Raw genomic sequence first — 70910 nt, forward strand, 5'->3', positions numbered from 1 at the left:
TATGACAAAAACCCATGCTTAGTCCTGATTAGACTGTGGAGAGCACTTACTGATTTTCCCCTATGGCCTTGCAATCAGTGTAGGATCAGGATGAAACAGCCCAACTCTCCCCTGACAACTCCCACATCAGTAAATTGCAACTAAAATCCTCACTTCACTTTGTGACTCCTGACATATGCTATTTTTATGTGCAGTCTGACTCATATTTTTGACCAAAAAAAAAGACAAATGTGTCAAATGTGAGATGCTCCTCCGCGGAACACAGAAATAATCTTTTAGACATTTTCATAGAAATAAAAATTTGTTTCTCTTTTCTCATCACAGCGTTGCATTGTGTCCAGTGTTGCACATACAGTATTAATAAAAGCATAATTCCAATAAGTCCTCTAAATTAAACCTCAAAATACATTGTTGGTCCATGCTCTCTTATTTTACACTGCTATGGTGAAGCTTTGGCAGGGTTAAAGGAACCCACTGAACTATGGTGTTCCATGTTAGGACTGACTCTTTTGTGTGTTGTGATTCTGTTCCTGAATGAGGGACCCTGGTTGTGGTTCTGGATGAAGTTTCTTCCTCTGTCCTTAAGATGAGCTAAACCAACCTATGACTGAAACTCATTTCAGTTGTATCCCCGTTCCCGCTATTTCTGTCTCTACTCAGAGCACGACCATAGATGACACATAAGCTTTGTCGTCATACTCAGCATCCTCTTTATCACTACAGTGGGGTACAATATCCACATTACTGTCCACAGTGCACCGATCCACTTCCACCTCACCTGTGAAAAAGATGCTGAGATACTTGAACTCTTTCACAGGGGCTATCAGCTCATTCCAAACTAAAAGAGCGTGATCCACTTCTCCCCAGATACTTACTCAGTCTTCTCCTGGTGGATTTCGAGGCGTTCACAGGCCAGATGAGATATATAATACCTCCAGCGTATTCTTCCCCCTAAAACTCCCTCCATTTGGAGGCCTCCTAATCCACACTATGCCTAGTGTCCGGCAAGACATCAGCCTAATTCATCATTAATAACAAATGACAGAGGGCAAGCTATTGTTATTGACACTAAAAGACAATGACAATAATAGAAAAGAAACACAAAAACACAGTTCTATTGGCAATGTTTTTGTAAAAATAGCATCATTCGGAGGAGTCACGTTTCCCCGCCTCATCACTTTGTCTTGTTTTGTTGTCCTGCCCTGACAATTTGGTTCCTGGTTACACAGGCACATGCAGGGCCAATTGGTGAATGGTTGTGTGATATGCATATGGATGTAGCCGCAGATGCATGAACCACCAAGTAGCAGTTCTAGCATTTGGTTGGATCTGCAAACTCTGAAAATTGGCAGACATCAGATCCCCTGGGAGCACACTTGATTTACCTCTGAAAATGCAAACACAGTATCGAGGTGTCACTATGCTTCAAACAGTGTTCTCTCTGAAAGCCCCTCCACACCCTTCTGACTGTGAAACTGGTTTTTGCTGCATCCCTCAATTTCTGTAATTGTCCGAAAGTTGCAATCCCAATCGGACATCCACTTCATGCAGTGATTGGCCAGGTGTGCAGAGGTCTCAAAGTACGAAGGTTTTGCACTTCTCCCAAGCTCTCTTTTGCAACTAGTAATACATTTCCCTTTTTAACACAGGAAAACAGAAACAGGCCTTATTGAAATATTTACAACCTAATTTGAAATAAAGGACTGACTGATTAATATAAGCCTGTTCCAAATCAAAGCCTCTCTGTTGCTGCATCACATTCAGGATAAGCAGATATTTACAAAAATCAATGAAGCTGATGAGGTCAAACATTAAATACATTGTCTTTGTACTCTTTCCAATTGAGTTTATGTCAAAAAGGATTACACTCTGTTTAGCATTTTACACAGCATCTGTGCTTTTTCTGGAATTAGGCTTGTACATAAACATCTTTTCTGCTATCAATAATTCATATCTTACATAAACACAATTCAGAATTCTTGCATTTACTGCATAATATATACTGTAAGATTAAACATGTCTCATGACAAAACTGCCTTTTTCAAACAAGTAAAAAAAAAAAAACAGCAGTGAGATGCGATGCTGTGTAAATTTTTCCACCCCAAATGGTGTTCTCATGCTGTGTTGCCATAGAAGCCTGATTCAATGTGTAATTGTTAATGGGCTCATTAGTGAAGGGGAGAGATGTGAGAGGAAAGGGAAATGTCTAATATTGTGATGCCGCTTCTTTTCATGTTAACTGTGCTATATTGATGTAGTTGGATGCTCTTTAATGTGGTTTGTGCATCAACATAGCCTTTGGTTGGTTTAGAGATAAATGGAATTTCAGCTGATATGTGTGTATCAGAAGGCAGAAGGCAGATCATGGTATACACAGCGCATACACAAAAAACATGTATCCCTGCAGTAAATGAATAAGGCTGAACATGTTTTTCATATTTTACCTATATACATTACACATGATATCTGTCTTGGGAAAAGATGCTGTATCCTTTTAGCATTTTAGTGCTTTTGAATAGAATATTCTGTTTCAGTAATTGCAACATTTTCAAGCGGACCTATAAAAACATCTACAAATGAAAAACCGACTGCTTTAGTTGTGTTGGTATACAGTCACAGAAACAGCATGGCAATTAAATTCTTTTTATATTTCATATCACACATAACATAATGGAGTTTGAGTACACACAGTTGGTAGGCATGATTGAAAAGGGTCAGTGTGTCTTTGATAACCAGAACAAAGGGAGTAAGTATATATATTCAAGGACACCACAGGCGGACAATTTAAAGGTTAGCGACAGAGGTGTTTGATTCGCTGTCACATTTCTGATTTGTTGAGCACAATTCAATCAATGTTAGACATTTTTGCAGAAGATGAACTGTTCCCAGAATGTTCTCAGGAACTCAAGTACACCCTTCATTTCCCCTCCAGAGGAGCTAATTGTGTTTGCTTGGCCATAGCTCTGACACCACTCTGACCAAGCTGAGACGTTTCACTGAGCCACAGACTGGATTATGTCATACTAAACAAAACTGATTCACACAAACAGAAAAACCTGAAACAATTACTACAGCTGCTAGCTTTCACTTAAAAATAAACATATGTTGTTGAACATTTGCTCAAAGGACAGATGCTGTTGTTTTTCTTGGTCGGGCATTCTCTGCTCTATCTGTTAAAGGCTCCACTATGTTCACCAGTGAGTTGCTAACTTTGTCATTTGGTGATGGGCTGGTGGCATTAGGTTGGTTAGAGCTTCTGAGCTGAAAACAGCAACCTGTAGCTGCTGGAATTGAGGCTGATGGGACCTATGAGACTGAACCAAAACAGTAAAACTGAGGGCTGTAAAACCAAAACAATGAGCTAAAAGGTGATGAGGCTGAGGGGATCTGTACAGTCGGGTGAACATTCACTGTGGGTTTGTTACTAAGAGCAACTCCTTTCATAGTACGTAGTTATTTCATCCATGGTTAATATAAAGTTTCTGTAAGGACAGCATGTTTTACTGTCTTCACTATGGAGCCCTGGAGGTGACATGGGTGAATTTTTCTTTATTGCGTGGCCACGACTTAGTAAGGCGAGGCACGGGAACGACATAATTAAGGCGAGGGAATGACAGAAACACTGGAAGAGCTTCATAGATTTCACAGCATAACCCCAACCCAGATTATATGTTTAAGACGGGCTCCGTAATTTAATATACGTTCAACTACCTTTATTCATTGCAGCAACAAAATGGATAAATGGACAGCCACCTCGTAGTTTCCCCCCACGAAGCTCATCCGGTGTTTCTGTATCTCGTTCCCTCGCCTTAGTAACTCGTTCCCTCGCTGATACTTTACAACACAAGCCTTTTTCAAATATGACCAGACAAAAAATCCTGTTATCTACATGTCAGACAGTAATCCAGAGCTGCCTGTCAGTTCTTGGTGCTACTCGGATTTCCTGTGGTGTACATCCATTTAGGTGCTTTCTAATGCAGTGGGCAGATTGCATTCGTCACCTGTTTGGTGCCCACACACACTCTGTCCACTGAATTAATCAAAGGCACGGAGGCAACTTTTCAGAAATTGTAAGTGCTACATTAACCTCAGCGACAAGGCATAGCTGCTCCAAACATTAAATGTCATTTCACAAAGACACAAAAGCATAATACTAAAAAATTAAGGCTAATAGATTTGCAGGTGAATCAATTTGATTTAATTAAAAGAGTAAATTATAGCCACATAAAGCCAATCTTACAAATGTAATTTTTCAGGACTACTATGACTCACCCTGTGAGGACTTTGAAGTGAGAGTTTAAAATGAAGTTGTAATGAAAATGAGTGAAATGTCTCTTAAAGCAGTAGTTCAATGTTCAGGGAAATACAGTCATCAGCAACTCCCTTTTTTGCCAAGACTTAGGTGATTGATACCAGATATGAAGCTACCAAATGGAGAGAGCAGCTAAGTTAGCAGACTTAAATAATTAAAAAAAATGACTAATTAGGTTATAGTTTTTATGTCAAATGCACATTTTTAATAAACTGATTGCTCATCTTGTACTCACTGCAGAGGAGGATCCACACAGATGTCCCATCATGGCTCTTACACTTGCTGCTGGGATTAGCGGATCGAGAGCACAAGCCGCTTTTTGCCTCATCTCACTGCTACCACAGACAAAGAACAAAGTACTCCCACCTATGTTTTTTTGTGATATTCACATAAAAAAGCCCTGTCTAGCTAAAATGTATTTTTAAAAGACAAATTAAATCTGGTGATCTGTGGGTGCCACGCTGTTGTTGCCAAGGCCCATTATTCACATTCCCTATATTTTGACGAGAGTCCGCTGAGCACGGCTGTTCCGTCCCCCACACGGCTTCGTGATGGGGAGTGTTTCAGAAGTAAAGCGTTGTTGCCTGATTTTGCTGACTTGCTCAGATTTTCCTGATTTGGTCGTTTTTCCTTGATTTCTATTCTTCTACATTTGTAAGTAGGCTACATATTTCAGTGGTTTCTTTTTCTGCCTCATTGTGCTTATTGTTGATATATGATTGATAGTCTGTACACAGTGTTTTATTTTGGAAAAATTGCAGATCTTTGTGCCGTTCCTGTGTCAGACTATAATTAGGTCTGTTGACCACAAATCCAATCAAACGGGGATGTAGTTATCTGTAAAAGTGTCTTACATTTGGTTACAGATTGGTTAGCATTGGTTAGCAAGCATTTTTGAATTGGAAAATGCATTTGTGAACAGTAGGGGAATGTCTGTCCAGTCAAGTATTGTACTTAAGTACACATTTGAGATACATGTACTTTTGTTTTCATGCCACTTTCTATTTCTACTTGACTACATCGCAGAGGGAAATATTGTACTTTTTACTTCGTTACAATGATTATCTGGCGGTTGCAGTTACGAGTTAGTGTTACTAGTATCATATGATAAGGGCATGGCAAAGACAAAGTTATATTCACAGAGCCTTCACTCTCGACTAAACAACCTCATCCTGCATAAGAAAAGCACGCCATACGCAACCAAGAGCTGAAGGACCAATGGCCAAGCATCAGACAGAAGAGAATGCTGAATTTCTCAAATGTGAAGATTGCTTTTCCTTTTAGTTATTTTACTAATTTAATAATGAATAATTCATGTTTCATTTCTTTTGAGGTTTGAACTGCTGCTTGGCCTCTGGGTCACTGCAACAGCATTTCTCACTATTTTTTCCATTTTTGCAGACCAAATAGAGAAAATGATCAGCAGATTAATCCATGATGAAAATAATTATTAATTGCAGTCCTCTGCAGAGTAGTTGAAAATGAGCACCTACTACCATAAAATCCTGCTTTTACAATAATGAGTAATAATAATAATATAATGATATATTACATAATAGTATAACTCACAGTGGACATATTTCTGCATAGAGTACTTATATTTTTAAGGCTTTCAGTACGTTGTCCTGATTATACTTACAGACTTACTATACTTAAGTAATATTTTCAGTGCAGACCTTTTACTTGTAGCAGAGTATTTCACAGTATGGTATTAGTACTTTTATTTTAGCGAAAGGAATTATTTCTTTACCACTGTTTGTGAAAACCATAAATTACTCACAGATTATTATACACAAATTATGAATTGTTTCATATTGCAGATCATGAAATTTGCATGCCGACAGTATTGTCAGTATTGGTAGAAATTTCTCTCAATTTAGCTCATAGCACAAAAACTTGAAATAGGAAGAATCAGCTAACCTCTTAAAAACACAACTTGTCATATTTTTTTTGTGCAAATTTAAAAAACAATATATAACATGTTAGTGAGCTTTACAAGTATTGGTGGGCCAGCACTGTTACCTTCTGACAGAACCAAGCAAGCTCTTTCAACCTGGGCCATGTCTGTTTGATAAGCTAAGCCAACAGGCTTCTGGTGGTAGCTTTATATTTGCTGCACACATGTGAGTGGTATCGACCTTCTCACATAACTCTCAGCAAGAAAACAAATAAGCACATACTACCCTATTGTTTAAGATACAGTTGACTCATTTTCTTTCCACCTTCGCTTCATTTAAATCCTCTGTTGGTCATTTTTCCACAACTCCTCCAGCGGGGAAATGATGAATTTTCTAATTCCAGTTTGTTTGGGATAGATAGTTAATAGCCAGAATGGCTGGTGGATGCAAATAAAAGCAGATAATTATAGAAAGTCAAACTTCAATAGCAAAAAATGCCAGTAAAAGAATTCACAGTCCTGCCAGCACATTGATTGACAGCTGATCTCTGGGTGGTGCAGTGCAAAAACACAACAGCCTTAACACCAAAGATGGAAGCTAAATAAAAACAGTTCTCTGGGATTAGTACTTCAAACGGTTTAACAGGAAACATTTTTTCGATATACCGTAGTTTTCCAGGAGGGGGGCTTCTTTGGATTCAGGCCACACGTCCATCAGCTAAGTTGTGATGACTCATGCTGTTACACCATGCCTACGCATCTATCCCTCTGCTGCACACCAGCTTTATCTCTTTCTGAATTTCCCTTTCCATCCCTCACTGCTGTTGTCACACACACACACACACACACACACACACACACACACACACACACATTTATGGACAAACTCTCCTCCCCCTTTATTCTGCAAGGCAAAAAGCTAGAACACAGTATTCTTCACTGCCACCAATCCGTGCCCTCATTTTAAACATATCTCCTGCCTAATTCACTCAGTTACGTAACAGTCAATTATACAACCAATTCAGCGCACTCCTCAAAGACTAGCCTCACAAGGGCACTCCAAGCGCAGCGGTAAGCAGGGCACTGGTGATAGGGGGAAGATGAGGAAATGTGTAAGTAATTTTAATAAAGAGATGGAATACAGTTAAGACCCATCATGGACTAATGATAGGAAATGAATAACGGGGAGGGATGGAGCCGGTGTGAAATTGTCAATTAGGATTTTCTTCCTGTGGTGACTAGAGGGAATTCAATAAGCCAGAGGCAATAGCAGACCACTTCTGTATGGAGATCACAGAGGCCTGTTTCTCCCTCTCCGTGTGAGCTGAAGCTCTACAAGCTAAAGGCAAACTGCAGATTATGAGATCAGCTTTAATAAATGCTGTGAAGTGGACATGGAGGAATTTTTTTATTATCCAGTTAGTGTCATACACCTCTGTAGTTTGACTGAAGACACATTCATGAGGATTTTTTACTTATTTGCAGATCACATCCATTTGACTCTAATGGTACTTTTTGATCCTGTTTGATGTGTAGTGTAAGCTTACTCTACATGTTTAGGCGCGTGGTGATTCAAGTGGAGCATTTGAAAATAATTTCATTTTTCTGATGACAGTTGTCGTACTTTAAAAAATACATCAGTTTTAGAAATCTACAGCAGACCCTTCTGCTTATCATTCAAGGCCATATGAGGTCCTTACACCAAGGACATAAAGTATTATCGAGATCAAGATGCTACCGTGTGTGTGTGTGCATGCGTGCGTGTACAGACTATATGTGTGTGTGTGTGTGTGTGTGTGTGTGTGTGTGTGTTTTATTACATTTTTAATAAGAAACGTATTTATTATTTACAAAATCATTACCAAACCTGGTAATACTATGCTGGGAGGAAGCACTGATTCCTTTTATTCATGTTCATAATATTTATCTGGCTTTAAAAGCTGCATTAATCAATATTTCTGTAATAAATATCTATCAAATGACAATGTTACAATGTGAAAGGAGTAACTTGCAGTGATTAATCCACAGAGAATTATCGTCTGCTCCCCTCAGCTTTACGGAACTTTATCGTGAGTTTCAGCTCATTGCTTAGACATCCAGTCTGTAACTTTATGGTTTTAGGTCACTTTCACTACTTGCATTGTGTCATTTGTGGTCACCGCAGGCAGCTGTTTTCAGAGGAAAAGCTCTAAAAGCCTATTGTTCACTACCTGCTAAGCACCAAACAGCAGACAGACACAGTTACCAACTATCTAGTGAAGCATTTAGCAGCTGAAGAGCCAGATATTTCTCTCAAGAGTCAGTAGAAACCAAAAACAGAGCTAAAAGACAGCGAATATTGGACTTACTATAATATTGCTCTGTAAGTGATGTATCAGCTTAAAAGGTGATGATTTGTTAATGCTCTGTTCACAACTCTCTCCCCACCCCCAAGCCCCCATGTGATCCAAGAAATCAGTTGACTGCAAACAAGCTTGTTCACATAGAGATGGTGTGCAGAAGTGAACAAAATGCCGGGGGAAAAACAGAACAGTAGAGAGAAAATAGAGAGAAGCTCAAGGAGATGCTGTAAACAACTAGGTCGGCCGGCTAGCGACTTAACAGTTAGCTCGCCAGCTACAGTAGTTCACCAGGTAGCTATGCAAGCAGTTACCTATATTTCACATGGATGAGCAAAAGCCATTATGGTGCCAAAAACACTCACCGGAATTGTTTTTGTGATGGCATAGTTGGTTCCAAATGAATAATAATAATAATAATAATAATAATAATAATAATAATAATAATAATAATAATAATAATAATAATAATTTCATGTGAAATGATCATCATACTCTAAGATGTAATTGAAAGCTGCCAAACAGTGATGAGACTGTTTCCTCAACTAGTGTATCTGGGTCAAAAAAGAATCCTGAACTTCAGCCTCACCTTATATGGGATGTTTAAGAAGGCAATGACACGCAACCAGTTTTGTCTGACATAATAATCTTGACTACACTCCCACAGCCCTCATTGGTAGGTGGAGCTTGGTCATGACGTGACTAAAGTACAAACAAGCATGTTTTTAATGGTCTGGTTTGAACTTCAGAAATTCAGATCAAATTAATTAACACCCATATCCATATTATTTCTGGATGCTTGGCCGCTCTCTTGTAAGCAACATAGCCAGCCCTGAAACATGGTCTGTTCTTCTCCATCCTGAAATTAACTGAGCTCGTTCCCTGTTTTCATGCTGATGGCCATGAGCTTCCCACTGCTCACTCACAACAGAGCCTAACATTCCTGAGAACATGTGATTTTCCCCTCTGCTTCCCTTCCCTGCCCCCCACCTCCTTGACCCCTCAGACACGTGACCACAGATCTGCTATCCCCTGGAAAACAGCCCTACCAGGCAGCAGGAGTCCTGAGAGAGCAACTCAAGTGGTGAAAACCAGTTTTACAAAGTGTTCCTGAGCCCATGTAGTGATATCCTTTATACAATCATGTGTTCACAAAGTGGTGAACCTCTCTCCATCCTTACTTGTGAACGACTGAGCCTTTCCAGGATGCCCCTTTCAGACCCAATCATGATACTATCACCTGTCACCAATCAACCTGTTTACCTGTGGAATGTTCCAAACAGGTGTTTTTGGAGCATTCCACAACTTTCCCAGTCTTTAGCTGCTCCTGTCCCAACTTGTTTGAAATGTGTTGCTTCATCAAATTCAGAATAAGCAGATAGTTACAAAAATCAATGACGCTCATGAGGTCAAGCATTAAATATATTGTCTTTGGACTGTTTTCAATTGAGTATATGTCAAAAATGATTAGCAAATTATCATATTCTGTTTCATGTTTCACAAACTGTACCAACTTTTTTTAGAATTAGGGTTGTACTACTGTTGCTACGACTACTACTACTACCAATCTACCAATGCTGGTACTACTACTGATACAACTGCTGCTCCTACTGACATTAAGAATGTTCCTGTTATTGCTGTTGCTATCACTGCCTTTCCCTATTGCTAGAACTACTACTATTATTTCCCCTGTTTCTAATACTAATAATGCTGCTACTAACTGTTGCTGCTATGAGCACCACCTCTGCTACTACTTCTTCTGCTCCTGCTACTGCTACATCAACAACCGCTACTGCTATTACATGATTGTAATACTAGCTTACTGTTACTACTACTACTATGACTGCTTATGCTACTGCACATCTAATGGTGCTGTTCTTACCACTTCTATTACTATGAAAATGAAATAAAACAATAACAACCAGAGGACATTCATCCATATGGATGTAAGGATTGCTGGATGGGATTGGATGGGAAGGGACAAGCTGCATCACTCCTGGTCAGAATGAAACAGCTGTGGTGCACCACACTCCAGTCAAGTACCGGCCACCATATTTATGCAGACTACCAGGCCAGCTGTTGAAACATCGCAGCACATTTTCTTCTTTGAGTAAAGAAACAATATATCAGCCCACTTGTGGAATAACTAGAAAAATATTACCAAATAAGAAGTGAAGATATAAGTATCTTGTAGATTTTCTGCAGATTTACTGCAACACAAACCAAGGTCAAATGGGTTTCGTGGAACAAGACAACACAGAATTGAACAGCCACAAAGATTTTCCACTGTGTCTGTTCTTAAGGTGGTAACAGATTTTATTGGATTATGAGTTAACTATATATCAGCACAGTATTGACTTTGGTTTTTACAGTTGGACTTGAAAAATGTTATCGTCCTAGCCTAGATGGTGGTTCTTTGTGGTTCACCACAAAGATTGAAGAAAAAGAAAAGAACTTTTTCAGGAGAGGAAATCTGATGTCTTCATGCTGTTATAAAGTCACATTTCACTCTTCAGAATTGATTTCCACAAGTGACTAAACTTGTTTCTGGCAAATGCTGTTGTGAATCTATGATATGTTAACTGACCCTGATAACTGAGTAAGTGTTTATATATCTGTCAAGGTGACTGGCAACAGTGACAGATTTAGAAGAAGAAGAAGAGAAGAGACATACTTTATTTATCACTCCACACAACCACATGCATTACATGCACACGCCATGCTTCTGTGAAATTAATTCTTCCGTGTTTGATCCATCCTGGTAGTCCTTCCTCCGTGGCGGTGCCCGGGGACCCAGTTCCTTCTTGTCACCATTGATCAGGTGGTGATCTTCTTGCATGTTTTGAGTGGGGGGTTTTAATGGAGGATAGCCCTGGTGAACACGGGGAGAACATGCAAACTCCACACAGAAAGGCCCCTTTCCTCGAGCAGCAGGCACCAAAGGCATGGTGGAGGACACGCCCCCTGCGTCCACAGCGCCCCCAGGCGGGAATCGAACCCTTCTAGCTGTGAGGCAAAGTGTTACCACTGTTCCGCCGTGCCACCCAAGCACTCAAAGTTCTTGTTTTCAGAGGAAGATAAAAGCAGACATGTCATTTTTCTGGCTGATAAGTGTCACAGGCAGATTTCACCAGCTAGTAAACTAATTCACCTATATTTTTTAAAAACCCTGTTACTGGTTCTTTCTGTAAATAGCTACATTTATGATATCATGCTAAAAGACTGGGGCTAAAGTTACATGTCCCTACAAAATGCCAGCATCCTCAAGAGTTGGTGAGCTATGTAGATGGTATTAGATTACAGTATAATGAGGAAAACTCTAAGTTCTAACATGAGCCTGTTGCGATGCTTACTGTTGAAAACAAGTTTGAGGTGTGGCTGGTAATAAGCCAGGTATCCAGACATGCTAACGTTAGAGCACACTGACATGCTGTACTTCCATACCATACACTACTCTTGCTCTTAAGTTTTAAGTTTTGGGAAAAGCAATTTTTAGTTAGTTTAGTTAGTAGTTTGCAAGAGTGCAAGTATAAATACAACAAGGCTATAAAGCATGAGCAAGCTGATGAGTTTCCATGTTCAGCGTAATGATATTTAATGTCCCAGACAACCTCTGGGCTCTCAATTAGCCATGTGTTAGCAACCTTTTTTAAGACATGTAAAAGCTTCAAATTTAATGGTTGGGGGATTTACTTACATATTTTATGTCAGAGTAAAAGACATGAAAATCTTATCAGGTTGTGTTAACCACAGACCTTATTTCAGGCATCGAATCAAAAACCAATTCAAAAGACCCATTGACTTCAAGACGAGGGAGCCCGAGTGGAACAATGCTAACTCATTTCCAGGTGTTCAGACTCATTCCTGCAGCACTCTATGTTCCCAAGGTCTTATGTTCCAGGGTCCTCAGTTCCCAGAGTCATAAACTCCCATGATCCCAAGTTCCCAAGGTCCTACATTCCCCAGTTCAATATTCTGTTAACACACAACTCTCCTGTTGTGTTCAGGTGGGAAAAAAACAAACTCAACCCTAACCTCAACCATGGGAACATAGAACCCTTTTTCATGTTCACCTTTATGAGCTATATAAATCTGTTGAACACAGGATCCTTGGAACATAGAAATGACCACCTCCTATCTGTTTTCATTGCTTTTGCACACAAGTCTTGCTAACTTCATCTTTCAAAATGTGAGGAATTTCATACATTCAGTGTGGGTCACATTCAGTTTAGTCAAGTGTGTAAAACACTGTGCAGTGAAAGGCTCTACTTACCTTGAGGGGCTGTCAGCACACGTTAAAGAATCTCATCTGTCTGACTTTCAGTAGGGAATCCTATGGTAGGACAAATAGCTATGACACAGAAGGGTAAACACCTAATGCTTGTACATTTTGTTAAATTTCAGCTCAAAAACAAATGTTAAAACATATTGCTATAAAGTATTTCCTTATTCAGTTTTCTCATTTATGGCTGTGGTTTGGAAGACTGTTATTTCTGCTTTAACTGACATCTTTGAAACCTCCCCCTTGCCAGCTGCACAACAAGGGGACAACCAGCTCTGGATGTGCAAGATGGTCATGGTCAGGAGAATCCAGATGGGGAAAAAAATGTCACTGAGACAGACAACAAGGTAGAGCTTAATAGGCTGAGTTCATGCAGAAACAACCCAACCAAGGACAGAGTGTGTGACATTCAAACTCCCCATCCCATTCAGCCAGTAATTCATATGAATAAGATCCTAAAAAAAATAAAGCAGAGGACAAGAGGAGGGTTTGCCCTTCGCTTCCCTCTGTCTCAATCATTGGCAGCAGGGGGAGTTTTGATTTATGTTTCCCAGGATCTGTGCTCCAGGAACAACCCCAGCTGTTCCATTGACACGGCTGAGGCTAGGGGAGAGACGAGTAATGTCATTAACCAATGAATGAAAGGAGGAAGATGGAGAGATCAGTCTGCATGAGGGGGGCAAGGCGTGGGGGTACAGTCGTCCACTAATGCTCCCACACGACAGAGCCATATCTCAGCGTGTACAAAAGCCCTGCTCCCGATGTCAGCCTCTCAGCATAATTAAATGAGATAAAAGTTGCAGTGGAGGAGTGAGCCTTGAAGCCTGACAACTGCATCAGCGCTGCTCTATAGTGTCGGTTCATGTTTCTGTGATATAAACATGCTCAGTTACATCTCTGCTGGGGCAGCTCAACAGCTCGTGCTGCAGAATTAACAGATGGGGAGTATGAAGCAGAGGAGAGTGATACAGACAAGTGCTATTACTGATATGTTTGTGCTTAAGCTGCAAAAATCTGATTTTGTGCAAATTTTTTAAAAAATCCAACTGAAAATCCACCATTTAAAGAGGGTTGAATTTGATCCCATGTTATTGATCCAAATTCAGTATCCACTCCACACTTTGATTTATCACCCTCCAAAATCTATCACCATCATTTTAGGGGAGTTCCCTGAATTCTTACCAGTACTTGTTTTAAAGTATGATAGAATTGTTCCTTGCAGTGGGTTTAATATCCATGACGACAACTCGTCAAATGCTGACACTGCTGATATTTTAAACATCACTACATCTTTTAACATTAAACAGTAGTTTGTGGATGCATAGCAAAGGCCATACTGTTGAACCAAGTGATGGACAGTTTTAACTGTCTGTGGGTACATATTGAGTAATATTGCCCCTCTTAAAATCAGGTCAAAGCCTACACAAAGAAAGAAGCCTTGGATAAATCAGAATATTCATAGCTGTAGGTCAGAGTGGAGGAAAGTAGGGTGGAGATGGAAGAAATCAGGTGTCCACATACACCATGATGCTATGAAGGATTATTACTCCACTGCAATGATAAAGTAAAGAGTGCAGGAACATAATATTTCTTTGAACTTATCTCTGTGCATCAACACAAGCTCAGACCTTTATTTAAGACTGCTGATCAGCTGGTAAATCCAACTCTCCTTGTGCCCCAGCTGAAAGTGACAGTAATTATGAATAGTGCTTATCTTGCTTCATTGATAAAGTACAGAGCATCTGTTACTCCAAATGTCATATACTCAAATATCCATCACCCACCACAGAACACTTTAAATCACTCTCCTCCCTTTCCTTTCCTTGTCTGAGCTTTTAGAAATAGTGTCTCATATCAAAGTGTCTTCCAGCCCAATTGAAAATACCTACTAAGTTTTTTCCTCAAATCATTGAATCTATTGGTCCCTGTCTGTTTTCTAATGGTTGGGTCCCAAATTACTTCAAGACTGCCTGTGTACAACCTCTTTCAAAATATCTGGACTGGATCCTACCCTCCTTCAAACCTAGTGAGCCTAAGTGTCAGGCTTTCCAAGAGAAATGGACAATTGTTTTGTTATTGTTTTTGTTGTTGAAGTAGAAGGCAGTCCAGTGTGTTAGATTGTGTGGATGCACTTGCAGTGTCTAAAGAATCGAAAGAGTCATCACAGCTACAAACATGCTAAATTGGATGAGCTGCAAGTACAACTGTGCTTGGATAACGTTAACACTCTTTGGTGGAGTTTGGGTGCTCAACAAAACCACATTCTGACAGAGACAGTGTTATGCAGGCAAGTTTTGTGGTGATTTAAGAACAGTTAAGAGGCATAAGCCTCATTCAGAAGAATTTGTGAAGGTGTGCCTTGTTGTTACTGCAGAGCTGCCAGCACTGGATAAAGTAGGATTGTTCCAAAGTGTCGGTTTGTCTGGAAACATTCATAGGGATGAAGAAAAACCTGACGTGGAAACTCAGTGATAGCAAGTGTCTGTGTGATTTGACCTTCATGGTGGACATTACCAAGCACCTCTCAGAGCTGAACCTCAAGCTCCAGTCAGCTTCTCAGCTCTCTGCTTTCAATGTGAATTCATTTGAAGTGAAATTAACGCCGTGACAGGTGCAAAACTGGAAAGAGGAAACATTGTGCATTTTCCTACTCTGCAAGAACAAAAGCTACTGTGACATCTGAATATGCTGCTGAGTGTGAAAACTCCTTCAGACATTTCAGGAGAGGTTTCAGGGAATGAAAAATAAACAAAAGGAACTGAACATATTTGCTGTTTAATGTGGAACCAACTGATGTGCCTGACAACCCACAATATGAAATCACTGAGCTGCAAAGCAACACCCTACTAGTGAGAGCAACTCTTCTCAAAACTGACTCTCGGTCTACTCAAGACTGACTGAAACCTCAACCCAAAGCTGGAAAAACCAGCTGGGAGTAGCATCATCATCATCTTCATCAGACACCTCACCAAAGAGAAGCAGTTCCAGTCATCACAGAGGTTAGTGTGGAAAATGCGCTCATGATACAATGGGTGAAGAACTGATTCTGTCTGCTGCCAGGGATATGGGCCATGTACTCCAGTCAACAAGATGGTACAGGTTCCTCTTTCAGCTACTCCTGAAAGATCAACTCCTCGAGCTCACAAATGACGATGGACTGAAAAGTAAGTAAGTAAGTAAGTGCCTGACATTACCTCTATTCTGCATTCTGGATCAAAGTCAAAGCTGAATATGCTGAGATAGCCATGAAAGCACTGAAAATTGTTTCCATTTCCAACATTGTATCTCTGTAAAGTGGGGCTTAGAAAGTGGTGGTGAATGCGAGCAGAGCAGAGGAAAAGGTTAATCTGGCAGTGGGCTTATATTTAACATTATATTTGGGGCTACACTCAAAATGTCTGGGGTTTAAGCCCTGACAAAATGACCTGGTGACAACGATGGTTGAGGCCTTAACACACCAAGATTTAAGATTTTGCCATCAGTAGTCACTACGTCACCAAGCTTTCACCCCCACCTATTTCACAGGGTGTGACCAGATGAAAAATCTTAACTAGCAAAAGTGACATTCAGCACTGTTTAGAAATGAGAAGGCTGCACATGTTACCTGAATGTTTTTTTTTACATTGCTCTTTGCTAAGGAGATTGAAAAACAAATGTGTGTCTTTGACATACTGTGAAATGTATTGGAAACTGAATTAAAATCAACGGTTATTGCTGCTGCTGAGACTGTGAAACTCACTACACTCACTACACATAAATACTATCTATATTATCAAGTCATCAGGAAGATAAGGCCAACACAATGACCAAGCCAATGTCAATGATGATAATTTCATGATTGAGTGATTGAAGTGAGGTAAACTCTATGCTTGCAATCTATCCCTTTAAACAAATAATTTGGCATTGTGGCTAAATCTTTAAAGCTGCAGTCCATGCATATTTTAAAAGCAGCAAAGATGGCCAAGCATCTAGTGAGGCGTATATGAAGTTGTTTAACTTTGTTACTGGTTGCTCTGAGAACATCCACTAACTGTTAGATGCCATTGATGCTGCAACAGAGCAATCCTACAAAACCAATCAACCATTTTAATCATAGCAGCATATGAAGGAGGTCTTCATCCATGTTAGATGTCTCAGTTTGTGTTTCAAGGCAGTCTAAAATACAGATGAATATTAAAGCAATCTATTCATTCTAATCATGTCAGGTTTCAGCTTTAAAATTAGCAAGACAACAGCCAACTTGTGATATACTATAAGTTCTTATCAGTGTACAAACACAGCTGTTAGACCATCACAAGACACTCAGCAGGCTTGAATTCTGCATATCATAATTGTCAGAAAACAAAGCAGTATAATGTAGCTTTGATCTGTGCAGCATACAGCAGAGCCTGACAACATTTTTGCTTGTGCAGCCTCCTCACCACTGCTCCGTACACTGTTTCCCATTAAGTGGTTAATGATGTCTTGTAATTAATGTTGCCTCACAGTACTGCTCACAAGCTCCTCGGTCTAGAGTAGATGCCATCTAATGAAATCAATGTGAGTGCTGGTGATTGCACACAGCACTGCATTCTCAACAGTAACACATAGATGTGCACAGACCAAAACTGATTTCACTTGGTGTAAACTTTCCTTTGAAACCCAGAAAACTGAAATTGCTTTGGGTAGATTAGCAGCTTTTTAAGGTGACATACTGCACTTATCAAGGCACTGTGAAGATAAACACTCTCATGTTTTTACCTTCAAATGCCACTGATTTACTGATAGATAGTGATGTCATAATGGATAATTAATGGATAAAATAATGGTTGTAGTATATTACTGCTGCAGTATTATTACAGGATTTTTTTACAGTCCACCAACCTGAGTTAATAACAAGTAAGATATCCCTTTAAGATCCTGTTCACAGATGATTTGAATATTTTAACTGCTTCTACCTTTTCTCTGTACACATTGTACTTGAGTTGCATCTTCCAGATGCCCTGTTGGCTTTGTTGCACATTTAAGCCTTTTTCATACAAGCACTCTTTATGTTAATTTGATGGAATTTTAACATGTTGGTCTCATGTCTGAATAAGCACCAAATCACGCTTACTCTCACTGGGTCAGCCCTAGTAACATTTCCATAACACTTCCAACACGGCACAATGAATCTGAATTGAAGCTGTCAGATTCACGTAACGGCTGCAGCAGCACAAGATGAATGAAGAGAAAGAAACTGCACTCTTGTTTGCCTCAATAATAACATTCATTTGACTCAATGACTCAATTATCATCTCCTTTGAACAAAGAAAATAATGGCACTTAATAAACCACAAATCACAGTGAATGAGGCAATTTCAATTTGTTTACGAGATTCCTATCATGTTGGTTCAGTCTAGAAAAAATGGGGGTTGGGGACATTTTAATGTCTTGTCATTAAATTGGGAAATTGATGAATTATATCAGAGGATTCGCTGTGGAAGGTGAGATGCACATCCCGTATGCTTATGATCAACATTAATATTGATGCTTCAGTTGTAAAGTAAGTTCTAAAATCCAAACTGATGCAGCCTGAAAGAGAACAAAGCATACTTTTCTACTTCCATAATTACTCCAATCCATGGTCCTCTGATTAATGCCATTACAACCATTTACATAACATATGCCTATGTCTCAGTGATTAAAGCCATCAATTCAGCAGCTTGATGAAGCCACCAAGGTTATGTATTCCATGTGAAAAGGGCTGTGTTGGTAACTGGAATCCAGACAGATAAACCAGCTCAACCTGAGCAGAGGTCTAAATAGACAGGAAGTGGAAACTTGTGTGGGTGTGCAGGGACTTTAATGTGTACCTTAAAAGGACTATTATGTTCCAGTTAATACATGTCACTGCTCGTTTACCCCTTAAAATAGAGGCAATAGAGTCTTTATTTATTAGTAGATTAACCACTGACAATTAAAATATGATGATACAGTTTAATGACTTTTATGGTACAGATTAAGGGTACACATAGTATTAAAGTACATTTTCTTTGTTGAGGCATCTGATGTCCCCTTAAAACCACTAAACATCCAGTCCATTCAATGCAAACAAGAAATGTTTGTAATGTGCACATACTGTATAGCTGTGGTAGGTGAAAACTATTATATCAGAGATGGATGATGTAACTGAATGCTGGTGTCTGATATCAGGCCATTACATTAACAAACTTACTGGATATATTGGTCAGAATGGAGAGAGGGTGAGACCAAGAAAAGAGTCAGTGTGCATGAGAGACAATGTAATCTGCCCATCCCCCTTCACAGCTCGACTCCCCTCTGCTGTGGGCTCACACAAGCCCCTTTTGCACAGAGATTCAACACTGCTGCGTTAAAGAAGACCCGTCCTTACACCGGCTTTGCTTTTTATGCTGAACCAAACAATGCTGGCATAATGCTGCCCCAGTGTGTGATATCAGATAGCATGCTGGCACACGGGAAGCAAACGAGGTGCGAAGCCGGGTTCAGACAGGAGCTAGATATGTCAATTCTGTGTGAGCAGTAGCCTGACTGTTCACACTGGAAATGCATTTCTCTGTGCTGGTCAGCCTGTGATTCTGCTCTTCTGCTCTTTTCTAATCACATGCAGAGCTGATAACTTCATGAATTTATAACATAGAGCTTTCTATGTGTTCCTGGGTAAGTGGGACATCTCTCCTGCCTGTGTGTGTGTGTGTGTGTGTGTGTGTGTGTGTGTGTGTGTGTGTGTGTGTGTGTGTGTGTGCTCCTCTCTCTCCCTCTCTCTTTGTTTAGACACAACTGAGAAACAAGGAATAAGTACATAAAAACACAATCACAAGCATATGAAAAGCATTGTGCTCTGCCCTGCAGGCTCAGACGTCGATGATGATTTGGCATTTGGAGTAGTGAGATATCTACGACACTGCTGACGAAAATATTAGTTAAACACATTAACAGCATCTCTAACAATGGATTATCCTTGTTTCTGACTCGGTGTGTCTTAAAAGGTGCTTGCTGTCAGCATTGGAATTAAATATTTTCATAAAAAGGCCAAGCTTGGCTCAGCACTTTTCATGGTAAACCTAATATCACGGTAGTATATAAATACAACTAAAATTCTTGTTCAGAAAAGTGTTTGAAATTCCTTTTGACAGTGATGCGTGGTTTGTCTCACTGTAGCAGAGTCAGGCCTAAGATGGCCTAGTTTTCAGAAACAGTGTTTGAGAGTCTGAGCACACAGCAGCAGGACCCACACTGTTAGAACTGGATGTGACAGTGAGAGACACAAAGGTCTGGATCGAGTCTTGTCGTGGTGCATATCAGAATGAGTTAAACTGGTTAAACTGGATAGAATTAGTAGTCAACTGTTTTGTTCCCTTTCTATTAGGATGCACACCATCTGCTCTGTACAGGCTTGAATTAGTCCAAAAGTAATCAAAGTTTCGGATGAATTCATAACCTGCCGCTGAACAGACGACCAGTGGTGGAGACTGAGGAGTCAACTAAAACATTCAGAGCTTTTGGAAAGAGTTGGAATCAGGCCTGAATAAGATGTTTGCCCAGACTCTCAATTGTGCGGCACAGGGACTCAAAGTCTGCGTGTAATTAGCTGGAATTTGTAGCCATGACATCATTCGTTCCCACATGTATTAGAACAGTTTTGACAGTGGGATGCAGGTCATCAGGAGTTGAATGAGCTCAATGAGGTTGTCTACCTTGCCACCAGAGAGACGACAGGTGATAGCACCGATTAGAGTTAAATATCTAATGGCAGAATCGCCTACTGTCAAAATTTCTGGATTGCCACTTACTCAACAACAGTTGTAGAAGACTAGTTTTGGTGGAAGCTGGCGCTTGGCGTTAATCAGACTAGCTGGATTAGCATCAGTGTTGGTCGCGCTCAGCGGATGAGTAGTGCAGCCCCTGGACAGAGGGACGAAGGCGGAGGAGTGGATATCAGTCAGAGTGGGAGGAGCTCTGGGTGTTGCAGCAGGAGCTCCATCGCTGCCCTCCTCTATGAGGACTACTGGTCCCAACAATGTTGGTGTTTATGCCTAAAAAAGTTCCAAAGAGGTAAACAGTTTTCAGCTGTCACTGGACATCCAATATTAATAATAATAATACAAGTAGCCATATTCAGTGTTGTACATTCCTTCTATCAAATGAGGGACTAGTTCAGCAAAGCCATGTCTCAGTACTAATATAGGTTAAAGACTTAAGCTATTGAACTCTGGCACAGTTCACCTGTTTTGCTAAACTAACTTTTCTCATGTCATGTGTTCCGTTACACCATACACCCCAGTGTGGTGTCATGGGTTGTGCGATCCTATTGCAAGATGGTCTCGCATTTTGTTGAATGTCTAAGAGTGGGCAAGAATGATTTAAAAAGATACAGATACAGTGAGTGAGCAAAAATGGAATGGCCACTTTTGTCATGGCCGCTAAGATTTCGTGACGGCATCTTGCATGGTTGTGATACTCATGTTGACAAAATCTGTCCACACACAGAGAGACATATAAACACCTGGGAAAGTATTCTAAACCACTTCTGTGGTAGTTCCTGCTAAAATCGATGTCTCCAGAACCACATTTTGCCATGGTGACACACACACACACACACACACACACACACACACACACACACATAAACACAAACAGTCGCGTTTCCATCATTTTTGGGGACATGACATAGACTTACATTCATTTGCTGGAGACTTAACCTAACCATAACCATAACCACTGCTTGCCTAACACTAATCCTAATCTAAACCTAACTTTACCCTAACCTCACCAAGCCTTCACCCTAAAATGTAATGATTTTCATTATGGGGACTTAGGTTTTGTCCCCATAAGGAGGGTGAGTCCCCACAATGTGACTGTGTAAACAGATTTATGTCTCCACAGTGTGAGTAATACATGGCCACAGAGACTTGCGAGGTCACGGCTGGTTATCATCAATGAAATTTGTCTCTTCTTGCTTTAAAGAAACTTCTTCTTTGTAGGAGTTAGAAGTCAAGGCCATGCATTAAGTATGGATCTTCAGGATGTGTTTAACCCAGCTCGGTTTAGGACTAGAGGTCGGGGGAAACAGCGAGGCTCACTCTGTCCAAAGTTAAACAATACAACAACTCTCAAGCTGTCTGATTAGTATGCTGTCTTGTTATAATCTGTGCGTGGAGCTATGTGCTAACAATTTCTTGACAAATCAACAGTTTATACATCTGTCCAGTACAGCATCTCTGGACACAGTGTGGACCTCCAGGTTTGGTCTCTGCACAGGGGAGCTTCAAGGTTGTTGGAAGGTTTGTGTTTTTGCTTTGGACAGTGTGAGGCTCAATATTTCGCCTTGCTGCCTGTTTTTATGCTGTGCTAGGCTGACCACATAGTGACTCTAGTTCCGACACAAGATATTGATTGATATGATATTAATCATCTTATCTCAGTTTCTGAAAGAAAGCACATCAGCATTTGTTAAAGTGTTCGTTTTAAAGAGCTATTTAGCCACTAAAATCATTTCAATGTTGTTTCAAGTGCACCTATTATGTTTAAAAGCTGTTGGCAAGATGACATCATTTGACAGTGCCTTCTAAAAACAATGAAATTCAACATTGTTTTATGATGTGACTACACTTTGGTTAAAGTGTGGATTAGGGTTAAATTGTTAAGACTAGGAAAGTGTCTTGATTTGGTTTGAAGTGACTGCTTCCTCAAGGTCAGGGAACATTTGCTGTCATAGTTACAATAATAACCATGTGGTTAAGGTCATTGTTAAAAGAAACCAATGCTGACTGTTAGTGGAAAATAGGATGCAACAGAGCTCTCTGATAGCAAAGTCCAACATTTTTTGACCATCCAACCACCCTAGCTTTGCCTATATATGGACTTTTAGCTTCCAATTTTGTCTCACTACTTCCTCTTTTGCTCCTGATGGACAAGTGTCATAATGCCTGCAACACTTGAATGTAAATGGTTATATTTGGGCATTTCCTGAAATGACTAATGCCGTTGTTTATTCTTGAGAGGACAGTCTTGTGTATCAGCAGTGCCAGTAAAAATGTATTGTAGTCTGAATAAGCCTTCAGTTACTGAATTTTCTATTCTTCCACCCATGCATCTTCTGCTGAGACTTCTCGAAAAACAACATACAGCAACCATCTCTCCTTCACTCTTGTTTTACATTTGCTGCTTAGCACACAGTGCTGTGGTGACTCTGTACTTCCCCCTCTGCAGATGTGAATCAGTGTGAGCAGTATTTTCATGAAATATGAGGTTCTGTATGTAATACTCTTTGTCTGTGTTGCCATATGTGCTATCACTGTTTATACCACCAACAGGTAGACAAAGGCAAAATGGAAATCCAATTCACCAAATCAGACACCGTCATAGCAGTATAAATGTAACTGCATGTATATTATGTATATTGACGCTAAAACCTCAAGAAAGGTTGCGGTTTCCTTACTCTGAAAGCCCATGGTGTTGATCAACTCACAGAGCGGTCAATCTGTGAACTGAATTCAGGACATGAAACTGATGTTAGATGTCTTGGGAGGACAGTATGTTACGACACAAGTCCTCTGGCATGCTGTTTAAGGTGTACTACTATTTTCAAGCAGCTGTAATGGACATTTCCATAATAACAAAGTATCAAGCGACAATGTGAAAACAATGCAGCTCCCCTCGTCTTTATTGAGCGTTATGATGAGTGTCAGCTCATGGTTTTGCTGGCTCACTACAGCTTTACTGTTTTGGTTCACTCACCACTCCATAGCGGTGTTTTCGGCCACAACAGGCAGCTGGTTTAGAGAAAACACTCTAACAAGCTACTGTACAAAACCTGCTCAGCACCAAACAGCAGACAGACACAGTTAGAGACTATCTGGTGAACATTCTGGAGAATTTAGTTGTTAAACAGCAAGATATATTTCCCCTGTGACTTTGGTAGAGACCAAAAACAGAGCTAAACGAGATAAGAGTTAATACTGCCAGGTGACCAGAAACATGACTCCAAATGAAGGATCATGTTGCTCCTTAACTGCTTAACTGAAATAAGCAACTGTTAGCACACAAATTGGCAATATCACCTTAAGAGGTCATATCGATGTTGGGTTCACAACTTGTTTGTACTGCCATCAAGAGAAGTGAAAGCAGATAGACCAATAAGACATGCTAAAATAAATGATAAATTCACACTTTTTCACTCTGGACAAAGAAAGTGAGCTATTTTTCCCTCATTTGGTCTTTATGCTAAGTCCAACTGCTAATATTCTGTACCACGAGATAGAAGGTGTAAATAAGACAGTAGGTTGTACAATAAAATATTATAATACAAATTTATTAAACTATATTTTTTTCACTTCCAACAGAGCCAAGCTAGCTGTGTTGCCCTGTACTCAGTCTTTATGCTAAACTAGGCTAAATACATCCTGACTCCAGCTCTGTACCACACGCAGACACAAAGTCAAATCAATCCTAAATGTTGATCTTTGAAAATCTACAAAGGAGCAAAGTGCCGGTGTGTAAAACATTAGCGCACCGCAAGACACACTGAGTCTGTAAGAGTATATGTTTCCATAAAATGAAGGAGGAACAGTCAGTTTCATCTCAGACTGACCTGCCTCCCTGCCGGCTGCTTCTGTTACATCTCTAATAGGAGGAAATGGCTTGTGGTGAGGAGAGGATCCAGCCCTTCTGTGGGAGTTTAATTCAATCACAGCTCTGGTCAAAAATGAATTAAAACTCTCATTAAACCCCCCTCCTGTGTTCCAGAGACTAAGCTGGCTGCTCAGGCTCACAAGTAGAGATTTGGGTGTTACATAGACGCATCAGTCAGCTCTGCAGCTATCTGTCTGTGAGTCAGCCATCAGTCACTAACTCCATCATTTTGTTATTTTAATTTGCAGTGCTTGTGCTCACCCACACAGTTAGCCCAATGAACCCAGTTGCAGATGATCCAAACAACAGTAGGCTATGTGGACGTCTTGTTTAATCTGAACGAGTCACAGCTTGACAGAAATGAGACGGCAGTTCTCCTTGCATGGACTTCACATCTCACTGAGCACAATGAGGATAATGCACTGTGATCCACATCACAGGACCACTGACCTTTCCACAGTACACTGTAACTAACCAGTTTGAACTGTGGCTATTTATTATATGGAGCAGAGCAGCAGAAAGTGTTGTTTTGTGTCAGGGAGAGAAAGAGGAACCTGTGTGTTGTAACCCCACAGGAAAACATCTCTGTGCCTCCGACCACTAAAGTGTTCCTGCTGCAGGATCAATTCAGCCTCGCTTTGTCGCTTCTGTGCAGCAGCTTACATTATCACTGGAGTCACACTGATACATTGTTACATCTATTGTCAGGAGAAAATGGCTCTGACAGTAGCATTTAAGCTTATATTATTCGTTGACTAAAATCAATGCATTCTCGTTATCCTTTGTGGATAAAATAAAAGATGTGAACAAATGAACTGTCACACAGATAAAATGTGCAAAACCGGTGACGTTTTGATTCTCTGCCACTTGGAAATTAGATATGAACAATGCAAGGAGCTCTAAGATAAATAATCTATTGCTGATAATTAGGTAGTACAATCTGTAAAGCTAAACCAAATATCTAGTGTCCTTTCTCAGCTGGCTAAAAGCCTTTCTACACAAGGGAAATGCAACTTTTTTTTCTTCTCTGACCAACCTGAGCCTTCAAACATGAAACAAGAGCTCCTCCTGCTGATTCAAACTTGGAAAAATGCTGCCTTCAGGTGCTTGTGAAGACAAAACAACGAGGAAAAAGTCATCACACATGAGGAATTTGTTGTGATAACTAAGACATGTAGAGAGTGGTGTAAAATAACTAAGTACATCTACTCAAGTACTGAAGTGTAGTACAGTTTTGACATGCTATCCCACTGCGACACAAATTTTATCACTATAGTAGTTTGCTGATGATGCTTTTACTTACAAAACACATGATTGGTTTATAAAATATGGTGCATTGTAATAGATTAAACTGCTCAAAACCAGGCAGGTAAAATTATCTTCACCTCGACCAGCTACAACATTAAAGTGATTATATGATGATAATAATCCAGTAATTTAGCAGTAATGTAACTCTCTGAAAGAGATTTTACTTTCACTACCTTATAATATGCAACCAGTCCTGTTGTATTTCTAATTTACTACGGGATTATTACTGTAACAGGCCTATATTACTATTAATCAATAGGTTAGTGAATAATATTACTTAGTATTTTCTTATTCCAAACATTGTCCAAACTTTAGTTTCCATGCATTTACGTTTTGGTGATGTTAAAGGAACATAGCTATAAGTATTCAGTATCATTTAAATTGCCACAAAGACATATTTCATGTATACAGCAGATATTTCTTAATGTCACTACATAATCCAAATCAACTTTGATTTTAGATGTTCAATGCTCCTGAACTTTTCACAGCAGGGTTTGGTGATAGGAGCCAAATAAACGCGTAAAAGATGAATGCAACATTTCCAGGGGGCAGGGGCAGTTTACGAGGCGTACCTGAAGGTAGCACAATGTTGTATGTGTGGATTGGAATGAGTGATGCACTGCAGCCCGGAATCGTGGTCCATACACGTGTTGAGTCAATTTGAGGATAGAAGGGTCTGTAGGGAAGCGCAAGCACAAGGAAAAGAGTTGCTGTTTGGAGCAAAAGGTCTTGCGAGCTGTTTTTGTCGTCGACAATTTGAGGGGCAGCTCTGTGTCAAGAGTATTTTGGTGAGTTGAAATTTGATACTGTTAACACAGGCTGTTTGCTAGCTAGCAAACACTCGTTAAGTTGCTGGAGAAACACAATAAATACATATGAATTCCGGTCAAAACTAATCAAAATAAAATAGTGTTGGAAGTACCTTACGCCGGAGTATATCAGTGGAATACAACGACTGATTATATTTCCGGAGTAGTTTCGTAATTTAAGATAAAACATATCATAATGCTATAGATTGTCGTGTACAGGTATGTCGTTGTTTTGTCTTTCGTGTTTAATATGTAAACTATCTTAATACATTGCTACTTTTGCTTTTATTGTGAATGCAATGTCGGGCATTGTGGTCACATGTAATATGGCGAGCTTGATGTAGCAAGCTAGTTGTGAGAAATGGATAGCATGTTAGCTACCCTTTGTATATAACGACAGCAAATTGGACAAATTAGCCGTGGTGTTTCATTCAGCAAACATTACATTTGACTGTTTCCCATTGCAGACACTAACAGAGGCCTTGGTTTTGTGTGTCTTTCTCTTACACTGACATTACTCATAACACTTAGCCAAAAGCTAGTGGCGCTGGCGGTAATACTTTGGTGTCGTTGATTATGTGGACGGTAGTAACCTGGGCGGGCGGTGCGCTCACTTGTTGTCTCGTAGCGTAAAGGAATCCGGAATTTCCCACTCGGTCGGCCCATACTGTGTGTATAAGCGAGCGCGTCCAATGTGCCATGCTTTATATTGTGAAAGTGCTTGTGTGGTGGGAAGGATGAAAAGGTTTTACATTTCAGCTTTACATAGACTTGTGAATTTGGCCACCTCTAAGTTTATGTGACGTTAATTAACCACCGGTTTTAAACGCTTAGTGTTTATTTGGCTCCCCATTAGTGGTCGGTCACTGGGGTCCACCTTGTAGTGCAAGAGCTTTTAATATTGGCCATTGTTAGTCAGTTAGCTAAATAGTAAATTTGTCTTTTTCCTGATTTGTAAAGATAGAAAGTCTGTAGAGCAATTATTAAAAGTACTGTATTTCATTTAAAAGTGCATTTTCTTAATATTTTTTAAATCTAGTATACTCTTGTGTATAGTTTTTGTTTTGGTTTTTTGTCTCAAACAGAGTGAAGCCAAAAACATGAACATTGATCCAAACACACAGTACAATGTTTATGAAAGCTATTAACCTCTGAATGAATACTTTTGCAGGGTCTGCTGTTTGACTTTAATTGGACATCTGTCTCCAGATACCAGAGCACAATGATGAAATACATTCTGGTAACTGGAGGAGTCATCTCAGGTATTGGCAAAGGCATCATTGCGAGCAGCGTGGGCACAATCCTGAAGTCATGTGGCCTGCATGTAACTGCAATCAAGATCGACCCTTACATCAACATAGACGCAGGCACATTTTCACCCTATGAGCATGGTATATCAGAGGAAACAATCCCTTTTACTGAACACATTCTTAGTTAAACCACAAAATATTATGTACAGTACTATATGTTGTGTTATGACTGTGTCATGCTGACTCTGCCCAGGGGAAGTGTTCGTGCTGGATGATGGGGGTGAGGTGGACTTGGATCTGGGGAATTACGAACGGTTCCTTGACATACGGCTGACCAGAGACAACAACCTCACCACCGGCAAGATCTATCAGTCAGTCATCAACAAAGAGAGGAGGGGGGACTACCTGGGCAAGACTGTGCAGGGTAAAAAAAAAAACAGCTGTTTGTGTTTGGAAGAAAGTGCCATGCTGCAGAGAAATGGTAAACCAAGAAAGATTCTGTTTTTTTTCTCTTCCAGTGGTGCCACACATCACAGATGCCATCCAGGAATGGGTTGTGAAACAGGCCAAAGTACCTGTTGATGATGATGATGTAGAACCTCAAGTTTGTGTAATAGAGGTAAGTTGAGCAGTTTGTTTTAATATGTCATCATTTCCACAATCAAATGACTCACATTTTATGTTCTTTTGTACAGCTGTGTCAAGATCCTGCAAAGTCAAAGGCTGCCATGAATGATCACTGATAATATTTGTGACTGTGTGCATGTTTGCAGTTAGGAGGCACTGTTGGAGACATAGAGAGTATGCCTTTCATCGAGGCCTTCAGGCAGTTCCAGTTCAAAGTGAAGAGGGAGAACTTCTGTAACATTCACGTCAGTCTGATACCACAGGTAAGAGAGCAACACCTTCTGGCCTTACTGCTTTTATCTGAGGGCAAATGTGTCAGCTGCTCCTGGAGAACAACTGACTGTAAATACACACACTCTAATTCAGCCTCTTTTACAACAGTTTTTCTTCAAGTACAAAACAAACCAAAAAGAAGAAAGACGTTCAGGCAAATTAAAAAGCAGCCTACATCAGCAACCAGTGCCGACGGTGCCTAATCCAACTTGTATTGCATTCGTAAAAAGTATGATGACAGCTCCATTAACATATTTGTTATGTACCTCATTTATGAGCACTCCTGATTTCAGCTCAGTGTGAGAGACTTTACTGTGTGTTACTGTCACTTACTGTGGCACTAGTTCCTCTCCTCTGCTCTCTGTGTTTTACCGAGGGTGGGCGTCACCCCGCCACACACACAGAGAGGAGAGACAAGTGAAGATAATGTTACTCAAGTTGACGACAACTTTTTATGTTACTGTAAGTGCGAGAAAAGCTTCCCAACAAGAGTAATTTATCTGTCTAAAACTATAGAGGGACAGGCAAATAGCGCTTCCTCAAACATTTTGTGTCACTCAGTTGTTGGGATTGTGGTGCCACTTAACTCTCTTAACTCTCAGTCTGTCATGAATTGTACTAAGTGCAGCCCCTGTGGCTGTGCTGATTTCCCCCCCCCCCCCACAGTCAAATGAGGTTTTTTTTTTCCTTGTATGAAAGTGTAAGATTTGCTTTACCAGAAGGTTAACTGTTGAACCGCAGCTCTGCACAAGCCTGCTGATTCACTGGACATACTGTGTATTTTTGGTATTTAATGTGTGTCAGCAAAATTAATATTTCTCTAAAAAATATAGAAGAATTGTGAAGCTCACCAAAATTTTACTTAAATTTTAAAGGTGTAAGTGTTACTTTTAATTATATCTTTTTATATAATTAAGTCTTAATTAATTATTTCCAGAATTATACACAAAATTACATCACGGTAGCCAGTTTACATGCAGGAAGAAAGAGGAGTGTATTTAGAAACTAATGACATGGGATACATAAATCAAAATATTATATTTTAGAATTATTGCTTTTTCTGTCTGCATAAGAAAAAGCATTTTGGTGACCAACCAAGTATCCTGTACCATAAATACATCTCTGGTATTTGTAACAAACCAAACCACTTGAAAATCAATAGAAAATTCAGATAGTTCTGAAGATTTTAATTGTGGAGAGACCTCCTGCCTCACCATGCATCAGGAGGCACAACTGTCCTGTACCAATAAGGCGGCCGTTCCCCAGGAGTTGTGGGGAATGTTGTTGAATGTATGGACATGTGCCCGTCAATTTGTCCCTTCATCTTCAACCCAAAGTTGACCTGCATTTGGCGTTTGGCAGGTGTTCATTTTGGACCCTTATTGTAACAGTGCCTCGTCTTGCCTGTATTGTTCAGTGTTGCAGCTACAGCAGTAATGTTGTAAACCCTCTGTGGGCTGTGATGTACCTCTACATGGAGAACATGGAATCTTTTATTTTATGTCTCCCAGAGATGGGGACATTTTATTTCTACAATGTGAGCCAGTCTTTGGAAACACCCCATATCAGTATGAACACATCTCTCAAATGTTAAAGCCCAGCTACAATTTTGAATACATTGCCTTAATAAGACACAAGAACCTGTACTAGATTTTACCTGTTGTGATGAAGTTAAGAAATCCTCCATCAGAGGTGACATCCAGCTCGGGGGACGCAGTGTTCAAATACAAAGGTTTTGTCACTGTTATTGAAGAGTTGTCTGCGTTGTCTTTGTGGGTTGCTGTGAAAGCAATGAAAGTTTGATTTATGACTGCAGCAATAGTCAGTTCTGACAGAATTATCTCTGCTGCAAAGCTGCATTTTTCTCATTCCAGAAAACCATGAGGATGTGAAGACATTGGTTTCTGAGTCAGCATGTGTCTTCTGCACCAGCCACCATTTCTTTTTTCTGAAACTGAGTCCTTCAGTAAGCTTTTGGGCTGTTTAAGACTGAATTCCTGTTTTAAGATGACAGGCTTAGAAATGCAAACATTTCCTGAGTATAGCTGTGTTTCTGTGAGTGTAGTAAACAAGGACAGAGCAGTTGTTCTGACCAGCAGGAGGCAGGTGGCAACATGTGAAAACCAACACACGTGTTTGGTTGCGAGCTCCACGGGGTCAGTCATGTGTGAAGATTGCAACTGAAGCAAGTATGAGGTGAATGCAGTCACAGCCAGTTAAAATGTTGAGAATGTGTGTTTTGCTGCAGCAGTGGTTTGTGAAAAGAGTGTTGTTGTTGTTGTTGTTTTATCTTTGTGGTGAAGCTGAGTGCATCCTGCAGATCTCTGTAGATGTCACTTTGACTTCAGGTGCCAGGAGTTATCAAACTCTATGTATTGCTTTGTGTGGTTGATATGTGGTGTGTCTCCTTGTGTACATGATGAAACATAGTAGCAATCAGGCAGGTGGTTTTACATCATTTAATTTGGCTGAGAACATAGAGTGATGCTGAAACAATGACCCAATTAATCCATTAGACAGAAAATTTATAGTTTTACTAATCCACTAAAAGTTTAATATAATTTATCGAGGAAAAAATGCCAAACATTCTCTGGTCCCAGCTTCTAAGATAAACAACATTGCTGCTTTTTGTTACTTTTTCTGTGGTTTTATATAATTGTAGATTTAATATCTTTGAGTTTTGTTCTGTCATTGGAAGACGTCATTTTGAGCGCTGGAAAATGGTGATGCTGATTTAACAGTTTTCTCACAATACACAGTTTGTCCAAAGAACTTAATAAATGAAAAATAAAAGTGTTTGTTAGTTTAATTGTTAATGAAAACTATCATTAGTTGCAGCCATAGAGTAAAAGGTCTAACTAACCAAATCCAATGTGAATTTAACATGACAGTTACTTAAAGATGATACAAAGAGGAAGGGGAAGCTTGGAAGAGAAAGAAAGATAACTTGATCACATAAGGTTTGGTTTGCAATAATAATCCCATTTGCCTGAACTGTGTAATTGTCGTTGATCCACCTTGCTGATTGCATTAGAACCTATACAAACTCAGCTTCTTCAAAAACCAATAAATCTTGCATTTTCAGGGAAACCAAAATCAATGTGTTTCTTGTATTTTGATGGAAACCTCTTTTGCCACTCGTATCATGTTACGCGCTGCAGATGCACAGACGTGCAGTTGATGTCAGATAAGTTTTGTACAGTCAGTTTAATGCATCTATTATCTCCATTGTTCTGTCCAGCCCAGTGCAACAGGAGAACAGAAGACCAAACCGACCCAGAACAGCGTCAGAGAGCTGAGAGGACTGGGTTTGTCCCCTGATCTGGTGAGTCACCTGCTGGACACACTCATCCTTCTGTAAATGCTCCATTTTTATATGTGTGTGTGTGTGTATTTCCTGTTGAAGGTGACTTAACACATCGATATATTTGATCAATCATTAGTGTTCATCGAGTGTCTGTAATATCAAAGAATTTAGATTTGTATGTTCCACGTGTGGAAGGTCATTTTGTGTGGTAGGCCTGAGTTTACCCAGAACAACCTGAAAGCTTTTAAAGCATGAATTTAGGTACATGGTGACCTAAATCATGGTGACATCTTCAGGTTACAAGGTCCAAGTGACAGCAGTGATGACATACAGTGGCGTTCATATGATGCTCGGTTGGTATTAATGACACCAATGTGAGCCAAAAACCAGCGCTCCCAGCCTCTAACTCTGACAGATCCATTGTGTCGCAGTGGAAACTTGAATGGATCAGTTGCGTTCATCCATTATGTAGTGTTATGCAGTTCAGCCCATGTATTAAAGCCCCAACAGATTTTATTCTGTGTGTGATAACAGTCTCTTTTGAAATGCTCCTAACCTAACAGAATTTCAATGTGCAAATCACTGATTTCTGTCCTTTCATGCAGAGTTTGGAATCACATGTTCACTCCTGTCATCCTAGTCTCGGTTGTCAAGGCAGACCTTATTCTTATTTATATCCCGTCTGTGTTTTCTGTATGAAGTGAGATCTTTCCCTCTCAGCGAACACTAAAGTTTCATTTCATCTTTGCTGACAGATCATGTGTCGCTGCTCCACCGCTCTGGAGAACTCTGTCAAAGAAAAGATCTCAATGTTCTGCCACGTAGAACCTGAACAGGTACATCACTGATACTGAAGTCGTTTGTTTTCTCATCATTGATAAAGCATAGCCCCGACTCTCTCAGCTCCTCTGAACTCACTGAGCTATCTCTTCTCAGGTCATCTGTGTGCACGACGTCTCGTCCATCTACAGAGTACCGTTACTGCTGGAGAATCAGGGGGTGGTGGGCTACCTGAGCAGGAGGCTGAATATGCCCATAGAGACTCGACCTCGGAAAATGCTGACCAAATGGAAGGAGATGTCTGACAGGTGGGTCGTCAAACATTAGTTAAACAGTAAATCATTCATTTAAAATTAAATAGGGCGGAACACTGCTTCTGTGCTCTTTGTCATTTGTTGATTTTAATCCAGAGGTCTAAACTACATGCTGTCTTCACAGGTCAGACAGACTGTTAGAGCACTGCTCTATAGCACTGGTTGGGAAGTACACCAAGTTTTCTGACTCCTATGCATCTGTTATCAAAGCACTGGAGCACTCAGCCCTGGCCATTAGTCATAAATTGGAAGTTAAGGTATGTATACTGTTATTAACTCACACCGCTCATTATCACATTTGACAGTAAATATTAGCCATTTTCCAGGGGAAATCCAGTAATTATGTCCCTTTAGACAACAAAAAAAAGGTGAAAACTCTATAATGTAGCCTCGTACTACATACACCCAAATTAAAGGACGATGTCACACTCACCCCTGACATATAAATACAGAAATCAGCTGTTTGCAACATGAAAAAACATGGTGAGATTTAGTGTGCAGCTTCCAATGCTAGTAAACAAGTAGTTAGTTTGGAGCAAAGGGTTAAGTGTTGGAGTGAAACTTGCTCCTTCAGGAGTAACTCCACCCAGGCTGAACAGCCTGCTTGTGCTGCCATCTAATGCTTGCTCCACGCTCTGTCCCACACTGTGCAGCTGAACATTTCTCAGTGCATTAACTCAAGTACAATATTTAGGTAATTGTACTTTACTTGAGTATTTCCAATTTGTGGTGGTGGGCATTCAGTGTGTATTACAGTGGCTGCATCTTAACCTTAATCTATCTACATCTTTAATCTCAAGTCTTTCGACTGCCACCTAAAGTTTATGTGTCTACTCCTCAGTATATAGACTCTGCGTATTTGGAGCCGAGCACTCTGCAGGAGGAACCAGTGAAATACCACGAGGCATGGCAGAAACTCTGCAGTGCTGAGTGAGTGCAGAGGCATCATTCTCTTCACAAGTAATACAACATGGACATTAAATAGTAGTTTCATCAGCTGTTTTTCCCCTCTGTCCTCAGTGGTATCCTGGTTCCAGGAGGTTTTGGTGTCAGAGGAACTGAGGGAAAGATCCATGCCATCAACTGGGCGAGGAACCAGAAAAAACCTTTCCTAGGTACAGAGGAGCTGTCTGAAAAACCACGATCACACTCTTTTCAACATTTCCTTATATCTTACCTCATCATGCTGTGATAAATATTTTTTCAGATCGGTCCCATTGGAACAAATGGCCACATCAGTAACAGTGAGCACACTACTAGACTGACATGTATCTTTCTGCAGGTGTGTGTCTTGGAATGCAGCTAGCTGTGTGTGAATTTGCCAGGAACGTGCTGGGCTGGACAGGTAAGATTCATTCTCCCATGTGGCCAAACTGAAGTGGTGCAGTGTATTCACGAGCCAAAGAGATCCTTTTCTTGAATAGCTGAAAGCCACCATAACTGACAGTTACCATGTTATTCAAACTTGCACTGAAGTTGCAAAGCCAGTTTTGTCATTTTTCTATTACAAATTGAGGTGAGGCTGAGTGTGACTACACTCACCTCTGTGATCAAGGAGTGCTTGGATCAAAGCGTTTGCTGTCAGGCCAATGCTGAACATAACTACTCAGCAGAAAGTAGGCTTTTCAAAAAATGTGGCTTTTGAATTACAGCAGTGACTTCTTTCAATTTGACTATTGCCTTGTTATTAACAATGTCCCAAACTGCTTAAAGAGAGAGAATGAAAATGATCTCCGCTCCAGTACCACTTGCTAACTTTCTCTGCTCCAGAAAGGCTCGTAAATGGACCTCGAGTTAAAATTTGTCAGACTGAATAGAAATTACTTCACCCGTGAAGCAGAATTTAAACTTGAATGTCAGAAATGCATGGCTGCAACCATGACCCAAGCCTACAAACCAACCAGACCTGACACGGAATGACGCACAGTACGCCGACTGAGTTGACATTTTAAGTGCCCATAAAGTGATTCTTTTTTTAAAGCTTTTTAAAAGCCCTGCAGTTCAGTGGGCATTGATTGCACCCTACAACATGCCTCAAAATTGCTGTTGTATAGTCTCACACAGTTTGTAAGATTTTATTAGAGTGATCTCACACAGTTAGACATGAAATGAACTTGTTGTCATCACACAGCATACATTGGTCTTAACATCACGCTGACACAGGCCAGGGAGCGAAAGCAGCGTCAGGCCTCTGTCTGTGTCAGCAGTGTAGGTCACCTGTGTTTCAGCCGAGCCCCACACACAATCACTGCAGTTGAAAAGTTTAAAAGAAGACACTTCAAGTTGCATTGACACATGTATGTCTAGAGAGGAACAGAACTGATTGTGTACCTTTGCCTGTTTCGTCCTTAGATGCCAACTCAACTGAATTTGACCCCGAATCAAAGCATCCTGTGGTAAGTTTGTTGTGAAATTCAGAACTGATCCTGTTGTAACTCCACCTGAGAAGTTTATTGAGTTGTGATTGTCACGTATAACCTTTGCAGGTGATCGATATGCCAGAACACAACCCGGGGCAGATGGGTGGGACCATGAGACTGGGGAAGAGACGGACCATTTTCAAGACTAACAACAGCGTATTACGTGAGAAACCCTCTCAGGCCACTTTGAGCCCAGTATTGGTGTGTTGCATCTGCTCTCTTCTTACTGCTCTTCTGTATTCCAGGCAAACTTTATGGAGACGCAGAGTATGTGGATGAAAGGCACAGACATCGCTTTGAGGTATTTTAACTCCTCAGGTCATCAGCAGCGTTCCACACTTTGTTGACAGTGGAGTGGGTGTGTTCCTAACTTGTTGTCCCTGTGCAGGTTAACCCAGAGCTCAAGAGCCACTTTGAAGAGAAAGGCTTCTGCTTCGTAGGTCAAGACGTTGAAGGGGAAAGAATGGAGGTCATAGAGCTAGATGGTATGGAAAGTGAAATTTACTTTTTAACTTGTGGATGACTTTTTTTTTTTGAGTCAGCAGTTCCTCTACAACCTTTTTTTTCTCCAAATCTGATTCTGTTTCAGACCACCCATATTTCGTTGGAGTGCAGTACCACCCTGAGTTCACCTCTCGCCCCATCAAGCCATCACCCCCCTATCTTGGTTTGCTGCTGGCCTCTGCCGGGAAGCTGCAGAGCTACTTACAGAAAGGCTGCCGTCTGTCTCCACGGTAACCACGCAGCATCACAGTGTATGTTTCAACTCGTACAAGTAACACAAGTCAGTTTTTCACAGTGAGGTTTTGCCTTTCAACACAGGGACACATATAGTGATCGGAGTGGCAGCAGCACCCCAGACTCTGAGATATCAGAGTTGAAGTTACCTTCCATCTCAAACGAATGACCGTGAGGTATGCAATGCTCAACATGTCAATTACTGAGGTTTGCCACTTCATCACAAATTCTAGTTCTAATGTGATCCCCTTTCCTCCACTGTCACAGTTCTGGACTTGTTGGGATGTGAACTAAGGACTTCCTCCAGCACTGACCAAGGCTCATTTTTCAATGCAGCTGTGAATGAAGTGTTTTCAGAGTTCTTGTCTTTCAATGACCTACTCCACTGAAAAATGTTGCTTACACCGGGGTTCAGGATTTGACACTGACCGTCTTTGGTAATATACAGATCCAGTACCACGATCAGATTGTTACTCTATTGTGGCCTTATTGTAAATACATCCTGCTACAACCATTTGCAGCTTATTCAAGTCATGTCTTAAAGTTTCCTTTACGGTGAATGAAGAACAAATAAACAGATTCAAGGTATTTGTGTGTTTAATATCTTCAAAAACTGCTTTCCGTACAGATTCAGATTTTGCTTTCATCTAGTGACAAAAGTACACAGAACAGTCTAAGTAAACACCTGCTGTTTTTAAAAAGAGGACAAAAAAAAAAAAAAAAAAAAATCAAAGAAACATGTTCCTGCTGCAGAGTTAAGTCAGTGTAAGTGAACAGTTGTAATGTTGCCACTTCATTGATGCTCTGCAGCCATGAACCCAGACGACCTCTCATTTCTTGTGGGCTGCTCCACGACTGGACCTGAAATTTAACATAAAATAAGAGTTAGTGTAATTCAGCAGTCTGAAGCCTTTTGAGTGCAATAAAGGGCTGATCTCAGTCCCATATCCGCAAACTTCATCCAGCAGTCCAACATTATTTTATGTTGTCATCATAGATCAGAACAACTTTTGACATATCACGAATGTGTTTACATACTTCCAACCAGGAGGGTCTGAGTCCATGCAGCCAAAGGACACCAGACTGAAGATCATGAGCAAGTTGATGCCTACAGTAGAAGAGACCATTAGAAATATGAAACATCTTTGACGTGTTCATCAATTCAATCAGGGCAACTGTAGGACAGTTGAGTGGCTGCTGATGGCACAAGGGGCCACCACAGTCAAAGACCACCCTATTTTCTTGCATGCACTTGGAGAACCTAGAGCTACAAACAAGCCCTGGTCCTTAGGATAGCATGCTGTAATGTGGAATAAACTGACAAGCAAAAGAATACATTTACCATGACATTAAATGACTTCATCCAGTCACTCCACAGGGTCAGCCATGGGGGTCACCTGAAAAGAGCAATATAGTCAGTTTTACTACATCTGTGCCTACGTATTTAAAACTTCTCTTAAGCAAACAGGGCTCAGAAAAATTAATTGTCTCAATCAAGACTGATCTCAGTGAGGGCAAGTGTGTCATCACAGCCTGGATGGTATGTGCTTAAAGATGTGGCTCAGGAAGTTACCTGCAAGTAATTCGTCATTTTCTTTGTTTGGTCTTTCCATCTTCAGTGTTACCAAATACCTGCGGAAAGATTGACCAGTTAGGAAAAAAGTCTCTTAAGCTTAATCAGTCACATATTTGTTATTTATGAGTTCCAGGTGTCCTTCCCCTAAATGTTGCTGGAGCAGTTATTTTCAAACTGAACAGCGACCGTCGGTGAAAGTCTTTCTATTGGCTTCCTGTTGACCGATCACTGCTACATCAGAGCATGAACGGCTTCGATAGGAGCCTGTCATACAGAAAACAGTATGAAGTCCTAAGGGGAGGGGACTTGCCTGCATGCTATACAGCCGTCCATTGTCAGAGGTTTGGTAGAGCTCCGACAACAGCTTGACCCTGTAGAGACAAAATCAGTCAGTGCATAAACTCAGTGTTGCATAGTCTACATGAAGTCAGCTAAATTAGAAGAGAATTAATATAATTGGTTTAGATTCACTAAACGTGATGACAATTGTTAAATAGAAACACTAGAAAATGCAAATCAGTTCCGTCATAGGGTAGCATGATGAAATTGTTGTCTCCATTGAGCATATGAGCTAAATTTTAGTGTTTTACATGACACTGAGAGGAGGTCTTTACTGTTTAACGTGATTTATTGACTTATTTTTTTTTAGTAGTTTCCCGGTCTATATACGAGACTCATGTACCACTAACTTCAAATCCCTCAGATCAAAAGGATATGAGGGAACACTTTAAGGAAACATCTGCTTTAAAGTTACGCTGAACAAATGAGGCCCAGCACAGACCACTACCACAAAGAAGTTAAAACATGTCCCCTGAAGGTAATGTTCCACCACGGAAAGGTTCATCTGAAGGTAGAGTTAACAAGACCCTGGCGTTAGCCACGTGGTTCACACGTATTAGCCTTAAGCTAACATTCAACTTAGCTGTATCTTAAAGCCTTATCCTAACCTAATCGTACATTAAATTTATTGCAAAACAATCCACTACAGTGTGGGTTAGTACAGGTATGTAACGCTGTACCTTAAGTTATCATGAAGCGTTACCTGACCACTGAATGGCCACAGTTCTTACACAAGCTAACGCTAGCTGGCTTTAGTGCATTTTGTTAACAGTTAGCCCAGGCTAGCCAATAGTATGTATCAACATTAATAAATGCTTCTCTTGAACAATTTATAAACGCGTACGCTACGCGTAGGAAACTCCTTCATGTACATACAACTTGTGTTAAAGAAGACAAATCTGGTTGAGGCCTTACCGATACTCTGATTTCGCTAGACCTCCTTCCACTGGAGGATCTGAAGAGGAAGAGGCTGTGGCGCATGTCTCGTGCTGTTATATACGCTCACGCCGAGCAGCAGCATGCTGATTGGTCCGCATAGCTCACGTGGACCGCTTGCATGACGGGATATGTATTTTTACACATCATTCAAGCATCCCTGCTGTCTGGCTTATCATCACTGAGACACAATGAATGTCAACGTAAACAAAGGTTTTCACACGTTTCACTAAGCACTTTTTTTCACAGAGAAAGATAGAACTGAATATATTCCGTATAAGGAGAGAAACACACTGTATAGTGCGCTCATAGCGCTTTAACCTACTTCAGAACCACGGACAGCAACCTGCTTTCCACCATGGAGCTGATGCATGTAGCTTTGAGAGAACAGTACTCCCATACTCCACATAAACAGTTACTAAATAGAAATATTGCTCTTACACGGCCATAACAACACTAACAATCTGCTAGAAATCCACACAATGTAGACAAAATCCGCTTTATTGACATGGGCCTATTTGGAAGTGTGCTCAGTCAAGGCTGAAATTCCTCTTGCAAAAAATAAGCGCCTGATTTATGGCTAAGTTAGAGATTATATGAGGCTATTCATCATGTTTTCTTACGTCTAAAAATCCCACTGAGGCTTATCTCTGACTCTTTCCGAATACACAATCGTATCATTGACGGCCGCAGCAGCTTTGTGGGGGCACTGTGGCGTGTAGCGGAGCATAGGTAAACCCGTCACATGACCGCTGCGGTCGCTCCGCGCTCCGCGTCTCTTCCTGAGCAGAAGGCAAGGCAGCAGCAGCAGGAGCCGCAGCAGCTTCATGTAAACACGCCGCGCGCAGGGCTTTGTTTCACACACACACACTCACACACTCACACACACACGCACACACACTCCGCTGGCATCCCCCATCTAGTCATGCCATGGATATTTTGTGGCAATACCAGTTCAGAATCATTTTACTCGGGGATTCAACGGTGGGGAAGTCGTCGTTACTGAAACGCTTCACGGACGGAATTTACAGCGATGTGGCGGATCCGACGGTCGGGGTAGATTTCTATGCCCGCTCGCTTGATATCGAGCCCGGGGTGAAAATAAAGCTTCAGCTCTGGGACACGGCCGGTCAGGAACGATTCAGGTACGAAACTGCAATGAATGTGGCTTAAATCAAATGTCGCTGAATCGAATAGAGCGATCATTCCTCGCCGAGGAGATTCACGGTGAAATAATGAAGAGGCCTTGGTTCGCTGTCGTGTTTGGCTGCTTTCACAAAATGAAGCCATTTAAATTAAATGAAGGCCGTTGCCTCTCTCATTATGATGTAATGAAGTGAGTGGAGACAGTGGAGAAAAGGGTCAGGAGATGATTATATAGACCTCGATCTCATAGCTGGCCTGAATGGAGCCAGTTGCATCATTGCATCCATCCATGGATGATGGGCAGCCTCCTCATATTTAGGCCCCAGTTTGATTCCCTCATTTACTGCCTGCACAGTCTCCAGGGTAACACAGTGATGACAACTGTGTGCCCAAACCTCGTGTTTGCATTCTACCCTGTTGCTCGTTCTGTTTCATGTGTGCCTGCTGTCATGGGTAATTTCCTGTCTGCAGAAGCAGCTCTGCTCTTAGATCTGCTTTCCCTTTTGAAGCCCAGGCTTCAGAGGGTGTTTTCCATCAGGCTTCACGGCACAGAAGTCTTTCACTTCTTCGCTGAATGTGAGAAGTGATTGTGAAATCAGTCTGCCATTTTTAAACCATCATGTGCATAGATTAGGAGTTGCGTATGTATGTGCCGAAATAGGTCTTTGCAGGGCTGAGCCTAGGGGGCAACACCTCCAGGACCGCAGAACTTTAGGGGTCCCAAAGGATCCCATGTTGATTGTCTGGTTTGTGGTAATTTGACTCAGTTCAGTTCAGTTCAATACCATATTTCATCCTCATCAGGCCAATGGATGTGCAGCGATGTTAAAGGTACCCTGGGTCAAACTCTTGCTGTCATACCTTTATTATTTCAGTCTACATTGTGCACACTGCATAAACCTAAATGCATTTAAATTTGCATGTGCAAACTTAAACACAGCAAATCTGATTTTGTGGTGTAGGAGTACTACTTGGTTTTGGGGGTGCAGGGCAAAATATAATGAATGGCTGAATAAATGCATGAATGAATGCCGTTATCTGCAACCAGTGTGCATGGTTGGTGACAAAAGACAACGGCAGACATGCAGAGTGGACCTACACTAACATGGACATTCCAATATCCAAAAATATTGAAAAGCAGAAAAGGCTCCAATCATCCTGGCCGTGTGTGTGATTTTGAGTAAGTTCTGGTGGTTCCTGTAAGTGTGATGAAGGCTAATATGGATCTTATCAAAGCTGCAGACCTGAGACAGATTTGAGTTCCAAAAAATGAGGACATGAGACTTGACTTGGACCTGACTGCTGTATGACTCACTCTGAGACTTTGCTCTCCAAAGGCTTGACTTGACTTGAGATTTCACCTCAAAAGATTTAAAAACAGGTCTGGATCTTACATACAGTGATTTCAGGGTAGTAGAGAGCCTTCACTGGGAAGCCATAGTTGCGTTTGAGATGTTCAGAAGTGCTAATTCAAGATATTTTTGCCTTGAACTACTAACATGTCATTAATCTATCAACCCACCAGGTCCATCACAACATCATACTACCGGAACTCCGTGGGTGGCCTACTAGTCTTTGATCTCACCAATCGCAAGACGTTTGACCATGTGAGGGAGTGGCACAAAGAGGTGAGTGAGCACATCCTGCCTCACCACATGGTCTACATCCTCATTGGTCACAAGAGCGACCTCAACAAGGACCGCAAGGTGAGCCGGGACGAGGCGGAGCAGCTGGCGGCCGAGCTGGGCATCCGCTACGTGGAGACGTCGGCCAAGTGCAACAGCAACGTTGACCGGGCCTTCGAGCTGCTGACCAGAGACATCTATGAGCTGATGAAGATGGGCGAGATCGTCACCCGCGATGGCTGGGACGGGGTGAAGAGCGGCCTCACCGCCAAGGTCCTCTACCCAGCCGAGGACGAAGAGGAGCTCGCTACCGCTACTGTCGAAAAGGGCTGCCACTGCTGACTCAGAACTCTCTGTGTCCAAACACTGTCTTGTCACACCAAGAGCTCACCTCGTGTCCCAGCTGTCCATCGAAACCAAGTCACTCAGGCTCAGCACCCTGTGATATCACCATCCATCACGTCCTCACCCTGTGCTTCGTGCCCTCTCTGTGCGTGGGTTCTTCTGACACCTGGGATTCTTTTCTAACACTGTATATCCCAATGTGTACCTTATGCAAGTTGTATCTCTAAATTCACGTGGTGTAGCATGAGCCAAGCTGTTTTGGGCCTTGTTAGGTTCGGAAAACACGAGAAGCGTGCAGAGGTGATCAGGGCTCAGGGCTTGGAGTGTAGCCAGTTCTTCTTTTCACACCCCTGAAGTTAATGGACTACCGAGTGTACTGAAGGTGCAGATAAATCAGTGGACTATGATTTGCTGTAGTCTGGCATCTGCTGTCGGGTTCTGCCTGTCAAGTTTGTGCGATGCTTTGCCTGCAATCTTTTGTGACTGTCATATTGTAAATAATAGTGAAATCTATAGAGATGAAAGGTCACTGAAAGCTATTTAATTGATAGTAACAGACACAGTACACTCTACAGTAAGTGTCACCATATTAAATTGATGTGCTCATCCTGCTACTGTAAGCTGTGCGTGCACTTAAGCCAAACTGACTTAAACCTTTGATCATTCTGTGAATAGATGAGTAATGTTTTTGTAAAAAATAATATAGATTCTTTGTAGTTTAGGTGTATTGGCCACTGTAATTAGGGATGGTGGTTCCATTTAGGTATTTGTGTCATAGCATCAACAGGAGCAAAACAGGAAGTGTGTCATCTCTCAGCCATCAGACCTTTATTGACTTGAGCAGTCGTGAAAATGTGTTTAATTAAGAACAAAAGGGAGTTTGAATTTCACCTGCAGCTGTTTGTGTCTCAGGCAAGCAGCTGTTTCTTTTGCTCAAAGCTCAAGTCACTAAAATAATATGCCATTCGGGCCCGAGCTGATGCCACCTCATTTATCCTGTGGTTGGTACGGCCTCATCCAATGGAGATACATATGTGCTGCTTTTGTGTCTAGGCTTTATGCTGTGTTCCTGAGGTGTCAGGAGGACATTTGAGTTCCGGTCTGGAGAAAAGTCAGGCCTCCAAGGAGAAAATGATTTGCCTACCCTGAGGATGCCACATTGACTTTGCAGCATACACTGCAAAAGCTAAATAGCATTTTCTTTTAACATGTTATTACAGTCCTGGACTCCAGTTCAGCTGATCAGAGGGCTCAGTAGTGCAGGGAGCTGTGCTGTGAAGCCACAGCACCCTGGATGGGCCTTTGCCACATGTCATCGTCCCTCTCACTCATATTTCTCGCCTAACAAAATGCTAGATTTGATATTCGAAGGGCCTTTAAAGAGTAGTTGATTGCTTGGGAAATGAGCATTTTTCTGTCTTTCCAAGAGTTATTGATATCCGTCTCTTTGCTGTGTATTAAGTACGCTGCTGGACGATGGAGGCCATTAGCCTCAGCTTTGAGAGTAAAGGCAGGGGTAAACAGCTAGCCTGGATCCCTCCATAGTTCAAAAATATGCACCTACCAGACAGAACCTCAAAAGCTCAACAATTAACAAATTGCAAAATTTACGTTTTAATTCATTGGCCACAGAAACAGTAATCTTAAACTAACAGTATAATGTTGACATCTCTATGCCCTTAAAGCCATCATAATGCCTGTTCTTACTCATGAAAATCTGACAGAAGTGATCACCTGCACGTGATGCCTTACAAGGTCAGGATTTGAATTACCGTTAATATGAATCACAAGTTTAACGCGGCACTTAAAGTTGCTGAAATTCTTTGTTAAGTCGCGTTGACATACCATTGACTTTTACCTGGGTTAAGTTAGGCTTTTACATTACATGGGGAAGCGTTTTATTGTGACAGTAGTAATACCAGCTGTAATAGAGCCTGCAATGATGGTGTGCTGCTGTGTGCATTGAGCTGCAATCACGATGAATGCATGTCTACCATGCAGTAACTACCTTTGACACAGAGGATCACTTACACTTTACAGTCTCCAGAGGCTTTTGACTGCAGACGCTATTAATCTGTTGTTTACAGGCCTGGAGTGCACAATAAACCACAGTACGCTTTGCCAGGGAACTCACCTCCCCTCCCACCACTCATTCACCTTTCACCAGCATTTCACCAAAAAAACTTGTTCTCACACACACACACAATGTTAACAGCAAGAGATTATATATTCTACATGTTTTACTTTGTATTCATGTGACCAAACTAACATTTTTCTTGGAGTTGTTAAAGGCTGTGTGGGTGATCCAGTGGATGAACTCTACAGTATATGTTTGCAGCTTAGTTTTGTTAAGGAATGTATTCTAATGCATTTGCACCATCCCTTTATTTTTCCGTTTCTGTACAGATTCAGACGGTATGCTTCCTGGTAAAACATGACCTGTTACAGTCAGGTTTTCATACAGTGTACAACAGTACATACGCTATATGTTTTTTGTTGGTTTGACAATCAGATATTAACATTTTGTGTTCTTGGTACAGGTGGGGACTTCACCACAGGGGTGCTATGGCCTTGAAATCTGGCTAAATGTACTTGTAACCTCCAAACTCACCATTTGACAACAGGTCTGACTGTGTTTAATACTACAACTACCTTCCTCTTTTCTATCTGCCATCTAAACAGGGTTAAATTGTATGAATTTTTATGTTAATACTGTGCCATTAGCAAACTGTTCTCCACCGAGCATGATTCCCATTCCTGAGCACAGCTCATCAGAAGGGCCCGTTGCACTGTGTGGTGCGAAGACGGCAGCCTCAGAGCTTCGGAAAGCATTGGCCAAGACTGGAAAGACACAGAGAGGAAACAGCTTTCTGAAGGACTGACTGTATGGGAAGAAATAAGCTTATTTCTCATCAACCATGAGTAGATGGCTCTGTGTCCAGCAATGTTTAAGTGTTCGAAAATGAAAATAAATGTTCAGATTTACAACAGCATTTGTAATCTTACAGACTGTAATCTGACAAACAGTGACCCTCCTGGAGCTGTGTCATGATGATGATAATGATGGTGGCCAGATCCAGCCCCTCTCTTACTGGAATCTTAAAGAAATAGTTCAACATTTTGGGAAATACACTTATTTACTTTCCAATTAGATGAAAAGATTGCTGTCTAAATTTCAAAATTTGCCTTCCAACAACTCTAACACTCACGTTGTATCTTGTTTGTTTAAACAGAAACGTTAAATGAGGCTACAAGCTACATGCTGAAACTATTTCTTGGCGATCAACAGCTGGGGAAATGACTTTCCAGGGTCTTGTCATCACAGTGAGGTTGCCAGATTTGCTACCATCATCCCTGTACAGAGACCAATCCTAAAACCAACAGCATAGTCTGAGCTGACGCACAGAAGTACTGTGGATAAAGTGATGCTGATCAAGAAACAGTTCCAGCATATAACTCCCAGTAAAACCAGCAATTGGCATTTGTACATTTCTGTTTGTGTACAGGTTAAACAAACAAGATACCATGAGTAATTAGAGGGCTTTATAGATGTTGGTACACATATTTTTGAACTTTGGACAGTCAACTTGCTGCTTCCAGTCTCAGCGTTAGCTCTGCCTCAGAAAAGACAATAGATTATTAGAATTTCTCAAAATGCTGAGTTATGCCTTTAATGGTGTGTTTAATGTCGTCTGGAATGATCGAATCAACCCACTGACAGGGCTTTTGTACCGGAAAACATCAGCAGCTGTTCAGCTTGTGTGAGGGTCCATAGTGTATTCAGCTCCTTGATCCCCATGGCCACATTTCACAGCTTTATTGAATAAATGTTATTTATTTTATATATTATGTATAAGGGAGCCTCCTTTTATTTGATGTGATTTTATTGATTGGTTAAAAAAAATAAATAGATGTACAATGAATAGAGTTTGGACTCACGGTTTGGTGTTTTAACTGGGGTTCGGCGCCCTCTTCTGGCAGACTTAAGGAGCATCATCATGACCTAGATTGGTTACTCATACACTGTATTGATGTGATGAAGGTAAGATGGGTACAAGGCTATGTTATTACACGGACCAAGCCAAGTCTGTCATGGCAGCATTTATCCAAAATGTCATTTAAATTTGTCCAGATTAAATTTAGCAGCTGATAGTGACATATTGCTACAACAAGGTCCAATGGGAGTAAAAACAGACAAATAAACAAACCAAAACATCAGAATGAAATAGGTCGTCTGTATTAGTTGGGAGCTCGAGTTAGGAACATTGTGTGTCATAGAAATTAAAAGTGTTTCATGCAGGCAATATGGTGACAGTGTGGGCCTATAGCAACACAATTGTCAAGCGAAGTTGTTATTTATAGAATGAAATATCACAAATCACAATTTGCCTCAATGGGCTTTGCAGTCTATACAGTATACAACACCCTGGATTCAGATAAGAGACAACAAATCTCTCCCCACAGAAGTATATCCTGGCTACATGGAAAAGGCTTTAAAATCGCATTAAGGGACATAAGAGTTCTACTAATAATGATAATGATGGTAATAATAATAATGATAATAATTTCACTCTGACTGTAAACGCATAGTAAACATTTTCAAGATAGTTTTGATTGCTTTTCTAGCAGCTGTTCGATTACCCCACATTACTTGAACGTAGCATGAGGTGGAAGTGCGCACAGCAACCAATGAGAGGCAACAATATTACGTTGCCTCACAATTATTACCCATCATGCTCTTTGCTCCTTAAACCAAACATCCAAATTTGTTCAAATAACCACAATAACTCCTTAATGACAACATATTTCAAAACCACTTGTTGTAATAATTTATAATTTATACAATGCATCATAAAACCACTCAAACACGGAGGCAAATAAACAAATGCTGAACCTCTGAGTGAGGAACATGTTGCCGAAGAACAGACCGTGGGATGTTCAAGTGCTCTGATTAAAAAGGGCTTCTGCCGTGATTGGCACAGGAGGGGTGGGGATTCCACCACCTCCTGCGGAATCGCCATCAAGAGATTTCGGAAGCACAATTTTTAAAGTAGGGGCTGCTAGTGATCACTCGTCCTGGCGCCCCGTTCCCAAGCTGTGAAAAGACATGAAGAGCCATCGATAGCGAGCAGCACTCCATTACGATCGCGAGCGCCAGTGCAGGCAGAACGTTACTAATATTACATACAAACTTCACATAAGTGAAGATTTTCAGATGGCTGAGTTCTCATGATGTAGAACAGATAGGTGCGGTGCGTCCACTTATCCTAAACGTAGAAAATGCAAGTCTCCATATTCGTATTTATACCAGTAACCTAAACATTAGATCTCGTCTTATTGTTAGGATGAAGCCTTCGGATTTAGGATACTTTTAGGAACTTTGAGACTATAACTACACTGCTCTCTGCTTCACTACTGAAAACGTCATACGGTTTATTCAAACTGTACATTACAATGCCGATATTTCACCCATTACAGCAATAATAGGACACGAACAGAGGAGACCAAATCTGAGATATAACCTCTTAAGATAACATATAAAACACAGGGTGTCACAAACGTGACATACCGTTGCTTTAGTCACAGTCGAACTGTTAGTTGCAGTTGATTTTCAGGGTTTACAAGAGCGTGATAACAGGGCGAGCGCTGTTCAGCAGGAAGTCAAGCTATATTCATCAAGTGCGCATGCGCTGCAGCTCTCCACAATCTAAGGCTGCGTTTCTCTTCATAAAACGGTAAGGACAAGCTATTTTTTTGCAATGTGATTTTAAATATGCTTGGCTGTAAAATATCAGTCGCTCTCACGACAGTAACGGTAGTTTTAGCGGAGGGGTTCGGGTATATTGCGGAGGGGGTTCAGCCAGCCAGGCTCGTACAGAATGGAGGGGCAACGCCGTCGCCGTGCCGTTGTTTGCTGTACGTGCCGCCGCACAGGGAGACGTCATTTTGAGGGGGAGCGGAGAGTTAAAATGCAGAGTTACGAAGGGACGTACGGTTCAGAGACAAGCGGCACGTAACCGTCACACTGTAAATGCAAAGTTTTACCCGTCTCGGACAGTATAGTTCACAATATTGTCCAGTTTCCCACACATCAAGTTACGCCCTTGCGTTAGCCACAATGGCTACCGTCGCGCCTAGTCTGAGTAGCTGTGTGGCTCTGAACAGCGAAAAGCAGTCAGGTGCCCAACTTACTGCGGTCGTGATAATAACCCACCTAACTTTGGGAAGCAGGACTTTTATCTGCAACCATGAACGGATGGTTTAGCTTTAACGCTACTGTAACTGACATGGTCTGCTGACCCCATGCCAGCCACCATCTCTCTAAATATCGCAAAGTACGGTTTCTATTCTACAATACGCGGGGAGAAAAACCCACACACGATACATTTTGATTAAAAAACTGTTTTGAGAGCAGGGGCTTCATTGACAGTTTGCGCAGCCAGCATACAGGTTTTATGATACTTTACCACTCTTGATGGTCTTGTGATAAATGTAGCCCCTATGTGCACACTATGAAACGTAAAGTAAAGTAAAACATGACTTTTTAATTGTCGTAGTTAATATATTGCTGGTGTTAGTTCACAGACATGAAGAAATTTTGGGTCATACGAACCATTTCTGAAATGTTACTGAAACAAGTAAATAAGCCCAATGTTTGGTATAAATTAGTGGATGCAACCTTAACGTTACAGTGGCCAGAGTGACATTGATGAACTCGTAAATCTGAAGACACTGTTTATGTGGCAAAATAATGTTAAGATAAAAATTACTAAATTTGTTAATGGAGTTTCGTTTATGATTAGGGAGAGTGAAACATATTCACCAAACAACTCACAGCAGATAGTAATACGTGTTTTCTTTTTTGTGACGACATGCTAACAGCTAGTTACGACAGCTAGTTAACCATAGCTAGCTAACGTTAGCCAAAGTTAACAAGCAGCTGTCCCAATGCTAGCCTATTAGCACAGTTACATTGTAGTTTGAGAACACGTTATTGCATTACATTTTTAGTTCTAATATAGATGAGGGTTAAAATATGTTATATATCATAGACCAATTTAAAAAAAAAAAAAAAAAAAACACCTTTGGACCACAAACAAATAGCATGAACATGTCAGAGTATGTCCAGTGCAACAACATCACATCACCAAGCCTTAATGTTCAAAGCAACAATACATTCCTCTACTATTAAAGAACACTTTGTTCTCCACAGTCTGCTCTAGGTTCAACTTCTCATTCATTCTCAATACATAATGTAACCAGGCCACTCAACCTCTCTTCTCCCACCAAACCCCTTGAACAGTTTTCAGACACGTCGAGTAGAGTGAGCACTCTGCAGTCTCACCCGTGACAGGGATTGTCAGAGAGAGCAGGAAGGCCTCACACACTTCACTGAAGGGAAATGTTCCAGAGTGAACGTTGAAGTCGGTGCTGGAGGATCTGCAGTGAGCGTGGAGCATTTGGTCAGACCCAGCATGCACCTGCTGCTCATGCGACGAGTGGGGATGTCTGATTTTGGGTCACTTGCTCACATGCTCGCCGGCCTTTCGTTAAATTGCTGATTATTTAAGGTGTATAGAACCATATCCCGGGGAGCACCGGCACTCCTCCCATTCATGACCCTCAACAATAAAATACTTGCAATAGATGTTATTTAAAAGTACAATTACCATTTTTTTTTTGCTTCAGTTAAGAGAGACATCTTAATTTGTAGCACACTTTTCTCTGTGCCAATTGTTAGTCTTAAATTTAGAATTTTGAAATTCGTTTTGATTGTCTTGGTCTTGATATCACTCACGTTACATTGAGAACCTGAAAAATATATGGGCTTCAGAATATCTCTATTGGTGTGTATGTGTGTGGTTTTTTGAAAGAACTTACTCATCCTTTTTTCAGATGAACAAACTCCTGGATAGCTGCGGCCCCCCTCTGTAGTCTACACTGAGTGTGATGGCGACCACCGAGGAGGTCACGGTGTCCATGGGGGAGGTGGTGATGGTGAAGGCGGATGGTGAAGGAGACTCTGATGACCCAAATAAGACTCAGGTCATCCTCCAGCTCCAGCCAGTCACCACTGGGTATGTACTGAAGCCAGGTGTGACCTAACTGTGACTTGGCTTGGGTGGAGACTGAAATTACAGTTCAGTTCACTTCAAAACAGTGGAACACAATGAACACATCTTCAGGGATGGCAGCTATCACTGGGTTTTAATTGCAGTGGGACATGCAGTATTACTCCTAAGTACATACTTAGATACACAATAGATGGACCAAATCCTCTGTATTACCAACGGGAAATGTGAACATGGCGAATCTTTTCTTTTCAGAGATGAATCCGCTGAAACAGATGCAGCTGTCATGGCTGTTGAAGCACATCCAGGTAAGGATTGTCAGAATGATGTGTGGACAAGTTGAATGATTTAGTGATGCATACATTTAGCAGATGACATTACAAAAACCACATTTTCCTCTGGTCTACTCATGTTAAATGTTCTTTTTTTTTTTTTTTTTTTTTTTTTTTTTAGAACAAACTGAGGGGGAGGATGTTGAAATTGGCTGTCCCATAACATGCGGAGACAGTAAAGCTGTGTTGCTAGTGAAGAAATTTGTGTGCCCAGGAATCAACGTAAAATGTGTGAAGGTTAGTGTTCATCATCTTTTTTTTCTTCTTTTCTTTTTTTTAATCCACATTGAGGCAAAGTAGCAACTGCACCAGGTATTCACTATTAGTCTTAAAAGGCTCATCCATATGTGGTGAATGAAAAAGAATGAATCATGAAAAATCACAATGAAAATGACCAATGTTCTCTTTTATGTCTTAAGTTGAACAGATTTTTGTGCTTCTTTTTGCTTTTCAAACATGTGGTGATGAATGAGCTGAATTGAACAGGGGCTTACTGTTATCAATCATAGCTGGCAAAGCTGAACCCGTAATGAGCAGCTAAGTGCAACAAATGTTCAGAACCAGTCACAAAAGAAATATGAAACCATGCTAAGAAATAACTGAGGCTGCTGTCAGGATTGCCAAAAATACTGTACATTAGGCCATAAAAACAAGTATGAACTACATCAGACCAAGGCAAAGCATAGGCAAACATTTGTCAAGTTGGTGCACTTCATGAACCAGAACATTGCCACACTTGATAGTCCCAACATTACATAGTCAGCAGTGTCACAGTTGCATACATACAGTAGTATTTTGACTAAGAGAATGTAGGACATTTTGGTATGACACAGGTAAAGTTCTGTACGGACATGATGGCATGAAAAAAGATCAGCCATGTTTTCAAAATGCCACAGTCTGCCTGCCTCAGTAAAACAGTATGTCGGTCTGCTTTGAGTTTTTTTCTGGTTTATCATTGATAAATGAACTCACTCTGGTTACTTAACTAATACTCTCTCCACTAGTATGAAGACCAGCTGATCAGCCCAAAGCAGTTTGTGCACATTTCTGGAAAAGCCACCCTGAAAGACTGGAAGAGAGCCATCAGGATGGGTGGAGTCATGCTAAGGTGAGGGGACTTGTGTTTGGATTCTTGGGCTGAAAGCCATATTTCAGTACTATCGAGTACTGCTTGGTTGCATCACTCAACATTATAGTTCCTCATCATCACAGTCTGCATGTGAACTTACACATGTATGGCTGCTGACTCAAAGAACAGAGATGTGACTCATCTTGACTGAATATCAGATATTCTGTGTAGTTTTATAGGAGTGAGCCAAGGAGACAATATTCCATCACCTCTGAGCTGTAAATTCCATGATAGTAATGACTCTTGGCTTTTCATTAAACCTCCTGTCACTTTGAGTGATGGAGATGCTTGGTGTCGAATAGATGTGAAATATTCTAGAAAAATATGTAATCTTATCAGGAATACAACAAATACTGTAACTACTCCTGCATCATTTATTAAACAGAACGTTCTAAAAATGGAAATGGAGCTATTAAAGAAACTCAGGTCTCTTAGCTGTCTGAGCAAGGTTTCTCTTTAGTTTAAAGCTGCACTAATCAATAGCTTTATCTTAACAATGTAAGTAAAGGTGTTGCTTGTCTGACTCTACAGTTCCCATCAGCTCAGCCTACTTTAGCTTTTTAACTCCACTCTTAGCGGTGTTTTTTCTAGCTGCAGCAGGCAAAAAGCTCTTAACCCACTGTACGCTCCCTGCTCAGCAGTGAACAGCAGACTGACACAGTTTGCACCTAGCAGCTGAATATATGATAGAGATCAGAACAGTGCTAGATATTCATTACATTCAGGTGGACACAAACGCAGCTCTAAATAAACGCTAACATTGCTCTGTGCCTGCTGGATGTGTAAATATGTAAATGTTTGCCAACGCTGGCCATAATAACTTTAGAAGGTCACAACATGTCAGGTGTTGTGTTTTCAACTTGTTCTGCTGCCCTTGAATGGCTAAAGCTCCGTGAATGACAGACAGCTTTACACATGAATCCCTCTGTAAACAACGCACCGATCGACATTGAAATTTGTGCTCATTGACACAGAGATGGACTGGTTAACAAAGAGGCTACTTTTTGTTTAAGATAACACTTTTTTTTTTATCTCACCTCTGAGTTTTGGCTCATATACCTGATACCAAAGCCCACAAACCAACACATGGGACCAGGCATTAAAGTGAGCCCTTTCTATGTTGATGTTACTCGTTTAGGCTTATGGTGATAAGATGTGTCTTTTTGTAGAAATGAGCAGATTTATAAGTATCATTATTATTATTATTATTATTAGAAACACACAAATATTAATTCTGCTGCCGCACCGTTTGTATTATGAGATGCTTGTATGTGCTTTGTGTATTTTTTATTTGCTCAGAGCCCGGCACAAGGCACTACACCTCCAAGCAGAGAACACATGAGCACGATGACAGGCAGCTCAGAAAGGGACATATCAGAAATGAAATGGCACTTATGAAGGATGCACATATTTTTGGCAGTGCTGATGGGATTAGGGCCAATCGAATGAAACCTTTTTTCCCTCTTCCATTTCCTAACTGTGGGATACTCTTCATGGTTTCTGCCCTCCAGGAAAATGATGGATTCAGGTCAGCTGGACTTCTACCAGCACAGCACACTGTGCACCAACACGTGCCGCAGCACCAAGTTTGACCTTTTAATCAACAACACACGGTTCCCTCCTGATGGCACTGGGCTCACCACGCCCACGTCCTCTCAAGGTGAGAACACGGCAAAGTCATGGCTTTTAATTGCCCGTTTATCAACCAGTAGAATTCTGTATTGTTTAGATTTGAGAGCCTGTGACTTTTTATATATCTATCTTGTGTCACATTTTGTCATTTAAGTAAGAAAACACAGTATGTTGTTGTTTGTCCTCCATGATGAGCAGTTCTGTCATTCTTCACGTAACAAACATAATGTGTGTTCTTTTGTGTGAACTGCAGCTCAGGTGGTCCTTGGTAATGGCGGAGTAGCAGGCGAGGACAGGGCAGAGATTCTGAGTGGAAAGGTGGACTGGAGCTCAGTCTCACTGGAGTCTGCGGACAAGAAGGACTCTAATGAGATCTCAGGTCACAGAGAGCGCACATCCCAACACAGACCATTAACTCCACAGTCATGATCATTTCTGTTGGCGCTCATACACACGTAAACACAGAGCACACCAGTGACTTGTCTCTGTTTGTCCACAGAGGACACGCTGAACTTCTGGAAGGGCATCGCTGACGTGGGTTTGCTGGGTGAAGTCGTGACCAACATCAGTACAGAGCTGCTGGAGCTGCTGAACGGCGTGCAGCAGCGCAGGGAGCCAGCTGCCTTGCAGGACACAGGTATGGAACAACGCTAATGTGTACTTGCTGCTCGGAACTGCATCATCGAAGCAGACCGTGGGCAAGACTTATGGCTTGCTTGGTGGTGCGTCGACGAGAAATGAATGGAAAGAAAACAAATTCAGCTGCTGTTGGAGGCTGATAAATGAAAAGCCAACATCAGAACGCTACTGTTGGTTTCTGTAACAATACTGCCTGAATACATAATGATTAATTGCTCACAACAGCTGAATTTGTTCCTCCTTTCTGACTGACCAAGTGACCCTTTGATTGATTGCCGCACTGATCCCAGATTCCTGTCTGGTAGAGGTGGCAGTGCTCAGTAACCTTGCCCAAGTGTTCGGCCTGCTGGACTCGGTCAAGAAGATCCTGGAGAGGAGGAAGCAGCAGACGGATCCCTGCCAGGAGCAAATCCTCAGCACGCTCAACAGTGAGTACAGACCAACAAAAACAAGGTTCCACCTCAGGAGCCTCCACGCTGATTCTCTCAATATGTCTCAATATGCTGGTCTTCAGTTCACTGTCCATTGTGTGGCTGATGATGTTTGTCTCAGTGAGCTGTCCTTGCTTGAACTTTTCCTGTGCAGAGTCATCATCATCACTGTCTGTCCAGCCTATTGGATGTGTTGTTAGGTTTGTTTTTATATCTCATGGAAGCCTGATTAGATGCTAAAAAATCAGTAATGGATGCAGAGACAGTGACACACAGCAACAAATCCATATGGCATTTTCTTTACCTTTTTTTGATTTAAGTAAAGACTTTTCTGTGCATGACACACAGACTAGAAGCAACAGCGGAGTGCATGTTCGAGACAGATGAGCCCCACGACAACCAGGACTAAAAATAATACAGAGCAGCTTCACCAACTTCAAAAGAAACAAGAAACCAAATGGAAAATTTATGTTGAGGGCTGACAAGTATCAGTAGACCTGAGGGATGAGACCGCCTTACGCATCATGTAGGTCTTTTTTCTTGATGTGTTGAAACCGTGCCAGCGTGTTTTAAGACCCAGCATCTGAACCAGGAAATCAGGAACAAGCCTGTGTACGTAAAAACTCGGGGGGAGAAGTGAAACAGTAATTCCGCTGTTTTTCAGTCTGGGCCCTATTTTTACATATTTTTGGGACTTAAGGTACAAGAAGTTGTAGCATTGGTACATTAGATTGCCTCAGCCGGCTGCTGTGAAACAGGCTGCAATGGCTGCAGCGTGATCCTTTGTGGCAAATGTGCCCATCAACAAACAGCCACTAAAAGTGCTTGTTTTTGCCACTGACAGGCTCAGATTATTTTTCTCAGTGTCTGACGACAATATGGAAATGATCCCAACACATCTCTCTGTTAAAGAGTCAAACTTGGGGCTCAATTATACAAATTAGGAAACAGGCCTGTTGTCAGGTGTTTGTGTGGGTGTATGTCACCACAGTGTTTGAATACTGAATATGAAAAAGGACAGATGACATTCTTATTGTCAGTGCTGTGAGATTGGACTTGACATGTGAATGTGAAATTTGAATAGTGGTTGATTTATTCAGCCTGTGTTTTCAGTCCTGTGTTGTGTGTTCCGTGTAGACCTGGAGGTGCAGTTGGAAGAGCAGAAGAAGCAGCAGCAGGTGCGGGCTCTCCTGTCCTGCCCGCAGCCTGCCAAAAGCAAAACTCCCACCAAGCGCCAGACCAAGCGGCCTCGTCTCCAGCGACCCGCCTCCACAACCACCCTCCTGACCTCCCCCATTAACCAGCAGGCCCTGCACTCCCAGCAGTTCACCGTTCTTTCCCCCATCTCTCTGTCCTCCGTGGGTCAGCCGTTCACCATGGCAGGCCTGCCCATCGGTACCCTGGCCCAGTCCTCCAACACGGTCACCCTGCTCCCCACCGGCTCGCAGCTCTTCACCCGCTACATGGTGACCGGAGATGGAAAAGCAGACACTATCACCTTGCACCCGTCCTCAGGCCTGACGCTCGTGGGCACCACCGCCATGCAAGACTCCAGCCAGCTGGGCACAGTGGTGAGCCCCTTAGAGCTGGTGCACCTGAGCCAGCAGGCCAGCGGGGCAGAGGTGGTGCCCATAGAAGGCCAGGTGGTGGACGGTACCATGCTGGTGCAGCAGGAGGTGTTGCAGGCTGAGGAGGAAGCCGGTCAGGAGCACACAGTCATCGAGATCAACCCGGCTCCAATGGAGCAGGCGGTGGGAGTGATGGAGCTGCAGCTGACTGGGGAGTCAGGCAGAGACGGGGCCGCCATGATGGTGCAGAGCGGGATGGAGGTGACGATGGCTGGAGGAGGGGAGGAGACGCAGTGCCAAATTCAGGAGGCGCAGACTGAAGGGGTTCAGGGGCTGCAGCTGGATGCCAGCGGACAGTTGTCAAGTGTACAGATAGTGGTGATAGGAGAAAATACTCAGGAAGAAAACAAGGTCAAATGAACACACCTCCTGTTTTATCCAGCAGAGCAGGTATGGACTCATACTGAGCTGCCACGGACTCGTGAAACTGTAAATACTCAGAATTTCCAAATCCACAAATTGCCTTGGCCTAAGACCAAGCACTAGGGTAGCCATTTTTCCTTTTTTGGTGTGTGACTACATGCTCCTCAACTCCTTGTTTTTTATTGAGATGAAGAGGCGTCACAACATGGAATATCCTGAATGCTTCTGTTTATTTTGTATTTAAAGGATAATTCTGGTTTATTACTACTTGGGTAATTTGTAATTTTGGTCATTTCTAGCTGTAATAATAACATAATACTCACCAAGTGAATGAGAATGTGTCAGTGTTTCTGAAACAGTTGGGGGGGCACGAGTAGTCTGACCATCAGACCAGTTTTTAATAAACCATTTGACCACTCATACTTACCATAGTCATAATACAATGAAGGATTATTACCAACATTTTACCTAATTTTTACCTCCATATCAGAGGGGGTAGATTAGAGTTCCCCAAAACCTGCCAAACTGAGCTGTTAGGAAACTATGATTTGGCAAAAAAAAGATGAATAATAATAATAATAATAAGTTTTCAGATGGAATAACCTTGAACTGATTTTGATTTCAAATGTGTCATCAGTCAGTTATCACCTACTTACTCAATCTGTGGGTGCGGTGCTCACATTACTGTTGCTACCAACCAGCTAATGTTTAAGAGAAAAAACACCGAGTGAGGTTAAAAGAGGTGGACCGTCTCTTTATCAAAGCTGGGCAACATGAAAAGGCCCTTTATATGTAAATGTTCAGCGCAAGTGAAGTCTAACCTTCATTTTCATCACCGTGGCGGTCCCCAACAGTGTAGTGAAAATGAAAATGATCTGTAGTGCAGAAAACATGAGGACCCCCTGGTGCAGCTAATCTGGCTAAAGTGTAGCCTTGTTTCCAACCTGTCTGATTGTCTGACTGCTTGTGCTTCTTGCCCTCTGATTTTATGAAGGACACGGCGTCATGCTCCCAGGTCCAGGTCAGCAATGACCTCAGTCAGTACTGTCTCATTCAAAACAGAAACAATGGCCAAAACTATAAAATTACCTGACTTGTAATGAGCTGGGATCATCTTCAAGCCTCCATGAACAACTTGAGGACAAAAGAATGCACTGTAACTCTAAAATTTACATGCAGGGCTTTAATGGTGCTGAAGGTTCGCCGCTTCACGTCCTCTTATACTGACTCAGCAGCAGCAGGCGCAGCCCTCTGCTGTTGATCAGACTCATTACCAGTAACAGTGTTGGTGTCACTTGAGGCTGGGATTAATTGCACTGTCTATTGTGTCTTGGTATTGCATCCGAGCTGTATTGTTTTTGCACTGTGTGTTGTCCTGTTAGGACTCCAGGAAGATGTTTGCAACAATGCCTGCTCTCATTTCTTTAGAATGTGGCCACACTGTCGGGTGTGCAGAGTGGTTTTTCTGTGCGTAGTTAAATGGAAACTCCTCTCACTGGAAATGCATCGCTTATGCACTTACTCTCTCAGTGGTTTCTTACTGCCTGAATTCATTCACCAACTCCATTTATTTTCTTCCATGTGATCATCTATTGCTTTATCTCAGTATGATAGGTTGTATGAGCTGCTGCGCTGATTGTTTAAGTCGATATATAAAAAACACACATATATATATACTTAATGTCAAACTTGGTATGCCTGTATTTTACACTTGTAAAGTAGTGTCATATTTATTAGTTTCCAAACTGAAGAGATGGGCGTCTTTTTAAGGTGCAAACATGGATTAATTTATGCTCTTGGCTGTAGTACACATCAACAAAGATTTGTCAAGACTTGTGCATTTCCAGTAATTTAATTTAACAAATGAGGGTATTTGCATACTGACTTTGTAATGTGTTTTAATATTGGATTAAAACTGAAAAAAAAAAACACGTGGGAGAGGTTGCATCAGTGCTTCACCACCAGAGAGCGCTGTGTGCTCACTCCACTACGGCCTGAAACTGGAGCTGAGGGTTACTGCTGCACTAATAGATGGTGGAAATAGTCTTCTGCTCTAATCTCTGACTTCTCCATTTGTCAGGCTTATTGCAGTCTATGGTGTAATCTGCACCGTCATGGGTGCTGTCCGTGATGGGCAGGCCTCTCTGGAGGCTGAGCCGTGCTGACAGGGCACCAGGCCTCGCTGGTTATTATATTTCCCTCTTCATGTAGTCCTAATACTCCCAGACAGGCTGCATGAGGATTTGGGTTTTACAAGCACAAAAACAGGCACAGACACAAACCAGAGGGGCTGCAACAGAGACCTGGTCGTGGGAGTGGGTGTGGAGTACAAAAGGGAAACATCCTGACATCAGCAGCTGAATGTGAAGCCACCGGAGGCCAGGTGAGCGCTAAGAGGTGGAGAAACTGAACCACAGGGGTCATTGTGTGGTGTGGGAGGAGAGGATACGCTGTCCGAGTAAATTACGGAGGTGTTCCGTAGACCGTAGGTTGGATTTCCTCACATGTTGCACATAAGACAAAGTAAACAGGAACAGCAGCAGCATCGGTTACACGTCTCAAAGACTCCTGAGGGGTTGAAAAGCTGTTAAAAGAGAGGCCAACGTGGCTGACATTCTGTCAGTACCACCTCAGCGATAGCAGGTTTAGCTGAGAATAGATACACTAGCGTGACATCTTGTAGTCAGTATATCTTATAGGCAACATGGCTTCAAGCTCTATCTATAGCATCAGAGGAGGCAAACAGGCTCATAAACAAACTACTGTCATCGTATTCCAGCAGATTTAACACATACACTTGACATAAAAATAGAGTGACAAACACGGTAACAAACCATGTGTGGTGCAAAGGCAGGGCTTCGCTTGGTTTTCAATCATGTTTTTATAAAAAGAGATTCTGTGCTTTTCTCTTGTGTATAATTGCAAATGGAGTTTTGGACTGTTGGTCAGAGGAAACAAGCAGTCAGAAGGTGTCATCTTGGGCTCTGGGAAATAAGTTGCAGCACTAATTTAAACCATAGGAAACAGGAGCTGTGGTTACCCAGGCCTGTTTTAGAGCGTGTGAGCGGCTCTTTAATGCTTAACAAGGCAGGATTTCAACTTTTCTTATCAGTCTTAAATGCCAATTATAGAGAAGCGGTTATGGCTGGAGCTGCTCCCAACAGATTTTATAGACCATCTTCACCCCTACTTTTATTCCTTGAAGTATACAGTTTACTGATGTAACATTCCACAATGTCTGAGTAACAAAATGTCTCAGATTTAAAAGAAAATATAGACAGCAGTTCCTCAACTGCCTCTTGGGGTTGCCAGATCACAAGGTTGCCAGGTGCAGCTGTAGGGCAGAGTGAGGCAGGTGCAGAATGAAAACATTTGCTACTGTCAAGTAAAAACACAAGAGTAAAGCCCTGCGAGTGGCCCCAAGAGCACGACATGTTCCTCACACCAAACAGTTCGAAAGTCTACTGTAGACTTAGCTATTTTCAGAGCCTTATAGTAGTGCGTCTATAGTACACGATTAAGGTTAATTCTGGTTCATTTCCACCTGAGTTTGTTATACTGACATTGTACTCATCAGAATAATTTCTTAGATTGAGGAACATGACATCGCTATCGAGTCAGACAAACACAGAGACAGGACAAGCTAACAGCTTCTAAACGAACCAACAATTAATCCAGATTATATAAACTACTTAAATTGGAGGTAAAGATGAAATTAAAAAATGTCAACAGTAATCCCTCATTTGCAACATCGGCAATTACTTTGAGCACAATATTTCTGCAAGTAATAAAAATAATGTCCAAAACTATGGAAATAAGAATCAGGTAAAGTGGAATTATCCTTTAAATTTGTCCCAAAGGAGGAAGTATGAGAAAGTCCATCAATAGTCATGCAAGTGAAATGGGCTCATCCTCTGGGGATCATGACAATGATCCGCTGACACCTCATCTATATAAATGATGGTTGTGTGAGGAAAGATCAGTATATTTATGGCACTTTGCCTGTCCAAAAACATTAGGATTCTTTCTTTGTGGACCATAAACATACATTTTCAAGATTAAATAAGTTGTCAATAGCTCAATTGTTAAATGAGAGGACCCAATGGCGCAAAACAAGAGGACAGACAGTCACCATTGTCATCAGGAAGATTCATCCAGTTCGGAAGACAAGTACCCAAACATAGCTGCTCATGGTTTCACTGTTCACAACAACACATTTGTGAGACAAGTATCCTTTTTTCATGATCTACCAACTGTAAACAGGTCATTGACTCAAATACGTCATCAGCGCAATCTCGTGATTGGTTCTCTCGCTCCACTTGAAAGCGTCTTTCATCAGACGGACCCAACCCTTTACATGCTGGTCTCTGCAATGTTACTGCTTTCTTTCACATCACAGCCGTACCAGCATTTTCCCTGAAATGTTACTCGGTCTTGAGGTCTTAATATCGATCTCTGCTCCCATTCACACATGAGCCCCTGCAGGAAAAGTTCCTGAACATTTCAGAGACAGACTGCGTGTTTGAAACAGGCTTAAGTCACTCTGTTCTGCAGCAATACGACACGCTGACTCCCCTCAGTAAATCCAGTTGTGATTTCTAAGCTAAATGTCGGATATTTCTTTAGCGCACACCGAGAGGAAGATTTCAGTGGTTGACAGTTGGCATTAATCCTGGAACTTACACATTCCTTCCAATAGCAACACAACAGTTACACCCACAGCACGTAATGTTGATGATAATGTATGTAATAATGTTAGATTAGTGTGCTGCCTGCATGCTTCCATAGTTTATTCCAGCTGTTTGGTTGCTGCATCATGTGTAATTCTCAGCTGACTGTAGACTCATTTAGTCCATGAAATGTGTTTCTTCAAAGAACCTGTAGATAACATTAGATAATTCTACTGAATGCGAGATCCTTCTTATTAATGGTGGTGCAACAGGTCAAACTGCGAAACCATCTTCTGAACAAGAGACCTTTTGGGTGGCTGTGCTACAGAGTGTGATTCACAGATACATGCAGGTTGTTTAACAAGCCGGAAGACTTTGCATTAAAGCTGATTTGTTCATCGTTCTCATGAAGTTTTTAGTCCAATGAATACATTTTGTTCTGCTTCTCGTTATTAAAGGTTGCTTTTCATTTCATTTTAGTCTCTTTTTTGTCATGAAGAGAAACTAAATCATAGATTTTGTTGACAAAATTAGCACTAATGCTATGTCATCTGCATCAGCCAATCAAATAAGTTTAAGTGCACATTTGTGGTCCGTTGCCCTGTAAGGAGAGCTGTATAACCGATCGCAGTATAATAATGTGCTGTGTAGTGTATTTTCATCTGATAAACCTTCGAACTCATGGATCTGTTACTCAAACGGGCTTTCTTGGATTGTATTCCAGCATCTCAGTGGCACTGAAATGGACGCTAAATAACAATAATGATAGCTGCTAAATCTGAAACATAAAAGACCAAAATTCAAACATATATTTCAAAGCACGAAAAACTAAAGAAAATCAGAAGCACTTTTAAATCAAATGCTAATATACATGTCTATTAGCATTTGTGTACATGGGGCCTACAGTGCGACACTAATAAAACTACTGACACAAGAAGCTGAGCTGTTGGTGGGCTGTTAATCCAAACTACTGTATCATCCAAACACTCCACTCAGTCTTGCTTGAAGGGATTTTTGGCTCTGAGGACTGCTGTGTTTACAGCGCACACAAAGAGGATTGTCGACCTTGTCTGATTTTTTCTCTTTTTTGGGGGGCAACTGAGGCTGTGAAGGGAACTAATAAAACTCTGGCAGCCTATGCCACCATGTGCCACCTCATCTCCTCTCTCTGCCAGCCATGTTTGGCTCGCACCAGCAGCAGAAGGTGCAACTTCCCTTCTCTCAGGCCTTGACAAGCAGACGGGGAGGGGAGGGCCCCGTGAGCGATGCCGGGAGCCCGGCTGATGGACAGAGGTGTTAACCCCATCGTTGGCCAGGGAGAGATAGTGGCGTTCTTGTTTACACACACTGAGGCCAGATTGTCACCTTGTCTGTCAGGGAAACATCCTATCTGCCTTCTCTTATCTCGCCGTGAGACAGCCAGCTACTCTGTTGGAGAGATCTGCTGCAGCTTCACCATAAATCATTTCCCTCATTGTTGCTTTTCATGTTATTTTTCCCTTCACTCCTCCAAATGCTATATACTCCTCCTCTGTCCTCAGATGGCTTCCTCTCATGCACACTTTTTCCAAAACTCTCCTGTATTGGCTGACAATGACCTTGTGCTCTAATACGCCCGCGAGCCACAGAAGTGTATACATTTCCATAAAAACTGCTCTGTGGGATGAAAACTTACCATGACAACACTGGGGTCATAAGCGTTTTTGTCCTTTATTGAGACGTGTGCCGCCTACTTATTAAACAATGTTATGAATGTCATTTTTGCTATTAAATTGTACTGATTGTTAATCTTTATGCAGGTATTTAGACTGTTTAAATGCTGCAGCCCTGCGCAGAGCAAACTCTCACATCAGCAAAGTGGATGATTGCTTAATTGAAGCTCTGATGGATACTGAATATTCTGATATGAAATAAAGCTTTTGTATAAAAATTAACACACACAGTTGCTTGTCAGCTTCAATGTGAGCTCTCGGGGAAAAAAACATCAGGCTCCAGAAAGGCACCAGGCAGGTTAAAATGCATTAAAATATAGCTGTGTGGAAGGGAGTAAATGAGGCACACTGTGCACAAGAAGAGCTCGAAGAGTCTGAGGATGTGAAGAGGCCGTGTGGATGTGTTGTTGTGGTGATGGGCAGTTATTCCGGCAATACGTAGATTTCAAGGACTGAGGGGGTGAGAGCAGCCGAGAGGGGAGAAGAGAGGACTCCCAGGAGCTGAACATTTTCATAAATTGATGACTGCTATTGTAGGACGTCTAAGTGGAGAAACAGACTGATAAGTGGGAAAGATGAGGACTTGGAAAAGAGCCGAGGCTTTTCTGTCTGTTATTCTCTCGTTAAAATACAGGAGATAAAACGCTATCAACCGCAGAGTGGGACTTCCCATGTAAAATTAAATAAGACCGGTTTGTGTGTAGCGTGGCGTCAGGCAGATAAGAAGCGTGAGATCAAGAGGAGAAGTCGTGGTGTTGTGGTCAGTTTGGAGCTGGGAAGTTCTGTTCTTGTATGCATGAATACAAGTGCACATCCGTGCGCGCGTGCATTTCTGTACACATATGTCTTTTTGTACTTCTGAGGCAGAGTGAGCCTGCTCCAGCACAGAAGCACAGCATGCCCTTAAATTACTCACAGCACACAGTAGGTGTTTGCTGTTGCTTGGAAAATATTTCAAAGCATGAACAAAGTGAGTGCTAGACAGACAGAACTGTGTGTCTTGTCAAATTACTAAGCCTCAGTAAAAATTGATTTTATGTCGTTCCCAAAACATGAATGAAAGTGTATTGATTCTCAGGGGAAAAGTGGGACACTGAAACAGCAAATAGTGGAGAAAAAAGGGCTTGAAGGGAGATAGACTACAGCAGAGAAATATCCCCAGCAAATGTTAGCTGTTTCAACATTATATGCAAGAAACCGAAGATGTAAATGACTGAAAATGAGCTGGTCTATGGACACACTAGTGGCTCTGTGAGGTGTACTTACAGGTACAGTGGTGCTTTAAGCCATATGCAGCATATCATCACCATTACAATGCAGCATGCTGGTGTTTGTTGCCCACATCTTAGTTCAGCTCATTAGCATGCTCACATTTGCTAGACCTAGACCTTACTTTGCTTGGATATAACACGTTGAGAGCTTCAAGTCCACGCATGCTTTTCAAGTGACAACGGTACCAGCAGCACAGGTGGAAATGGTTTCCTCGTCAAAGTAGTTAGCAAAAGGTCAGAGATGCACCGTTCTCTCAAACTGCAGTAGGAAAAAGCAACAACATGCAGCTTCTGTTGTAGATTCAGAAGCAACTCCCAGACTTCCTAGCATGTCACATCCAAAGCAGGAGCGTCTGTCAAAGCCTGATTGAAGCGGGCGTCAGCGTCAATCATTTGACAGAGGCGAAAGGTGTGAAACGATGTGCTGTTTCAAGTGGAAAAGATATGATTTACTGCCTGATGACCTGACGTGATGTGTGATGTTCGAGCAGCAGAGAATCCAATCAACTCTCACTTAGTGAGACTTTGACGTGGGTAATGGTTATCAATGGAAGACCCTCTTCTCACACAAATGGCTTCTGAACAGCAGTGAATGGAAATTCTTACCAAGGACCCTCCAGTAATGGCTGAACTTATGCACCACCACTACCACCACCACACAATCTACTGCTGGAGACAAAGCCAGTACTCAGTCCTCCCTAACTATGAAAAAGAAAGTAAACAGGAGTCCTAGGTGTTCATATGGCCGAAAGACCTGTACAAGATCTTAATGGCTTTAAATTGGATTTTCATCATGGTTTGTTGTAATGTTACATGTTCAAATGGACGCAATGCAAAGTTTCAGGGGATTGTGAGACATTTTTCATTTTCAGCTGGTAGCTAAAATGCACAGAGGAAGATGATGAAGAATCGCTGAATTTCAACTTCACATGAGAGAGCACAGGATAAAGCACGACAAAGAGAAACTCCCCTTAATTTCAGTAAGGAAGGAGTGAAGGCACATTCATTTCCTGTCAAGAGTTGATGCAGCCTCGACTCGCGGTTGAACTTTGACCCGTGGAGTACAGAAAGTCTCACTGTCTGGCCACTTTCAGAGAGAGCCTGTGATTGATCTGTTGCTCAGGAACTATTGATTGTTTTGGAGGCAACAGTAGTTCAGTCCATAAGGACTTGGCTTGCAGACCGGAGGGTGACCGCTTTGAGTTCAGCATGGACTAGTCAATACAGAGTTGGACTGGTCGTTTGAGAGGTGCTAGTTCACCTCAGGGGCACTGCTGAAGTGCCCCTGAGCAGGGCACCTTCCCTGTAACTGCTCGGTATGCTCTGCTGTTGAAACTCATTACTTTGATATCCCTCCACATGAACAGCATGCAAAGGTTTCCCTGTGTACCTGTGTGTGTAATTAAGTACTAATTAGAGTGTAAAAATGATTTTCCCTCAAGGGGGATTAATGAAGGAATTCTTCTTCTTCTCCAATGCTTGTGAGTGCAGGGACAGGGATAGAGGGTAATCCCAGTCAAGTATGTTATTAAAGCATGCATGCTTCCAACCTTGTCTGCACAGTTTTCTGTCTTGTACACTTTTCACCACAGTGTACGAGACCATGGCCTAAAGGTGCTTCAGCATCACTGTTCTGCATTTTTAATGGGTGGTAAGGCCTGGTCACACCTGAATTTATAATGGTGGATTTCACAGAGCTTTTTCCCACTTCAGTAAAACCATTACTGAATGAAATGATGTACAATTCCAAAAACAAAATGCAAAGGGGCAGCACTGTGAAGGCCACAGTGCAGAGGAAACAAAGCTCAGAGAGCTACTGTGACTGACAGCGCGAGGATGTCCTGGCTGCTAGCAAAGGTTAGCTCACTAAACTAAACTAGTTGACCAACTAGCCCTGTGGGTAGTCACTATGTCACCAAGCAGTGGCGTTGCTAGGGTCTCTTGGGGCTCCAAGCAAGAAATCCCTGGGGCCCCCCACCCCACCCGTGCACACCGCAAAAATGTGGTTTTTGCAGACATAAATGCACAATTTCCAGGACATTTGAGATCAATACTGAAAAAATAGATGGTAGTAGTGGTTCTCAAAGTGAGGTCCAGGGACCAACAGAGGTCCCTGAAAGCCCAGGCCTATCAGTAATTGTTGTTGTAAATAAGTGGCCGGGCGCTCCAAGCACCTGCCTGGCTTGCCTGTCTCCTGTCACCAACAGCCACCATCACCATCAAGTAAAAGCTTTTTGGAGCTGAAGGTCTAGGACTCCGTGAGGTCACTGAAGTCACATGACATGATTGCTGGGTGTTGAAGTTGTTTCCTCACTGACAAACGGGGCAACCAAAGCCTGAAGCTGCCTACTGCAGATTTAGAAGCCTTTATAGTTCTGTAAACGTATCATAGTAAGACTAAGGTGGAATTACCAGTGAAAAACTTCTCTGAATCTGATCCATGGTAGACCAAAGTCAAAGCCTAAACATCTTTTATATTCCTCAGCCTGCTAGTACATTAATGATTACAGGCTTTATTGACTTTGTCTCCTCAGGTTGCAAATTATTGGGACATTTTAGACATTGAGGGAGTACTTGCTTATGTTAAGGGCTGACTACAGGAGCTTTGAGGCATTCTGACATGGATTTGGTGTGTATTGGCAGTATTTTTTCCAGAAGAACTGGCATGATTTTGCTTTATCATTTTGGTTTGAAAAAGGCATTTGAAAGTTTGATATATTTTTGTATGTTTGAGAAACTTTCAACAGTATTGTTCCTTTTTTCTTTTCTTTGTCAAACGACAGAACATCATGAGCTATGATAAAATAAGCGAGGCATGATAATAGTTTTGTTTAGGTGTAAACACCCTTAAAGTCACAAACTTTTGGTGAAGTTTATCAGTTATTTCTGCATATCGAGAGATGAGTGATGAATAATTGTGTAAACAGAATAAGCTGTTATTCAAATCGATGACTATTGATGGTGAATACAAAAGAAAATGTATTATATAAGAATATCTTCACCACACACACACTTACAGTACACATGAACACTGCCACAGGGGACTGATATTTTTAGTAATGCTATTGGATCAACCTGGCTGGTCACTATAATGAGGCGAGGGAGATGGAGGCTGGTTCCTTTCACAGGTCAGCGGACTGACAAAGCCCAGCATCCCGGTCTGGAACCAGGGAGCTGTCTGCTTGCTGGGGTTTGTCTGGGCTGCGTGCGCTTGTATGAGAGTGATCTGTATTCACGTCCACGGTGCTGTGGCCCTCTTCTGTTTAATATGGGCCTGCTGTAGCCTCCCCGCCATCACCTGGCACTGCAGAGTTCATTCTCAGTGTGTGTTTTTATCAGCACCCCTAGGGGCATATGTAATTGCTCCGTGCTGATGAGAACAGCCCCAGCTCAAAGTACCATCTCATACCGCAATTACACCCATGGAAGTGCAGGGAAAAAACAGTGAAAATAAAGAAAGTACCCTGTGCAGCATGGCAGGTGGAAGTCTATGGCCTTACCTCCTCCTGCTGAGCCCAGCCGAGGCTGATGGAGGACTAAAAGTCAGCCATCTCCTTGGGGATAAAGAGTTTTTAAGCTGTTAATCCTCCGTCTGTGGATGATTGAGATGACATTTGAGGCCTTTTATGTTAAAGTTTCCAAAGCTGTGTGGGTGTGTGCAGCAAAGTAGCCGTGCGAAGACAATAAAGGTGGTAAACTTTCAGAGGTGCTTCCTCTGTCCTGTGTGTGAGTTGTACACACAAAAGGGGAAGTCTTGCTCTCGCCCAGACTGTGACAGCTCACCGCTCCTTCGCTTATGAAAATAAATGCTGACGAGTGTTGAACCGGCTGGGATGCTCGGGTGTCAGCCGGGGAAGAGAGACGGCACTTTGGGCTGACAGGCCAACGTGCCTGCTTTGCATTGAGATGCATGACGCAGCCCTCCGCCTCTGCCCCCTACCCAGCCTCTGTGGCTCCTCGGCGGCTGCTGGGGAGAGGTGTGCGGCGGGCACGGCAGAGCTGAGGCTGGGGCAGCTGAGGCTCATGGACAGGCAACATGTCTCCCATCAGTATTCCGCTGTGGAGAGTGCTGATGCTGCCCTGATGCTACAGAACTTCAGCCTCTCTCTGTTTTGGTCTGTCACTGCACTTTTCGGCTGACATCTAAAACTTTTGCTGTGAGGCTGCCTTTGCGTGTGTGAATGTGTTTTTTCCTCTGTGACTCTGAGTGTCTGAAAGCTGCTGAATATTTGAAGTGGGCCACTGCCAGCTGCTTTTGTCCACATACCCTTAAAATTTAATAACTTGACCCATGCTCATATTAGATTTCCTGCAAACAAAATCTATAGCACTAATTCATAAGCCGCCACCACCAGTCCAGCTGCATCTCCTGGCAGTTTACAGCCAGTGATAAATAACTAAGTTAAAACTCTACAGCTATCCTTATGGCTGTGTGAAGCTAAATGCTAACATGCTCAAAGTGACAATGCTAACATTCTGATATTCAGCAGGTATGTTTATCATGTTCACCACCTTAGTTTGGTGTGCTAGCATGCTAACATTTGCTAATTAAGAATAAACAGCAGAGCTAAGGTTGATGTGAGTAGTTTAGCATGTATTTGGTCATAAACTAAAGTTCTGGCAAAATTAAAACTTTGGCCTGAAGATAAAAGTTAAGGGATCGAATGCAGACTTCCAGGTGGCGCTAGACAAAACGTCAGGGAATTGAAAGGTGAACCCGGCAGGCTGGAGATCACACTGAAATGGAAAACATGCTTGAGTTTGTCTCTCACCTGATGCTTCAACAGAGTTGAATGTGTGGTATGGAAGTGTAATGTGAGTGCATTTACAGACTGCTTTAGTCGAAATGCATCTGAGATACCACTATCACTTGGAAGGGTAAGTCACATTAATTCATATGCACAAATTGCATCAGTGTGGTTCAAAGTGCCGAAAAACTGCTTTCCTATCTCAACCTATTTAAAGCTAAGACTCTAAAATACCAGCAAGAATATTTTTGTCACACATAGAAGAGGTTGGTCACGACAGTTCAAATGTTAAGATAACAGGTACAGTGAAGGAGCTCTACTCTACAGCCTCTGGCTGGCTGATACTACACTGCACTGATATCACACTATACCTGAATGTGGCTCCTGATGAACACATCCTTTGCAGCAGGAAGAAAAACTCTCCTTCTTACCAACTTTATTTAGTCTGCATTTTGGTAGTTTCATGTGACCTTTTTCCGTATTTGTCTTCTCCCTGCAGAGGAGGGAGTGACAGGCATTATTACTGAGCTGCAGGGGCTGAGAGCCACTGTCACTGCAATTTTAAAGTAACATTTTTAGGCTGGTTAAAATTAGAAACCTAGAGGAGGTGCCAGGTGAGTTTAATTGTGCTGTGTTGGTAGAGAAGCAATATAATTTGCCTCTACCTGCTGTTCGCATCTTACTTGGTTTTCCCACTGGTGGAAGAACTCACACCTTTTAAGTAAAAACCACAGTGTAGAAATACTCTGTTACAAGTAATTATAAGTACATATTAGCATCAAAATTGACGTAAAGTACCAGAAGCATTAATTATGCAGACTGGCCCATTTCAGACTAATAAATACTTTATTATTATAGCATAAATATTGATGCAATTTTAACTTACTACTACTAATAATACATCGTAATTTATTTGTTGATTATATTTTGTACAATTAATCTGAATCTGTAAAGTTATCAAACAAATGTAGTCCAGTAAATAGAACTATATTTTTGGAGTAGAAGTACACAGTACCATAAAATGGAAACATTCAACTAAACACAAGCTGAAATTGTCCTCAACTACAGTAAATGTGCTTAATTAGTTTCCACCACTGGTTTAGCTGGACTTTCATTTGTTCTTTATTCTTGTTTGCTCTTTCGGCCCTTCGACCTGAGCTCCCTGGCTTTGCCGTTAGTTTATTGTAGTGTTTGTTTATTTAAAGCCCTGCATTTGAATCTTAAATATTGCTGTATAACATTAAATATTCATGTCTTAATAGGCAGCATCAAAATTAAAGAGTAATTTAATATGCTGCAGTGATGTACAGGCGTACTCCAGGACACTGTGACATCACTGTAAAGCAAGAAAACTCACTTCATCCATTCAGTAATGAAACAGACTTAAAACAGTGGGATGCAAACAATGCAAACAAACCTGCAGCTGTCATCAGATTGTGATTCAAAAGTCAAATAAATTCTGATTGATCACCTTTTCCAGCAGAGCCCTGCCCAGACTAAAGGAAATGAAATAGCCAAAAGTGTTCTAACCTGGACTGTGTGATCTTGTATGACCCCATCGCTCAGGGCTCCCCTGCTTGCTGTGTGTTTCTGCTGCCAAGAATGCACTTGCAGTGAGGTGCAGGCAGCCTGCCTCTGCATTACCAGCCTTATAGCCAGCTTTAAAACATTTACTCATTTCAGCAGCCGTTTAAATAATTTTAACATTTGGTCATTTGTATTCGTCTTGTAATAAAGAATTAGTTTACAATCCTGAAGAAAATCTCCATTCAATTTATTCTTTAATTATGAATCTGTCGTCTTTTTCCCAGCAGGTACTCCACTTTCTTTTTACTTTAATTTGTCAAATATCATTAATTTGCTTTTAAATTATGCTTGTCTGCAGTCAGTAACAAGTCAGTGTGCGTTGTCTCAAGTGTGAACTTCACTTTTCTTATCTAATTTCGTTGGCAAATGTGCATTTGTCCCTCTTAAAGCCTGACATAGTTCTGTCTAGTTGTAAATTTGCTGCGGTTTAAAGGTTTGG

The 70910-nt window shown here is 41.6% G+C and overlaps 3 protein-coding genes, 1 long non-coding RNA gene and 5 other non-coding genes across 13 annotated transcripts; 4 read left to right on the forward strand and 5 right to left on the reverse strand.

Annotated features, from left to right (window-relative positions):
* Positions 1-26365: 26365 nt before the first annotated feature.
* On the forward strand, positions 26366-36878 carry ctps1a (CTP synthase 1a). Of its 2 annotated transcripts, none has more exons than XM_076755219.1 (19): positions 26366-26560; positions 27791-27972; positions 28085-28255; positions 28350-28450; positions 28605-28721; positions 31973-32056; positions 32794-32874; positions 32975-33126; positions 33257-33389; positions 33974-34062; positions 34153-34247; positions 34415-34477; positions 35485-35528; positions 35619-35715; positions 35798-35853; positions 35941-36037; positions 36142-36286; positions 36375-36466; positions 36558-36878. In XM_076755219.1, the coding sequence occupies exons 2-18, from the start codon at positions 27804-27806 to the stop codon at positions 36457-36459; spliced, it is 1779 nt and encodes a 592-aa protein (XP_076611334.1). In that variant the 5' UTR covers positions 26366-26560; positions 27791-27803; the 3' UTR covers positions 36460-36466; positions 36558-36878. The 2 variants fall into 2 exon arrangements, with proteins under 2 accessions (XP_076611334.1, XP_076611333.1); XM_076755218.1 differs by having other exon boundaries at positions 26386-26560; positions 27753-27972.
* A 5-nt stretch (positions 36879-36883) lies between these two features.
* Positions 36884-39264, reverse strand: LOC143335653 (uncharacterized). 3 transcript variants are annotated; one of them, XR_013078435.1, is made up of 6 exons: positions 39121-39264; positions 38177-38237; positions 37864-37922; positions 37633-37687; positions 37329-37398; positions 36884-37151 (listed from the first exon to the last, which is right to left on the reverse strand). It is a non-coding gene; the product is annotated as an uncharacterized LOC143335653 (long non-coding RNA). The 3 variants fall into 3 exon arrangements; XR_013078436.1 differs by lacking the exon at positions 38177-38237 and having other exon boundaries at positions 37864-38130; XR_013078437.1 differs by lacking the exon at positions 38177-38237 and having other exon boundaries at positions 39121-39263.
* On the reverse strand, positions 37219-37293 carry LOC143335822 (small nucleolar RNA SNORD99). The gene has a single exon (XR_013078470.1). It is a non-coding gene; the product is annotated as a small nucleolar RNA SNORD99 (small nucleolar RNA).
* On the reverse strand, positions 37464-37593 carry LOC143335814 (small nucleolar RNA SNORA44). Its single transcript, XR_013078462.1, has one exon. It is a non-coding gene; the product is annotated as a small nucleolar RNA SNORA44 (small nucleolar RNA).
* LOC143335817 (small nucleolar RNA SNORD103/SNORD85) lies at positions 37756-37827 on the reverse strand. Its single transcript, XR_013078465.1, has one exon. It is a non-coding gene; the product is annotated as a small nucleolar RNA SNORD103/SNORD85 (small nucleolar RNA).
* Positions 37998-38134, reverse strand: LOC143335823 (small nucleolar RNA SNORA16B/SNORA16A family). Its single transcript, XR_013078471.1, has one exon. It is a non-coding gene; the product is annotated as a small nucleolar RNA SNORA16B/SNORA16A family (small nucleolar RNA).
* Positions 39265-39884: 620 nt separating the features above from the next.
* On the forward strand, positions 39885-46184 carry rab42a (RAB42, member RAS oncogene family a). The gene is made up of 2 exons (XM_076754170.1): positions 39885-40286; positions 41813-46184. The coding sequence occupies exons 1-2, from the start codon at positions 40072-40074 to the stop codon at positions 42252-42254; spliced, it is 657 nt and encodes a 218-aa protein (XP_076610285.1). The 5' UTR covers positions 39885-40071; the 3' UTR covers positions 42255-46184.
* A 1026-nt stretch (positions 46185-47210) lies between these two features.
* LOC143335820 (U11 spliceosomal RNA) lies at positions 47211-47344 on the forward strand. Its single transcript, XR_013078468.1, has one exon. It is a non-coding gene; the product is annotated as a U11 spliceosomal RNA (small nuclear RNA).
* A 552-nt stretch (positions 47345-47896) lies between these two features.
* gmeb1 (glucocorticoid modulatory element binding protein 1) lies at positions 47897-58401 on the forward strand. Of its 2 annotated transcripts, none has more exons than XM_076754167.1 (10): positions 47897-47992; positions 50154-50335; positions 50585-50637; positions 50783-50898; positions 51666-51769; positions 53302-53450; positions 53676-53801; positions 53922-54059; positions 54352-54489; positions 55630-58401. In XM_076754167.1, exons 2-10 carry the CDS (start codon positions 50208-50210, stop codon positions 56478-56480), a joined length of 1803 nt encoding a protein of 600 aa, XP_076610282.1. In that variant the 5' UTR covers positions 47897-47992; positions 50154-50207; the 3' UTR covers positions 56481-58401. The 2 variants fall into 2 exon arrangements, with proteins under 2 accessions (XP_076610282.1, XP_076610284.1); XM_076754169.1 differs by having other exon boundaries at positions 54367-54489.
* Positions 58402-70910: the final 12509 nt, after the last annotated feature.

This window comes from Chaetodon auriga, chromosome 17 (assembly GCF_051107435.1).
Source record: "Chaetodon auriga isolate fChaAug3 chromosome 17, fChaAug3.hap1, whole genome shotgun sequence".
Lineage (NCBI taxonomy): Eukaryota > Metazoa > Chordata > Actinopteri > Chaetodontiformes > Chaetodontidae > Chaetodon > Chaetodon auriga.

What these genes read in the sequence shown, in the direction of transcription:
- ctps1a (XM_076755218.1), top strand. Translation starts at nt 26,387, where the DNA reads ATGCACTGCAGCCCGGAATCGTGGTCCATACACGTGTTGAGTCAATTT. An exon ending in GTCATAAATTGGAAGTTAAG is followed by an intron (nt 33,390 to 33,973) that starts GTATGTATACTG and finishes TCTACTCCTCAG; the next exon opens with TATATAGACTCTGCGTATTT. An exon ending in GACTAACAACAGCGTATTAC is followed by an intron (nt 35,716 to 35,797) that starts GTGAGAAACCCT and finishes TCTGTATTCCAG; the next exon opens with GCAAACTTTATGGAGACGCA.
- rab42a (XM_076754170.1), top strand. Translation starts at nt 40,072, where the DNA reads ATGGATATTTTGTGGCAATACCAGTTCAGAATCATTTTACTCGGGGAT. An exon ending in GCCGGTCAGGAACGATTCAG is followed by an intron (nt 40,287 to 41,812) that starts GTACGAAACTGC and finishes TCAACCCACCAG; the next exon opens with GTCCATCACAACATCATACT.
- gmeb1 (XM_076754167.1), top strand. Translation starts at nt 50,208, where the DNA reads ATGGCGACCACCGAGGAGGTCACGGTGTCCATGGGGGAGGTGGTGATG. An exon ending in GGCTGTTGAAGCACATCCAG is followed by an intron (nt 50,638 to 50,782) that starts GTAAGGATTGTC and finishes TTTTTTTTTTAG; the next exon opens with AACAAACTGAGGGGGAGGAT. An exon ending in GGACTCTAATGAGATCTCAG is followed by an intron (nt 53,802 to 53,921) that starts GTCACAGAGAGC and finishes GTTTGTCCACAG; the next exon opens with AGGACACGCTGAACTTCTGG.